The sequence below is a fragment of the Podarcis melisellensis genome (genome assembly GCF_964234715.1).
Source record: "Podarcis melisellensis genome assembly, chromosome: 16".
NCBI classification, from domain to species: domain Eukaryota; kingdom Metazoa; phylum Chordata; class Lepidosauria; order Squamata; family Lacertidae; genus Podarcis; species Podarcis melisellensis.
This window is the reverse complement of record NC_138533.1, coordinates 31,303,093-31,367,909: the sequence shown is the minus strand read 5'-3', so window position 1 is coordinate 31,367,909 and position 64,817 is coordinate 31,303,093. Positions and strand designations below refer to the sequence as shown.

Here is a 64,817-nt window from a genome sequence, read left to right as displayed (position 1 = left end):
GACCAACTAAGTTAGTTCTTGGTATGAGCTTTCGTGTGCATGCACACTTCTTCAGATACGAAGAAGTGTTATCTTCTTATCTGAAGAAGTGTGCATGCACACGAAAGCTCATACCAAGAACTAACTTAGTTGGTCTTTAAGGTGCTACTGGAAGGAATTTTGTTTTGTTTTGACTATGGCAGACCAACACGGCTACCTATCTGTATCAATAACTTTTAGTTGCTGGTGCTGTCAGTAGAACTTAAAAGGTTTTTTTTATTTTGATTGGACCTCCCCTTATTCTTATATTTCCTGCGTTCTTTTCATTACACATAGAGGAAAGTTGTTTATGTCTCCGCTTATATGATAGGCATGGTGGTAGAATTGCGCATCTTATTCTAAGCATTTTTAAGCTCTCCTTTTGACTTTAGAATTACACACAAAGCAGTACAAATAATAGGAATTGCCTTTGAAATCAGGAATTGCCTTTGAAATTATCTGTGCATGAATACATTTCTACTTTGCAAATTACCCTGCAGATTGTAACAGTTGGATCAAGGCAGCCTTGAGCAGGGTAAGATGTAGAAATAAGTTGCTTCCTCAGCCCCGCCCCCCTTTTCTGGAATTATGTTGCTAAATTAGCAATGCCGCTGTTCAGCAATACACTAGGTGATGCTTTGCATTGTACATTTTTACAACGCAAGTTTGCTTTTTAAAAACATCAATGTGCTGGTAGATTTAATAATGCCAAGAGCACAGTCTTCCTTTTTGTAATAATGGGGCATGGTGCAACACATTAACTTCCCATACCCTAAAACAGTAATGTGGGAACTCACCCAAAGAGAAAGCCAACAGGCTAATCCAGGATGTTTGCCTACCTGAGTGTCCTTTAAGGGTGGGTCAAAGGTTTTGCAAAAGGATTTGTCACTTTTAAGTGTGTAAAAACGTCGTTCTTTCACTCCTGGCTTTAAAAACGTAGAGCTTCCAAAGTGTTATGGTTTACTAACCACATCCAAACCATTTGTAAGGGAAACTTATTCCCCACCCCACCCCAAAACGCCAACCTAACAATGAGCGCCTGCTCACTTGTAGCCATAGGAAAAATTTAAGTGGCGTGCCCTTAAACCTTGATGCAGTCAATTGACTGGATTCTCTAGACTGTATCCTAAACATGGCTTAGTAAGTTTAAATCTGGGTTCATGATCTGGGGACCCTGTCCACACATCCTGTTAGTGGCGCAGGAGCCATTTCCCTGTGCAGTCAAACCTTGGTTCTTGAACGCCTTGGAACTCAGACGTTTTGGCTCCCGAATGCCAAAAACCCGGAAGTGAGTGTTCCAGTTTTCGAAAGCTATACGTCCGACATGGCTTCCGATTGAGTGCAGGACGTTTCGAACAGTTTCGGGACTCGAATGGATTCCTGGAACGGATTAAGTACGAGAACCAAGGTGCAACTGTATCCACTTCCCTGACTTGAAGATGCAGGAGAGTAGGGTGGGAAGAACACATCCTGTGTCTATCCACTGCAGTTTGGCCTGCGACACTATTTTAGGTGCTTTCCACCTCTCCTACATATCTCCAGTCCAACATGGGAAACTGCTATGGGGAAGTGGTTTCTATGTTATCAGTAAGTTTGAAACAGATTCCCAAGCCCAGCCTGATGTCAAGTTGTATTCTTAGAATATATGGTGCTTTCATTTGCTGAAATAATGTTAACCATGCGCTGGCATTGGAAAGACCAAAAGGCGATACTGCACAATGTAAAATATGTTACCTTTTGGGAAATCAGAATTACTGCTGGATTTCATTTCGAAAGAAAAGGGTGAAGACATAGACAGGACAGAAGAATGTTTTTAGTTGATTACTGCTGTTGTCTTAACTCAAACTCTCCAGATGTTATACTTAAAGAACTGTTGCTGGTGTGCTGGACCACAAATCTGGCAGCTGTCGTCAACAGAGGGCTAGAAGCAGCTTACTGCCATGGAAATAGCATGGTGTTTGAGAAGCGAAAACAGCTTTTTCTTCATGCATACATTTAAATTTAAACAGGCTTCCCAACCCATCTGACCTAAAACTTACCCAGGAAAACGATAGACAAATATGCAATATTATAAATTATGTAATGGTACCCAATTACATGTCTGCATATCTGTATTGTTGTACTTTGTAGAGTAGAAGTCAGTCCAGAGCATAAGGACAAGTTTGTTACAATCGGGATAATCCATTTGGGTAATGCTGTTCCAAGCATGTATCATTTCAGGTTGCAATCACGACTTCCATTTCTGAATGCTTCTCCCACAATTACAGATATCAGCATGTCAGAAGTAGGGGTTAACCTTTTCTTCTTTATAAAGAGATTTTTTTAAATTTATTTTTTTTGTGGGAGAATACTCAAACATGCAGTCAGGAGACTAAAAGTGGAATTATCTTCTGGTTTTAGGTCACCTAGCAGCTTGCACTTAAACTCTTCTGTGGTAACAGGATTCACTGCAGCCTATAACTTGCCAAGTTGCCAGCTCACAATCAGTGGGGTAGTTACTAACATTTAGCGATGTGAGTATATTAGGGATGAAGAGGGCGAGTGAAGTGTATATCTTGAACTTTCATCTGTAAAGCTTTTGCAGGAAGAATGGGTGGATCTGGCTTTAAGATGCCTGTTTTAGTACCTACAAAATGCAAAATAGTATGGAATGGCCTATTTTAAAGGGGAAAGCTGGTCTGGAATAATCCTGAACTTGACAAATGGAAAATGTGCATTTAGTTTAAGTTCTGACACTTGAGTTCTGTTGTGTGCGTGTGTTTAAAGCTTTGGGAAAAAATAGCGTAGAAGTCTGCAGTTACGGAATCCTCTAAGGCTGAGCATTTCCAGCTGCTTGGTCTCTGTTTCAGCTCAGCATGTGCATGTGAGCACATTTTTTGCATATGTGAAAAAAGGGAGCCCCTTGCACATCTGTCTCCAGGACATGCTTTGCATTCCCTGTTGCTTCTTCCTGTATTCAGAATTGGCTTCCAGCAAAGAGTTTCTTTCGATTGCTGGATGGGTTGAAAATTATGGGCTCCCCACTCCCCTGAAAAAATGGTGCTTTATACTTGACTTGTAATGGTTCACATTAGGAACGTATATTCCTGCTCTGGGCACATCAATACCATGTTATGAGTAAAAAGAAATTGAAGCAATCGGCTGTGCTGCACATCAGAGGGCTGTGAATTTGATGCCACCACACTCCACACACACACACACACACACACACACACACACACACACACACAATCTACTTTTTCTATGCATTAGGCGATTGAAGTATTGCAATGGAATGAAAAGGGTTTTTTGTGCATACGCTGTATCTTTTTTAAAAGAATGAAAATAATTAATATTGCCAATGTTGGTGGGGCTGAATTGACCTTTAATCTTTAATATGCTCTTTTAAGTGTTGAAGAGCACCATTGTTCATGGGTATTACATACTCTTACATGTTTTAGTCCTTTTTAAAAAAAACAAAAGCAAAAAAACAAACGCAAATTGTATGGTTTGGCCAGGTGATATTTTTTAGTTAATGTGTTAACTTCTAAAAGTTTACTTGATGTTTAAAAACTGTAAATGGTTTGGCATATTTTAACCTCTCTGAAGTACAGGCTTCACCTCCCTTCTGTAAGAGAGAGACAAAACACTGGGAGTTGGGGAATAGTCTGTTCTTAGGATAGATGTGGAAAACAGGGAGGATTGTGTATTGCTAAATAAGGCCTAGTCTCCTTCTCTGGGATATTCTTCTGTAAAGAAGGTGGGCAAATAGTTCTTCCAACTTTTTTGTGGCAATGTCAAGGATTAAAAAGTTTACTCATGAAAACTGCTTCTATTTTCTTTTCCTTTGTTGAGTTTCTATTTTGGCTTGGTTCCCTCCTTTCTTTTGCCATTAAAGCTCAAATTTTGGACTACTTCATGTGATATTGAACTGTGTGTGATGACATCTAATTTCCTTTCATACACACACACAGTTATGGCAGGGAGAGGAGTGGGGACAAGGGCTTCTGTGGTGGTGTACATTTTTTAATGCAGTTATATTCCAATTTTTTTCCTCCAGGGAGGTGTAGATGGTTCTCCCCCTCATTTAATCCCTGCAACACCAACACCCATGTGAGGTAGATTAGGCTGAGAAGCAATGACTGGCTCAAGGACACCCAGTGAGCATCTAGGCTGTGTGTCAGTTCGCCTCCCAGGTCCTAGTCCAACATTCTAACCATGATTCCACACAGGCATGTGTGACCACCTGGCCTCAGATGTAAAATGTTTTTAATAATAATAATGGAATGATACTGTGACTGTTGCTGGTACCCAGGGCAGCCCAGGTGCAGATACTGGCCCTGTTTGCTTTCCCCATCTGTGGGTGATCATTTTTTGAGGCCCTCTGTTGTGTGGCTCTGGACTTCAGCTCCAAGATCTAACCCAAACTGAGCTACTGGCTGCTGCAGGAGTTCTCAGGAAAGGTCCAATATCATAGTATCTAAAGGGATCCAAGGGTCATCTAGTCCAACCCCCTGCAATGGAGGAAATTCAGCTAAAGCTGAAATTCTTAAAAACCTCCAAGGAAGGGAAGTCCACAACTTCCCAAGGGAGACTGTTCCAGTGTCAAACAGCTCTTACTGTCGGAAAATTCTTCTGTGTGTTTAATCAGAATCGTCTTTCTTCCAACATGAAGCCATGGGTTCGAGTCCTACCCTCCAGAGCAAGAGAAAGCAAGCTTGTTCCCCCTTCCATGTGACAGCCCTTAAGATATTTGAAGATGGCTATCATATCTTCTCTCAGTCTATTTTCCAGGCTAAACTTACCCAGCTCCTTCAAGCGCTCCTTGTAAGGCTTGATATCCAGACCCTTGATCATCTTAGTTCCCCCTCCTCTGCACATGTTCCAGCTTGTCACCATCCTTCCTAAATTGCGGTGCTCAGAACAGGACACAATATTCCAGGTGTGGTCTGACCAAGGCAGAATAGAGTGGTACTATTACTTCCCTTGATCTGAATAGTGTTAGCTTTTTTTGCTGCTGCATCACACTGTTGACTCTTCAAACCACATCTTTTGGTAAAAAGCTAAAAAAGATGGATCTAGAAGCTACTTTTCTTTTCTGCGGTCCAGAATGCGTGTCGGAAGGGAGCAGGGAAAGACCTTTATTGACCAACTTAGTTCACTCATTCAAGTACCCGAGGCAAGCTGATGGGTGGCAACCCCACACTTTTTGCCTCCATTGTCTGAACCCCACTTCCCACCCCACTGTGGTCCTAATCTCGAGCCCCACTCTTTCCCATTCATATTTCCAAGTGACGCTGTCCCCCATGCTTCACATAGCTGCTAACCTTAATGTACAGTGCAGAAGCAAGACTAAACTGTTTGGAAAGGTCAAGAAGACAGTTTGCATATAGTTTAGTTACAGCACAGCCATGGAGTAAATGCCACTGAGTTCAGTTGGGCTAAGAACGTATAGGATTGCAACCTCAATCCTAATGAGTCAACGCCACTGAACTCAGTGGAAGGTAGACTGCATATGATTGGCACCAGTTAAGTTTTAGACCTACCTCTCCTACATTGGGACGCGGGTGGCGCTGTGGGTTAAACCACAGAGCCTAGGATTTGCCAATCAGAAGGTTGGCGGTTCGAATCACCGCGACAGGGTGAGCTCCTGTTTCTCAGTCCCTGCTCCTGCCAACCTAGCAGTTCAAAAGCACGTCAAAGTGCAAGTAGATAAATAGGTACCGCTCCGGCGGGAAGGTAAATGGCGTTTCCATGCGCTGCTCTGGTGTGCCAGAAGCGGCTTAGTCATGCTGGCCACAGGACCCGGAAACTGTAAGCTGGCTCCCTCGGCCAATAAAGCAAGATGAGCGCCACAACCCCAGAGTTGGTCACGACTGGACTTAATGGTCAGGGGTCCTTTACCTTACTCCTCCATTGCCTAATTTCAAATCCATTTGTTGAGCCATTTTCTAAGACACAATACCATTCCCTCTGTCCTCACTGCAACAGTGGAATGTCTTGTCCTTAACATAGGACTGCAACTGTAATAGACCCCTTGGTATCTCAAACAGTTGTGGGTTTTGTTTTGTTTTTGCAGAGCCATACAATATTCGTTTGTTAAAAAAGAAAAAGCCAAAGACTGCTTGTTGACTTCTGGATGTTACCCATTAATCATGAAGAAGAGAAATGTATGAAAATTCCAAGTTCAAAGGCACTGTAAATGTGGTTCATACTTGGTCCATAGCCATGGCTAAACGCCACTGCTCATATTTCTATAGAGACCACATGCATGATTAAAACGCACGCACACCAAAAATGCTCCACAACTGCTATCAATACTGATAAGATAGAGCAGATGGAAATGTAAACAGCAGGTGAAACCATAAATTAGTCTGGGCAAAATCAAGGCTAAGTATATTAGGAGGAGCCAGACTTAAGACTCCTTAAGCATAGCAAAAATGAAAAATTGCTCCATTTGATAGGGTGGGTTAGATTTTTCCCATTCCTCCCTGGGTATCTGCTTTGCAATAAATATTTGGAAGCCTTCCTCAGCTGTCTAAACCAGGTGCAACCAGAGAACTCCCCAAGATGTGATCCCTTCCATTCATGTATAGCAAAAGCCCTTTGAAGAAATGCAAGCAATTATACATTTCTTACCAGGTTACCATTGGGAAGCAATTAAAATCCTTAAGGGGCTATTAGGTATAATCAAACTAGCAGGCTTTTCTTTCATTCAGCCTTAAAATACACACTTCATTAGAATCAAAATTGCACAGCTGCTTGAAGCTGAAAAGTCTCTAGACTGCCCTGGTGGTGACAGAAATGCATTATTTAGTAATGGAAACAAAATGGTTGAAGAAGCAAATAGGTGTTTATCAGCAATAACTAGCTAGATTGGATGTTTAAAAAACAACACAGTACAAACAGAATATTCATCACATGCTAAAAACAGCTCCAGGGTGCAACTTATTAAAGCACTTGACAAACATGACCTGCTTTCTCAAGGAATACTGGGGACCTCAAAGCAACTTTTTGAGACAGCTGTTGCTGTGAGCAAAGCATACCTCAAATATCCTCAAAGACACACTTACTTCCTAGGTGCCCAAGAACCCTTGACAAATGTCTAAGGATGATTTGAAAAAACTAGACCACCAGACCAAGGACTGCAAAATCTGTATGGATGTTTAACTCAACAGGAAGTTGCACTTGCAATGTCCCTGGTGATTTATTTTTGGGATTGTGAGAATGTGTGCGCGGCAATGCGTTTTTGACAACACTAGTGCATAGCTTGGTTGTAGTTTACCCAGTAATAGCAGATTTATTCATGATTTACCACCCAGCATTTTGCCATCTATATATTTGCAAGGGGTAAAATACTCTGAAATGGAGATGGACGGATGTGCGTGCCAGGGAACTGCAGCCAGTTGGGATTTCCCCCACCCCCATTCTTAAGTTGCATCTCCACTTTTTATGATCTTTGCAACAATGAACACCAGTGTGTATGGGGGGAAATGGGTGTCGGAAGAAAGCAGGGGACAACCTTTGGAACTGTGTTTATTGCTGCAGTGAGAACAGGCATATATGAGGCAAGCATACTGGCCCTGGCCACTGTGAATTGCCCTAACAGTAGTTAGCTAGGTTTGATGAGCTTCTAGTTCCTTGCAGCTGGTATTCTTTGAATAATGTGCAATGAGAGGGTGTGTTTTACCAAAGTGTGCACTTATCTCTCCAAAGCTGCCAGGACTTTCCCCAGATGATACTATTAGTGTACTTACTGTATGTTGCATCACATGCAAAGAAAATCCTCCTACCCCAAGTGGCAGAGCCTTCTGCAGGATTTAGGAAAGAAGCATTTCTTTTATAATGCAGTCCTTAAGAATCGCCAGAACTACCATCGCTAATGAGACTCTTGACAATCCTGTCTCACATCTAATGTAGTTTTACACACAAATGCAGTAAAATAAAAAACCTAGCAAAGGTGCTGTGCATTTTGTTTTGTGCTCATGTAGCTAACCATTTACTTCTTGGTGGGTGTGTTTCTTCTGTTAACACAGTTCTAACTGGTACCCACTGCCACTTCCCTGTCGAAGCCACAATCAAACTTCAGTAAGGAATTGTGCGATTTCCTCCAGCTGTGACTAGAATTTGGTTGATCTGTTTCAAAGTATTATGTCCAAAACAGCATGCCTCTTTTCAATGCAAGCCTGACCATTTGCTTCCTGGTATAGTGTGGGAATAGACAGTGCTTCCATATTCATCACAGCAACTTTAAGAAAGCCTGTCTTCTTTATAAGAAGTACCAGTCAGGTAGTCTTGCTAAGCTCTCAATAAGCCAACAAAAAACTAACAGTCATTAGATGCAGCTCAGTGAGAGGTGGCAATGCAATAGGGTATAACTTAACACACAATCTATTCCAACATTTAGAGTCAAGGCTGCCCAAGCACATTCTCCACGTTGTACGTGCAATGCAGCTTCCGTTCCGTCTCAAAAGGAACATGGGTCTTTATTGCTTCCAATTGCACAAACCTACAACCTTCAGTCTCAGTTTTGATACCCATATTTGGAGGAGTTACTGAACTGAAGTTTGACACATCCGGTGAGAGGCCAAGGAATCAAAATTCGGGTGAGAATTAGTGGTGCCGGTGTCTGAAACAGGCCCATAGTTTTTATCCTTGTAACCACTGCAGCTCTTCAGGGAATCACTCTGTGAATTTGGGTACTCTCCCCAAAGATCAAGGTCTGCTCTGATACTGGTGGACTCAACTGAGCTTTCTTGAAGAGTTAGGTCCACTGGCTGCTCATCTGCAATGGTCAACCCCATATTATTATGGATAACATTTGGCTCAGATAAAGCATCTGCACATTGATTCACATGCTCTGCTAAAACCAGAGGCTGCTGATCATCCCCTTCCTCAGAAATAACAAAAACAGGTTTGGGTTTATCCATTTCCAATGAGAGCTCCTTGGATTTTGAGCCATTGACTATGTTGCTTGTGAACTGGATGGGCCCTTGAAGGAGGTCTTCGGTTCCCTTGCCTGGACTGCTGACAGGAGATCTTGCGCCAACGTGCTTTGCATGATCAGACAGCCTTGGTTGGTTACAGTCGGGAGAACTTGTTAAAAACCCAAAGTAAGGGTTTCTGAAACGGGATCTTTTCAAGTTGCAGCTGTTGCTTAGCTTGCGTTGTTTCTGTGCCGAATACGTCAGTGGGTAAGATGCAGCGCTGGCCGATGAGTCCAAGTAAGCCGGTTCGGAGATGCCGTCTATTTCTGCAGCTGAAGTTACTTTCCGAGTAGCTGCAGTCTGGTCTTTCGTGGATGCAGAAAAGCCCTGGCAGGAGCAATCATAACGTCAACTCTGATAATCAGATCTGAGGGAACTACAAGTGAATATTTCTTAAGAAGTCGTTAAAAAAAAGGAGCAAGAGGTCATTTTGCTCTATTTCTTCACTGTCATTTCCTTCTCTGCCTTGTGCATGATTGCCTTTCCCACGACTTAAAGGTCAAAGCAAAAAAGGGGGGAGACACGCATGCACATGTGGGGCAGGAGAGTTCTGAAGGTAAGAAAACTCCTGTTAATATTTCACAAGGTCTCCACCATTCTTTTCTTTTCTTTCTATTACAGAATCAAAGTCAGGAATGGGGAACCTCTGGCCCACAAGTTGTTACTGGACTATAACTCCCATCAATCCTGACCATTGGCTATGCAGGGGTTGCTATAAGTGTCACTATAAGTGTCATAAGTACTGGTTAGCTGGGCAGGGATTGGTTGCCCTACAGAGTTCTCAAGTGAGGCTTTGCTGTTGGTGCCTATCAGCTCTTGGGTGTTGACAGCAAGCCACGTTTGCCAAGGAACAATTGGGAGCGAACTTTTAAGGCTCCTGTGAAGGCTTCCTTTAGGGACGCGGGTGGCACTGTGGGTTAAACCACAGAGCCTAGGACTTGCCAATCAGAAGGTCAATGGTTCGAATCCCCGCGACGGGGTGAGCTCCCGTTGCTCGGCCCCTGCTCCTGCCAACCTAGCAGTGCGAAAGCACATCAAAGTGCAAGTAGATAAATAGGTACCGCTCCGGCGGGAAGGTAAACGGCGTTTCCGTGCACTGCTCTGGTTCATCAGAAGCGGCTTAGTCATGCTAGCCACATGACCCGGAAGCTGTACGCCGGCTCCCTCAGCCAATAAAGCGAGATGAGCGCTGCAACCCCAGAGTCGGCCACAACTGGACCTAATGGTCAGGGGTCCCTTTACCTTTAAAGGCTTCCTTTGCAGCTCTGCCTTTACCTGATGCCATAGATGGTATTACATGTGTGACAGATGGGCATGGCTTTGTGAAAATGACCCCATGGGCCACCCACACTGTGTCTTACTTGACTTGCAGGTGCTAGATTCTTATTAGCATGCAAGCATGACACTACTAGTAGGGGAAACAGGCTAGACCTGAAGCCACTGGATCAAACTTTGACAGCAGATCTGCAGGACACATTCATCTTGCATCTCCAGGGCTTTCTCCAAATACTTACACTGCTGTTAACCAATTTGGTGAAAGGGCTGTTCGTAGCCCAGCTGCACCACTTTTTCTGTAGCTGAGGCAATGGAGCTAGTAAGTCATGAAAAGTACGAGCACGCCATGTTCGCTGACTTGGGCAATGGCTCTCTGTCTGTGCCACCCCTATATTTGTAGCACTGGTGCCAGATTCCGCTGGACCTGCTGTCAGCCAGTCAGAAACTGAGCCTGGACTTGTGATGCTTCTCTTCAGTTTTCTGTCCTAAATGAAAAAAAACAGATAAATCAAAACGAAAATACTGCATGAGATACCTTTATCCAGTTGGCCCGTGAATTTTCTTCTAAAATCCATACTTGAAGCTCTGACCCAATTAAAATCCCATAGCTCAGTCGGGTAGAGCACGAGACTCTTAAACTCAGGGTTTGGGGTTCAAGCCCCACGTTGGGCCAAAGATTCCTGCATTGCAGGGGGTTGGACTTGATGACCTTCATAGTCCTTCCAACTCTACAATTCTGTGACTTTTACTTGATTAATCAATAGATTAAATTCACAGTATTTTGCAAATGAATGAAGGCAATTGTTCTGACTCAAAAACATATACTTCTTTTCTGGATCAGTTTTCCCCAGTGTAGTGCCTTCCAGATGTTGGGAAACGGTCCCCATACTCCCTGAACACTGACCATACTGCCTGTGCCCTAGCTGTACCACTGACTCCTCAGACTGGTAACTCCACTCCCAAGTTCACAGGCACGGTCTCTCTAGTTACCTGCTCCTGTAAATACCATAGAACCAGGGTCCTTCTACATGCCAAGCACATGTACCTTCAGTCCTAAAATAGTGCTTGCAGGTTAAAAATTGCAGTATACACATACACAAGCCCCATCTACACTATGCATTTTAATAAGTATTATACCATTTCAAACAGTCATGGCTTTCTCTGAAGTATCCTGGGGAACTGTACATTGCTAAGGGTGTTGAGAGTTGTTAGGAGACCACTATTCCCTTCAGGGACCTACATCTCAAAAATGGTTCCAGTACTGATTCTTGCAGTAACGATGGTCTTAATCACTAATACTTGTGAATTGCTTAAAAAAGGAAAGAAAGCTGAAAATACATCAAATGGCTTGGACATATCCCTGAATAGTATTAACACCTTATAATGCCATGAGAATTAATCTGGAATCGCCAGCTTGGCTCCCCCTATGTCCCAGAAGTGAAACACCACTGGAATAATCTCTAGAAGACAGAATCAGTTTTAACATGGATTTCAAAACTCATTTCCTGGACAGACACACTCTTGACTCTCAACAGTGGTGGATTAGCTTTCTTGCTGGAAGCATAAACTCCCAACTGCTCCTGTTTAGGGTCTCAAGCTTTATAGAGGACATTCCTCTGTGTGTAGAGATGTCAGAGGACAGGCTTCTGTGCGAAAGTCCTCTGTTTGAAGGGCTGTCTAGTCTAAGTCCAGTTTGAAGATCAATAACCATAACAAATGAGAGCAGGAGGGGATCTGAAGTTCCCACCAACAATTAGCTCCTAGATATGAGGCTGACCAAAGGTTATGCAAATATTTTGTCCCCCTTTTTTTGGCAACCCATTAAGCGGCCAAGAATGGGTTGTATCCAATGCTAGTCCTACTCAGAACAGACACATTAAAATTGATGGACATTGCTAACTTGGGTTCAATAATCTCAACGGGATTATTGAGCTAGAGACAGCTCTTATTTCCTGTTCTTTAGAAATGGTAAATCATGGACAGCTGTAAAAATAGATGACTGACCTCTATAAAGAAAGACATCCTATGCTCCATTGGTGAGCCCCTTCCTCTGTTAGTGGATACTGCTGGGGGGGGGTTACCTGGTATAGACAACAGCATCAGAGAGCAGCAGTGCCCAAGCAATACCATGGGGCTGCCCTAACCACCATTTTTCACTGGAGGCATTGTGGGAAATTAAAATGGCGGCTTGATCCAGCTGCCACTGAATGTTACGCAGAATGGTGGTATGAAAACACAACCCCAAAAAATGTAACAGAAGGCAGCTGGGTGCTGACTCTGGCTATGAGTACAGTGGAATTACAAGCATGTCCCTATTTTCATCCATGAAGCGTTGGGCTCCTACCATGATCACAGCTCAGACTCACACTCCCTAGGAATCCTGGAGCCACTGTTGACCAACAGTTGCTTCTCAGTAAAAGGATTTAGATAATCTCCCCCCCCCCCAAATCCGCTTACGGGTTCACATTGTCTAGACAGGCATTTCAAGCGAGGGTGATCCTGGGATCTTTTTTTACTGTCAAGGTTCAAAATTTCACACCCCCATAAACACAGGCGTAACACCCAGAAAAGAAAAGAACGACGGCAACCAAGTGGAAAACAAGTACTTATTTGCTAAGTTCTGACTTGATTTAGGATAAGAAGCATGTTCCTATCCTAGGCAGTAGACTATAGTCACAATTCTACCACCAGGGAATTTGGAGAATTTATTTCAGTATTTTCCTGTATGATGAAAAGCTCACAGAATTTCATTGAAATCTGTGTCTTTTCTCTTGGTCAATGTATTTGTGCAGACATTGCCCGCCAGATGTTTTGTACTACAACCCACATCAATCCTAGCCAGCAAGGCTAATGATCAGGAATAATGGGAATTGTAGTCTACAACATCTGGAGGGCACCAAGATGGCTACACCTATAGTGTGTGTGTGTTGTGTGTGTAGGTAGCTAGCACAGGTTTAAAATACGTGCTGCCTTTTGTTAGAACAAAATAATTTAATGGTGGCTAACCCTGTGGCCCCAAAAATGTTGCTGGAGTCCCATATCCCATCAGTATGGCAAATAAGTAGGAATGATGGTAGTTGTAGTCTAACAAAATTTGAAGGTTGCAAGTTGTAGCTAACCATTGTTAAGTGGGTCCCAGCTTGCATTTTGAGGTTATAGGTGTGTCCTGGCTTTTGAAACATCTGAGAACTACTAGCTGAACATGCACATGTGAATCAAACCTTGAGACAACTGGAAGGGGAAAACATGCTTAAAAACACAGCCCAAGATCTCATTCACTGAAAATGTCTCACTGAAAACACACCAAGGGTTTCTCTACCTGTATTCTGTAGGAGGTGAAACTTAAGCCACCAGCTCCAGGGCTGGCTGAAATAATAAACACCTCGTCGCTTCCAGACTCGGTGGTCACTGCTGACACTGAAGAAGGTATATCCTGGTCTGTTTGCCGAGGAGAGCACTCCATGCTGCCATCGTAGGAAGTGACTAAAGAAAACACAAATATGTGTTGTTTTTTATAGTTTAATACCATCAGGGTGTTGCTGGTTTTGCAGCAGTACTGCTCTGTACAGAGTACCGTGGCAAACCTTATACATTTGCCTGCTTACCTGCTCCATTTCCGTCAACAGAGTGGTTGTTGTTTTCATTCTCTTGACTCGGCATCACTAGCTGCAGCTCATTGATATCAACAGCGGCATTCTGGATCCCATTCTACAACTCAAAACATTCCCAAGTCAACATCTGAGACATCTGCATTGGCTCCTAGTACGTTTCCGAGCAGAATTCAAAGTGTTGGTGCTGACCTTTAAAGCCCTAAACGCCTTGGTCCTGTATACCTGAAGGAGCGTCTCCACCCCCATCATTCAGCCGGACACTGAGATCCAGCGCCGAGGGCCTTCTAGCGGTTCCCTCATTGTGAGAAGTAAGGTTACAGGGAACCAAGCAGATGGCCTTCTTGGTAGTGGAACCCACCCTGTGGAACACCCTCCCTTCAGATGTGAAGGAAATAAGTACCGTATTTTTTGCTCTATAAGACTCACTTTTTCCCTCCTAAAAAGGAAGGGGAAATGTGTGTGCATCTTATGGAGCGAATGCAGGCTGCGCTGCTATTCCAGAAGCCAGAACAGCAAGAGGGATCGCTGCTTTCACTGCGCAGTGATCCCTCTTGCTGTTCTGGCTTCTGAGATTCAGAATATTTTTTTTCTTGTTTTCCTCCTCCAAAAACTAGGTGCTTCTTGTGGTCCGGTGCGTCTTATAGAGCGAAAAATACGGTAGCTATCCTATCTTTAAAAGACATCTGAAGGCAGCCCTGTTCAGGGAAGTTTTTAATATTTAATGCTGTCTTGTTTTTAATACTTGATTGGGAGCCGCCCAGAGTGGCTGGGGAAACTCAGCCAGATGGGCGGGGTATAAATGATAAATTAATTGTTGTTGTTGTTGTTGTTGTTGTTGTTGTTGTTGTTGTTATCTTCAGGGAGACAACAACAAGAATCAAAGAGAGGAAAAAACCAAGAACCTGCACAAACCAGCAAGACCACAAACTATTAGCACTAACCTCTTGGTCACTGCGTGCATCCAAAGAGCTCCTTTTGGGACACAATTTCTTCCTGAATGGGTGGGGTGGGGGGAGCAGGGGAGGGAGGGGGAAAGAGGCAAGAGGAAACGTCACATTTATGCACATTTCAGCAGCCCTTGCAGCTGGAAGTTCAGCATCATCTACTAGACCAGGAGATGGGGACCTTTGACACACGGGTTCTCTATCTGGCCTTAGAACTCTCCCCAGGCCACAACCCACCACAGGCTCTGCTTTTCGCTGGACTGGAATACGACCTTGAACTCTGATAATGTTTCTTATTTATATGGGTGGAGCATAGAGAGAGGTGTATGTTTGTAGAAGCTAGCCTACTGTACATGGATTGCTCAACCAACTTGGCTCTCAGAAGACTGCTCGTACAGGAATGTGGCCCTCGGGCTTGAAAAAGGTCCTGCACCTCTTTCTAGGAAGAAAGACAGCCAAAAATTCAGGCTACCCACAGTGGTGTTCCATTTTTAAAGCAGGAAAAATTGCACATTACATTCCCAGAAGTAAAGTACAATGCCCAAATACAGCAACGAATTAATATGTCATGAATAAATATCTGAAAGACCTGGCTCCTTCCCTAGAAACGTTATTGGGTGCTAAGATCAGCAGAGGGTGCTTTCTTGGTAGTTCCTCCAACCTCAGAGGCGCAGAGAGTGGCAGCCCAGGAGAAGGCCTTCTTGGTGGCAGCCCCTAAGCTGTGGAACTCCCTCCCCACAGGGGAGGGAGCTTCATCTGGCAGCTTCATTGTACAGCTTCCGGAGAATGCTGAAGATGCATCTCTTTACCCTGGCTTTCAACACGTGTCTATTTTTCAGAATACACCTTATTTTTGTAATGGTAACTTGTTTTAAATAGTTTTTAATATTGTGTTTTAATGTTGTAACTCACCCTGGGATCTTAGGGTGAAGGGTGGGTGATTAATAATAATAATAATACACAGGCAAACAGATATGCTTTAACCTTGCATCAAAAATGTCAGCACTTGGTGTACTTCTGGGGTAAGGATTTCAGTAATGGTGGTACTATAACAGAAGATCCTGTGCCACCCCCTGCTGTGTTTCCCTTGGTGATGGGATTATGAGAAGGGCCTTTCACACTGATCTAAGGACCTGGGCTGGCTGACACAATGAGATTTGTTAATTTAGATACCCGTGCTCCAAGTCATTTTACCTGTTTTTATTTAACAGAACTTATGTACCACTTAAATATCAAAACCTCCAAGCAAATTTAGATACAACATACATTAAAATTACTGATAAAAACCAGCATTAAAAACAAGTTAGGCTAAAATTTTCAGATTAAAATTAACATTAATAAAAAATATATCTATATAGACACACACACACACACACACACACACAATGAAATAAAAATACATTTTGAAATGAATGTTGTATTCATACGTCTGGATATGCTTGCTTAAATAATAATAATAATAATAATAATAATAATAATAATAATAATAATTTTTAGCAAGCGCTGAGGGTAGTACAGTGAAGGAACCTGCTTAATATCAAGGGGCAGGGAGTTCCAAAGTTTAGGTGCTGTCACACTGAAGGGTCAATTCCTAGCAAGGATGGAACAGTGTTAGGTGACATTGGTAAAAGTGCCAGCTTTGATTTATAGGTCAACACCAGCACATAAAATTCAGCCTGGAAATGAACAGGCAGCTAATGAAGATCTTTCCGAGTCAGTATTAGGGGATTCCTAGTACCAGCTTAAGGGACGCGGGTGGCACTGTGGGTTAAACCACAAAGCCTAGGACTTGCCAATCAGAAGGTCAGCAGTTCGAATCCCCGCGACAGGGTGAGCTCCCGTTGCTCAGTCCCTGCTCCTGCCCACCTAGCAGTTCAAAAGCATTTCAAAGTGCAAGTATATAAATAGGTACCGCTACAGCAGGAAGGTAAATGGCGTTTCTGTGTGCTGCTCTGGTTCGCCAGAAGCAGTTTAGTCATGCTGGCCACATGACCCGGAAGCTGTACGCCGGCTCCCTCTGCCAATAAAGCGAGATGAGCGCTGCAACCCCAGAGTCGGTCACAACTGGACCTAATGGTCAGGGGTCCCTTTACCTTCTTTAGTACCTGCTTCAGTCAACATTCTCACAGCTGAATTCTGCACTGTTTGTAGCATCTGGACATATTATAGTTATCAGTGAGAAGTAGTGGTAGTAGAAGTGCTTTTTTTCTGGGGGGAGAGGCGCATACCCCTAAAAATTTGGTGAATCTAAATTTGGCCTCATTGAGGGGCAGTATTTCAATATGAGTAGGAAAATGAGAGTACCCCTAAACATTTTAGGGGGGGTGGAGCACTGAGTAGTAGTAGTTGTCTTACTCATGGAAATAACTATGCACACAAACACACACTCATTTATTTATTCGATTGATATCCCATCCTTCCTCCCAAAGGAGCCCAAAGCAGCAAACACATGAACAGTGCAATAGCAAAAGCATGCTTAAAACATTACCTCAGACAGGGCTGCCAGGTTCAGCCATTAAAACAGGAATGTTTTAAAATTCCTTCTGAAAGTAATGAGGGGCAGGTAAGCTTCCCACCAGGGAGGGCATTCCACAAATGGGGAGCCACCACTGAGAAGGCCCCGTCACAGGTTAATGGCAACCATGAATCCACCCCCCCCCCCAGTGGTGGCAGCACCAACAAGGCCTCACTTGCTGATCGTAGGGTCCAAGATGGTTGACAATGGTGAAAGGGACTCTTTTTGGTACTTGAGTCCCAAATACACACACACACACACACACGTTCTGGGTACAGGGATACACAAGTTGTCGGTCACCAAAGATATAGACAGTCATTGGCTCTTAACTGGTCAAGTGAGCTCCACAACCCCACAGAGTGAGGCCGGCTTGGGCTCTAAGGAATACAGCCTTACCGCGCTCCTCTTTTTTGGGTTAAGTTTAAAAACAGAGGAGGGGTGGCAGCCTTCGGGGTTGCCTGCAAGGAGCCGAGAGGGAATAACAAGCTCATTCTCTTCTGGCAGGGCGGCGGGTAGCACAGTGGTTGCCGTCAGAAACGGCTCCTTGGCAGGTCAGAGCTGCAACAGAGCTTGGTTTCTGTTGCAAGGCCTCTTCATACTTCACAGCCACAGAGTGGGGAGGGGACACCCCCAAACCCTTAGGACTCTGCAGGGCACGGTTCAAATTAAATAAGGTGGACGAGCCTCTTGTTCTTGGGGGCTTGGGAAAGAAGAGGGGTGAAAAACAGCCTCGCTGCTAACCCAGGCCTGGCCTCATGGCCAAAAGTAATTAGAATTATTGGCCAACCAACAACTGAGGCTTTCATTCTTTTCCCCAACCACTAAACAAAGACAACAGTGTGGCAAAATCTTGGAGTTTCCCAGAGAGCTGAAGGGAATGAGTGTCTACAGCAGACACACACAGATACACACACACACACTCAATTAGAATAGTGCCAGGGTGCTAGATTTGGCCTGCGCCTTTCGGGCTGCCTGCAGAGGTGGGGAGCTGCTACTTGTAGCCAGCAACCGGCAGATTAAAAACAGTAATAATAGGGATGGTAACGATAAAAAAGAATAGGAGAGATGAGGCGAGGGGTAGCCAAGTTCTGGTTCTCCCAAGGACAGGCCACGGTGAGGAGAAGAAGAAAGCAGGGCACGTTCAGAAAACAGGTTATTCGCTTCTTTTGTGCACGCTTTTACTCCAGAAACGGTCGTCAGCTAATTTGGGATGTTGAGCTAGAGAAGAGCCGAGGTTGAACGCTGCGGGCCTAGAGTCAGTTTTCAGTAACAGAGACTAATAATTAGTGTTTATGTTACAGCACTTTCCCCTCCGTGCTCAGACACCCTACAGCAGTGGTCTGGGGCTTGCCGAGTGTTTACTTTGGGGGTTTTTTTCCAGGTCCAGCCCAAGACATTTGGCTACCTGAGGCAAAAAAAGCAAAATGGCACCTTCCCAATTCCATATACAGTGGTACCTCATGTTAAGTACTTAATTCGTTCCGGAGGTCTGTTCTTAACCTGAAACTGTTCTTAACCTGAAGCACTACTTTAGCTAATGGGGCCTCCTGCTGCCACCGTGCCGCTGGAGCACGACTTCTGTTCTCATCCTGAAGCAAAGTTCTTAACCCGAGGTACTATTTCTGGGTTAGTGGAGTCTGTAACCTGAAGCGTATGTAACCTGAAGCGTATGTAACCCAAGGTACCACTGTACAGTGGACCCTCAGGTTATGTTACCTTTGGGTAACGTAACTTTCAGGCTGCGAACGCAGCAAACTCGAAGTGTATACTTCCGGGGTTCGCCATGTACGCATGCGCAAAAGCATTTTGCACACCTCGCACATGCGCAGAAGCACTCTATCGCACTGTGTGCGTGCGCAGAAGCAGCGCCTCTTCTTACGAAATTTTCAGGGTGCACATGGACTCCCAGAGCGAATTAAATTCATATCCAGAGGGTCCACTGTACAGTCGTACCTTGGTTCTCAAGCAGAATGCGTTCGACACCTAGAACCGTTCAAAAACCAAGGTGCGGCTTCTGATTGGCTGCAGGAGCGTCCTGCAGCCAATCGGAAGCCACGGAAGCCGCGATGGATGTTCGGTTTCCAAAAATCGTTTGAAAACTGGAACACTCACTTCCAGGTTTCGATCGTTCAGGAGCTGATTTGTTCTGGAGTCAAGGCATTTGAGAGCCAAGGCACAACTGTATAAAAGATGGCCCAAACTGTAGCCATCTCTTTTTTTTTTTTTCAACACCAGCCATGGGACAGGGTCCTCCACCGCACCTCAGAGAGCATGCTAGTTTAGGGGTTGCTGAGCAAGCCACATGGCTCACATGGTTCTGCCTGCTTCTCCATTCCTTGGCATTTGCCTCCTGAAGTGGCTAATTCACTTTACCAGCCTTGTACTTTTATTAGAAGAGATTCACCAACTGGAGCCTGGTGCAAAGGTTGGATCCAGATTAAGATAGCCAGCGTGGCATCGTGGTTACAGTATTGGACTAGGACCTGGGAAACCAGGGTTCGAATCCCGACTTGACCATGGAGCTCACTGGAAGACCTTGCGCCAGTCACTTGCTCTCAGCCTAACCAATCTCAGAGGGTTTTTGTGAGGATAAAATGGTGAGGGAGAGTAGTATGTATGCCACCTTGAGCTCCTTAGATAAAAGGTAGAATAAAAATGTAGGAAGAATAAATAAATGATCTATGACATCTGTGACTGATATACGGCAAAAATCACTTGGTTGTAAATTATTCCGTCTTTGCAGGCTGTGCAACCAGACACAAAGATGACATTTGGAGCTGTCCCTCAATGAAGGAAAGACTAAATTAATCGTATGAATTTCAGTCAATTTATTAAATCAATAAAATCTGCACAAATTTGCCTACAAGGAAAGAAAAGGGTCTACAGGGGAAAAAAGAGTATACTTTTTTTGTTTTTAGACAATAGGCATAGTTCACTATGCATCGTCTCTGAAGAGGTATTCTCTCTTTAACGTATCTTCAAAGATAGTACGTGCAGGTGGTTTTTGTTTTATATAAGCACTTGTTTTTTTAATTAAGAAGAACTCTACTGCCCCATTAGTCTGGGGTACCTTTTAAAGCAATTAAAATGTTTTTAATTTATTAATTTAACGAAGCAATCAGACATGGCTTAGTAATATTCTTATCGGCTGGCATCCCTTCATTGGAAGGCATCCCTCAGCTGAGAGCGGTAATTCTTAAATGAAATTTAAGGGTAGGGATCGACGAATCTCTCAGTTTCAGTTCTCTGTTTCTCATTTTTCCAATCTTAAATTCAGTTCTCCACATTTCTGCAGCAATTTGCATTTTTAAAACATCTTAAGAAAAAAAATTGTCAGCTTGTTAGTGCAAATGTATCCTAATGACCACATTTTTGTATCCATGCTGAGTAATATACACGTTTAGAAGCAATTTCCCCAAATATAGTGAACTTTGTATGTTATTACCATTATAATACATGTATTTTATGCACACTTTCCCCTAATATACAGTGGAACCTCGGGTTACGTACCATCCTCCTTATGAACGCTTCGGGTAACGAGCTCTGCTAACCCAGAAGTAGATGCTCCTGGTAGTGAACTTTGCCCCGGGATGTGAGCGGAAGTCGCGCGCCGGCGGCCCAGTGGCAGTGGGAGGCCCCATTAGTGAAAGCGCGCCTCAGGTTAAGAATGGTTTCAGGTTAAGAACGGACCTCTGGAACAAATTAAGTACTTAACCTGAGGTACCACTGTATATGCGATTTTTGGTACACATTATTACCTAGCTGGAGAACTGCATCACAAAATTCAGAGCAAATGCAAATTTGCAAAAATGCAAATTTATGATGGCTGTGCTTTTGTTCAGATATTATTTCAGAAAGTGCAAATGCAGCAGGTAAGTCTTGAAATGTGAACTGAATTTAACTTCTTCCCCATCCCTAGTTAAGGATTCAAAAATTAGTCAACAAGGGCAGCACCTACCTGCAAGCTATACAGAGTGAGGACAAAAGAACAAGTGCAAAGAAGATAATCCCTGCTATTATCATCAGCATCATAATATTTTCTATCTCCTCGTTTGAGTCACTCACGGCAACCAGTTCTGTATCATTCTTGTACTCAAAGAGCATCGCAAAGCCTCGCCCACGATCCGTGGTCGTGATCAGCTCCACAATGACTTCCACCATTTTCAGAGAAGACCCAAAAGTCATGTTCTTGTTCAGCGGCGAATTTGTTCCGCAGAAGCGAGAAGAGAAGGCAGTGAGGTCAGAGACGTACAAGACATCATGGGGACAAACATCAATTGAGGAGGGTGGTGTGGAGGAAGCATCTGTTGGCAAGGCCACCGTTGAAATGGCCATGTCCTCTCCAAAAGTCACATTTCCTAAATGTTGTTTAGGGCCTTCTGAATCCTCGCTTCCTCCCCTGGCAGCAAGGTGAGCAAACAGTATCTTGTCTTTCGGGTTTTGATTCCCTTGTACTCCACCAAAAATGTGTCCTGGCAAAGTGGCACTGGTAGCTCCCATTAACGGCGGCTCACTAGGCTGAGTAACTGCTAACTCTTTGGGTTCTTGCGTTTGCCTGAATTGCTTAGACTCCTGTTTTTGAGAGGTAGCCTCTGGAAATCTATCATCATGAAGATTATAAAAATCCTTTGAGTGAGACTCTTCGAAAATTATACCCTTAGTAGGAAAGGTGGTGGGGAAGTCTGCATTTTCCTCAGTGAGGGGAAGCTCCTTGTTTGTGTTTTTTGGAAGAGAAAGGAAACCACCCCAGACATGTGGATTTTCGCTGATGCTTTCAAACACATCGAAGTCAAAAATTTCCAACATGAGGTATGTTCCAGCAGGGATAAAAAACTGCCAAATACAGTGCATTCCCGATGAGTAGTTGTTTGGGAAACCAGGTGATAAAATAAGACCTCTTTCCAACAAGTTGAACTGTGCGCCGCAAGAATAGTATACCTGAAATTAAAAGGGAGATTACTTCTTAGTTGCTTTGAATAAAAAAAGTATCAACACTCTATCACTGGCATTTCTTCCCACCCCTTTGCAAACTGCATCTAGCTGCCTGCCTGTGCAATGAAGAATATTTGTAAGGAATATGCCTCTGATTGCCATCGCAGGGAACTGCAAGCGTGAGGGTGCTGCTGCACTCAGGCCCTGCACTCAGGCATCCCATAAACATGTGGTTGGCCACTGTGAGAACAGGGCACTGAACTAAGATGGGCTTTAACTGGCACCATTAGGCAGAGTAAGGCTTGTTAGACTGTGAAGTGGCTGCTCCTGATAAATATATGCCCAGTGGTGGATTTGTCATTGAAATTCTACTCAGTATTGATCCAGAGCAGATTCCAATGTACAGTCGTACCTTGGATCTCAAACGCCTTAGCTCCTGAACAAATTGGCTCCCAAACAATCAAAACCCGGAAGTGGGTATTCCAGTTTTCAAACGATTTTTGGAAGCTGAACGTCCGACGGGGCTTCCACAGCTTCCTGCAGCCAATCAGAAGCCGTGCTCTGGTTTTCAAATGTTTCGGAAGTGAAATGGACTTCTGGAATGGATTGCGTTTAACTTCTGAGGTACGGCTGTATAGTTAGCAGAGTAAAAACTTAAACACGTTGCAGGATTCCCCAAAAAATAGATCAGACGCAATTGCATTTCATCCAGCAGAGTTTTACTGCTACTGAAGGCAAATGCGTATAAATGGTCACAAATCCAATACATTCAGGATTGGCACTGTCCATAAGAAATCCAGTTGCAGCAGACTTAACATAAACTTACAATAACTTACAATAAGACTAAACCTTAATGCTAAGCATATAATGTACAGAACACCACACCAGAAGGAAGAGCGACAGAAAGAGTGAAACTCAGGCTTCTTCTGGCCTTATTATTATAGTCTGCATGATCTTGAAAGAAAGAGATAAAAGAACCAGTTTAAACCAGCTGTACTCAGCTTATCTGAAGGAATAACCCAAACATCACAACCCTTCTGCTTGTTTCTTTCACACAGAGAAACTCCCAGAACCCTCTTGAATTAAGTAGAATAGGAAAGATCTCTACACATCAGATCGATACTCTCTGCACTAAGAAATGCAAAATGACAGGATTATAGGATTTCCCCCTATGGATCAACACACCACCTTTTGCCTTGCGTGGGATTCCACTGTATTGTGAATGGCCTAGATATGTTACTTGTTGCCTCGCTCTCATTGGAGGCGGCTGCCATGTCCATAGTTTTCTTGATTAAAGGTATAATCAAGCTGGTATGTTTGTTGGGAATGTTTTCGTGTGGAGGAGCGTGCCTTAATTCTGAAGGAAGTAGGACGTGTTGACCTTCAGGTCCACGGTGATGCATGGATCCAGGGGAAATAAATCAATTCAGAAAACATCAATGCAATCCCTGCATTAACTTGAGGGATATAAATCCTGCCGCCTCCCTGCTGCCTTGAAAAGAGGAAAGTTATAAATTAATAAGGCAGTCGCTTTTACGCAGGCACCATTCATTCCCTGGCATTAATTGGGGAGGAAAGGGGATTTATTTTAAAAACAAAACTAAAAAGGATTAAGTCGTTTTTAGTCTGTTTAAACACAAAAAGGATCTTGGCAGGACAACAGACAAATCTTAGAGTCTGTGTATAGGCACAGATGTCAAAATATTCTAGATTCCTTCTCACTAACAGGCCCTCTTTGGCTCACACTGAAATTAAAGGCTTTGAAATGCACCATAAATTAGTTTTTAAAGTCTCTCTTCCTCCCACTCCACTTTTCTCCAGTGGAAAACTTGTAAAATGAGAGATGTAGGTTTAAATTTTAATTTTTTTCTCACATTCCTAGAATCTAAGACAGGGTGGGGAACTTGATCTGGTTAGTGGGCCAGATACTTATCTCTCCTACCCTGGGGTTGGGGTGGGGAGGACAGAATAGGCTCACCTGCCACCACAATAACATCAGGTGATGATCATAGGAACTTCAAAGCACCACATAGGGCTTACATTGACTAGCGGAATTGAAATCACCACCTATCAGCTGATAGGTGGTGACTTCAAGCCTGATTCCAGCAGCGATCAGCTGTTTTATCAAGTTCCTTATGGGACAGTCATGTACTTGAACCACTTGCATCTCTAACCACCGTGCACCTGATGTCTTGTGTGATGCCAGTTGCAGGGCAGGTGGATATGAATTGAGGAAATGGGCCAAACTGGGATCTATGTCGGGCCAAATTTGGCCTGTGGGGTGGAGGCCCCCCACCCATATCTGGAAGGCAGGCTGTTTGGCTTTATTTGAGAAGGAATACTTTTAACTGCTGATATGAAAGGCTGCAAGGGGTGATGGAACAAAAGGAAGCGGGGAGGAAACCAGCCAAACCCAACAATCTGCTCTGTTCACAAAAAGTATATCTGAAAAGGTCACCTCAGCAGTCAATGATTTATTCATTATAGCCAGAAAGGCTGAGCAGACTCATGAATGTATTCCATCAACAAGACAGAGGAGGAGGAAATGCAAGGAAGATCAAAAGACTGCTTTAAAAAGAAAAAAAGAAATTTAAAGCCTGAAAGGGGAGTGTCTGGAGGAGATACAGAAGGAGGGGTCAACTGATAATATTGAATTGTAAAGTGTTACTAAATATGAGAAAGGAATCTGTCCCACTGAATGTGAACAGTTTATTATGGCGGCTGTTGTCACATCTAGACTGTCACTATTTTCAGAGAGGATTCAATCACATATTGGCAAATTGAGGTTGCAAAATTATTACTGATTGCAAGGTCTTGCACAACAAACGTACCGTATTTTTCGCTGTATAGGATGCACTTTTCCCCCTCCAAAAATTGAGGGGGAATGTGTGTGCGTCCTATGGAGCAAATGCAGGCTCCTTGGCTTCAGCGATAGTAACACTAAGCCTCCGAAGCGCAGAGGGAGCGCTCCCTCCCCGCTCCGAAGGCTTCGCGTTGCTTTTGCTGAAGCCTGGAGAGCGAGAGACGTCGGTGTGCACCGACCCCTCTTGCTCCCCAGGCTTCAGGGATAGCCGCGCACAGCTCCTCCGGCAGGGAGAGGTTGCGTCGGGCTAAAGAGGAAGCCAAAACAGCCAGCGGGATCTATCCCGCTCGCTGCCTTGGCTTGTGCCATAGCACCGCGCAACACCTCTGGAAGGGAGAGGTTGCGCAGCCTGTATGCTGCTCTTTGGGGCTGGGGGGGGGAAAGATTTTTTTTCTTGATTCCCCCCTCCCTAAAAATTAGGTGCACCTTATGGTCCGGTGCACCCTATGGAGCGAAAAATACGGTACTTCCCCAAAAGAACATGTGTATCTTGTGATGGGAAAATGCAGTGCAAAGTGTGATATAACACACAGCAGCATACTTATACTGAGTAAGACCATTGGTCCAACCTGCTCAGGACTGTCTGCATTGACTGGCACAGGTTTTCCAGTTTTTTTCTCCCAGCCTCACCTAACCGATGCCAGATATTTACCTCCTTCCGGGACCTTTTGCATGCAAGGCAGATGCTGTGCAAATGAGCTATGACCCTTTCCCACTTGCTCAGTGACACATGACCATCAAACTTCCCTGTAAACAAATCATCATGCGTCCTCATTCAATAAGCAACATCGTCTCATCTCCCTACAAACAAATCAGAATGGAGGCTCATTAAAGTGATCAAATGAAAGAACACAGAATTGTGTAAGTCCAGACACAGGTGTGAATAGTACAGGGACTGCAGTGGGATTTTGAGGGAGGAGCTTTGGGCTGAGGCCAGCATCACATTTCTTGGCTTCCATTTTGAAAACAGGCTGCCTGATGGCGGAAGCAGATCCAGGAAATCAGCTGGGTGTCCACAAGATGACTGACCTGTGCATACTTATGGCTTGTTGACTGCAAATGGTGAATTGCATGCTGTGGGGGGTGGAGGAAGCAATAAGCCACGACAAGAGGAGAAGATAAGAAGAGTCATACAGGTTCAGACCAACAGCCTGCTTCCAGGGGGGAACAGTCAGATGTTTTACTTAAGTCCTTGAATCTGTTTTTTAGACAATCACTGCATAAGGTCAAGATAATGCTGATTTGGGGCTAGCCCTAGATTACTGGTGTGTGTGTTTTGGGGGTTATTGTCTGAAAGGGACCCAATAAATATATTGGGCATTTAAAATTCAATCCCAATGTATCTTTGGATCAAGCACCCACTTCCATTTAACCAGCTGTGTTGTTTTTAGTTATGCTTTTATTGATTTTCTCCAAACCACACAAAAGGGATTGCCATCATACAATAACAGAAACAACAAAATCTCGAAAGACACCCCTTATTCCAAGAATAAAAACTGTCATGTTCTACCTGATTGACATGTGTTAGGATCAAAAGAAAATGTCCTAAAATCTCTAAAATAATGTCCTAGTGTCCAGAATTAAATGGATCAAAAAATTCTGTATGCTACAGGGAGTCCCTTGGTGTTCAAATATGTAATAAAGAGATATTGTTCCACTACTTGTCTGTAGACTCCCCCCCGCTGCCATTTTTAACTTATATTTGAGTTTTTAATTTAGAGCAATCTGCCAGAACTTTTACTACCAAGGCATGACAGACACTCCTCCAAATCATTCCAGTATCTAGCAATCATCAACTTGGCGGCAACCAGCAAATGTCCAATTAAAGGCTTAAAATGTACAGACCATCTACAGAGCAGCTGTAGCCTCTGTGTTCGGAAAAATCTCAGTATAGGGTTGCATTCAATCCAATACATTTCAGAGTAGACCCGTCGAAATTAATGGAGCTGACTAGCTTAGGTCTATTAATTTGAATGGGTCTATTCTGAGTTGGACTTGGCTGGATAAATCCCGTAACCTAGAATGTTGTCCTGATCTTTGTTTGGCTCTCATTATAAGGTAAAGGTAAAGGTACCCCTGCCTGTACGGGCCAGTCTTGACAGACTCTGGGGTTGTGCGCCCATCTCACTTAAGAGGCCAGGGGCCAGCGCTGTCCGGAAACACTTCCGGGTCACGTGGCCAGCGTGACAAAGCTGCATCTGGCGAGCCAGAGCCGCACACGGAAACGCCGTTTACCTTCCCGCTGGTAAGCGGTCCCTATTTATCTACTTGCACCCGGAGGTGCTTTCGAACTGCTAGGTTGGCAGGCGCTGGGACCGAGCAGCGGGAGCGCACCCCGCCGCAGGGATTCGAACCGCCGACCTTTCGATCGGCAAGTCCTAGGCGCTGAGGCTTTAACCCACAGCGCCACCTGCGTCCCTTGGCTCTCATTATACCAGCAAGTAAATGCGTATCATTATAATATATACCAAATTACTCATGTGTAGTTGTCATCCTTTGCATTTGCTGATTATAGCATGGGGTGCCATAGGGCTCTGCAGATAATTACAGAGAAATTGTGCTTTCGTCTGCGAGTCTTCAAAAGCATGAGATTGTTTGCTTGCAAGCTGGAAAAAGTGCTCCTTTCGAGAAAGCACCAAGAACTGTCTTGTTATGTCTGTGTGTGCATGTTTTTGTCTGTGCAAAATCTGGTACCTTCTTGGTTCTCTTGGTCCTTGCTTGAGTGCCCATATTTATTTGTTCATTTATTTATTTTTTTGCTTCAACCCTCATTCCTACAAGCTACAATTCTGGCCAAAGAAGAGACCATGTGGTGGATGGTGACTTCATGGAGTAATTGTGCAATCTGGTGAAGGCTCCTTATTTCTGATAGTCCACAGCTGTGGTTATCTTTATGAGGCAGCTGGCCCTAGCCTTATCCTCTTACACCCCCCTTGCAGTTGCTTTTCCTTTAAACCCTGAAGAGCATTATCCACAATTTAAACTGGGGTACGCAAATCAGCAGAGCCTTGTTGTAGAAGCATCCTAGGACCGAACCACTTCTGAATGTGGGGTGAGCTAGCTCTTTTCACGAAGGGAGGTAGCTTCATAAATTAGTGGGCTATGCCATACTGTAAGTTTATTCCTGGTGTGCTAAAGCATGGGTAGGCAAACTAAGGCCCGGGGGCCAGATGCGGACCAATCACCTTCTCAATCCGGCCTGCGGATGGTCCGGGAATCAGCGTGTTTTTACATGAGTAGAATGTGTCCTTTTATTTTAAATGCACCTCTGGGTTATTTGTGGGGCATAGGAATTCATTCATTTCCCCCCCCCCCAAAAAAAAATAGTCCGGGCCCCACAAGGTATTTGGGACAGTGGACTGGCCCCCTGCTGAAAAAGTTTGCTGACCCCTGTGCTAAAGTATCCTATGTGCTGGTGCTCCCCTGCCCCCAATCTGCATTCAGAAATAATACAGTCTGAGAGAGCTGTACAGAGTGGCTGGGGCAGCCCAGTCAGATGGTTGGGGTACAAATAATAAAATTATTAAAATTTATTATTACAATATTTTGCTACTTGTAGGATCTGCAACACAGTCTTGCAGTATGGAGTGCTTTGGTTGAGGGTTCCAGCCATGTGATTCAACTCCAACTTGTTTTGTCATAAATCAAGGCTATGTACACACCATGCACTTAAAGCGTCCCAAAGCATCTGCATTTTACCCCTCACAGAGCTACGACTCCCAGCAACTCCAATTATCATTAATTAATTGATATATTAATATACCACCTATGTACTAAAATGGCTTCTAAACAGTTTACAACTGTAAAAATCAATATATAATTAAAATACATGATAACAATCCACTGGGGCGTTAAAACATCCTTAGTTAAGCTATGCCATAAAGCAAACAGTCAAAACAAGAAAACCTGATGTTCATAAGGATGAGAGATAAAAATTGCAAGGTAAATAAGCATATTAAGGATTAAGAAATGACGTACACTGGTGGAGGGAAGTCACATAGGTGTAGTATTTATTTTTGTATTCTTTGTATTTATTTGTACTCAAGTTTTTTGAAATGAGTGAGTATATGTTTGGTTGTATGTGCATATAAACAAACAAACAAACAAACAAACAAACCTGCTGTTCAGTTCAGGGAAATGCTTGCTTAAAGAGGTGTGTCCTCAGGAGCCAATGGAATGCCATCATTGATGGGGCATTACCAAAAATGGGGTCCACCAGTGAAAATGCCAACTTCTATGTTACCACAAGCCAATAATCATCAGGCAATGGCAAAACTACATGGGCTTTCTTAACAAACTACAGTTCCCAGCATTATTTGGGGTTGGGGTGGGAGTCATGTACTTTAAATATATGGTGTACATGCAGCCCAAAATCGGATAGGTCCTAAGGAAACCAGAGCCTTTAATGCTAGCTCATGTTGAAATGTTATACTTTTGCTTGGAACTGATGTTTTATAGTGTGGAAATTGCTAACTCCCATAATCATTTACATATGGTAAAACTGCTGTTACGTAACTGGATGAGTAATTTGTTTGGGGCTAAAATAAATACATAAATGCATTCCCTCCCTCCCTGTTGACTTAAGGAGTTGTGCTTTTCCACTATGGGAATTTGTTTGTTCATGCCATGGACAGCTTGTAGACAGGTGGTTCCAAGTACTCTCCCAGCCATTGCTCTTCCTCTCTATTAAGTTGTGGGTGAACATATCAGACGACACAGCAATTCTTCAAACAACTCTTGTTTATTCACAGGCCAGGACAGAATTGAACTGAAGGGTTCAGTCAGCCTGCTTATATAGAGCTCCAGTACAACGTTACTGTAACAACTTTCTAAAACTATCCAATCACTGAATGTCACTTTCGATCCCTTATTTGCATAACTATCTACAGTATCCCCCTGCTGGCCCAGGGTGAGAGCTTCAGTACATAACACTCTCTAAGCTGCAAGCAGGACTGCAGCTGACACATGGGGAAATTGTGCATAAAAATGAAAATATTTGTGGAAATAACACACAAAAAGACATCACATTGGGAGAAGTTCCTTGCAAAAAAAAATTACATTTGCCATAACAGCATATAAAATACATTCATTAAGAGAAATGTGCCCTAAGATACTGAATAATTTTCATGAGGATTTTTTTAAAATGCAAAATTGCTGAGGCAGAGAACTGAATTTCAGATTGGAAAAGCGGATATGCAGGATGTCATTTATGTCCCATTTGTGTGTTTTTTTAAAAATCAGCCAATCAGGACTGACAATTAAAAAATTCAGAACTTTATAGTTAAATGGTTAGACAGGGATTGCCTATCACTTAGATAGGGACCTTTTTTGGAGAGAGACTAGGGTTAGCTTGGCAGGTTAACCCCATCTGATCCCCTGAGAGGAAAGTAAAAGTCTTAGAAGGGGCTTTGAGATTGTTGCTGTTGTAGAAACACAAATAGCCATTCTAGGTGGAAATAAGTCTATTCGGAGACTAGATTTAAGCAAGAGTGCTGCTTCAGATTGTATAGTGCTTCAGGTAAATAGTGTTTGCCTTAAACTAAGTACTTGTGCCTCACATGAGTTGGAAAACCCCACTAAGTGCAAATGAATAAAAAGTCTAGTTTTCCTCCAGAAGTGCCTCCTCATTGCTTTCTGGGATAAGTGGATGCATGACATCCTTCGCTCAAGCAGAACCCCCGAGTTTAGTTTAATAAAGAAACCTTACCACAAACAGTCAAAACAGCGTTGTTAATGGGAAGAGTCCGATTTTTTAAAACACTCAGAAAATCAGTCACGTTACCCAGCTCCCATCTTCTGTCATAACACACGTAAGGATTGGGGTGGTGGTAGACATTTTTTATAAAATTAATTAATTAATTAATTAAAACAGAGAGCATATTTGATCACTGGGGGAGGAAGAGGGGGGAAGGGGAGCGCACCGCCCCTGGTGCCACGATCCCGGTGGGGTGCCATGGCAGCTGCCCCCTGCATACTGGGCGCCACACCCCCACAGGCAGTGCACCATGCCCCCAGGACACGTGCCACGCCCCTGTGGGTGGCACGCTATGCCCTCCGGGATGTGTGCCAGCCACGCCCACACCTGCACTCCGCCACTGCTGTTGATCTACCTTGCCAGGCCTGCTCTGAAAACTAAAGGATAGTGTGTCCAATAATAAGGGACTATAATGACTATCCCCCTTCATGGATCACTGCCTTGTCGTGGCGAAGGGGCTTGAATAACTCAGAGAAGCTATTAGCTATGCCGTGCAGGGCCACCCAAGACAGACAGGTCATAGCTGAGAGTTTAGACTAAATGTGACCCACCTAGAGAAGGAACTGGCAGTCCACTCCAGTATTTTGCCAAGAAAACTCCATGGACATAAAAAAGGAGCAGCTTTGAGAAGTGAGAGTTTCCAAGGCATGCTCCGGTTCATAGGGTCACGGAGAGTCGAACACGACTAAAATAACTAAACAACAACAACAACAAAGACTATCAGACACGAGTGGCATTTGCCAATTCTGCATTAAATAATTAAAATGATGAAACTAGATACCCATAATTATACTGCGACTGCAGAAAAGCCCTTGACACTGCTGGATTTACCTTGCTTGAGTTAATGGGGTCGGAGTGAGATAATCACTTTGAACAGTTCATTATACGAACGCATCCTAGTATCTCCACCAAGATCATCCTGCCCACACCCGAACATTCAGTGGAAAGGTACTTAATAACATAAGAAGAGGCTGCTGGGTCAATCTAGACCAGAATCTTGGACGCATGTACAGCACATTTGACGTTATCCAATTGGGAGGTTATCAGAGCACAGATTACTGACGTTGGTTTATCCCATTCCAGAAATAATATTTCCCCCACTTTCTTGATGTTTCAATGGTACATTGTTGTTGTTGCTGTTTAGTCGTTTAGTCGTGTCTGACTCTTTGTGACCCCATGGACCAGAGCACGCCAGGCGCTCCTGTCTTCCACTGCCTCCCACAGTTTGGTCAAACGCATATTAGTAGCTTTGAGAACACTGTCCAACCATCTCGTCCTCTGTCTCCCCCCTCTCCTTGTGCCCTCCATCTTTCCCAGCATCAGGGTCTTTTCCAGGAAGTCTTCTCTTCTCATGAGGTGGCCAAAGTATTGGAGCCTCAGCTTCAGGATCTGTCCTTCCAGTGAGCACTCAGGGCTGATTTCCTTCAGAATGGATAGGTTTGGTCTTCTTGCAGTCCATGGGACTCTCAAGAGTTTCCTCCAGCACCGTAATTCAAAAGCATCCATTCTTCGGCAATCAGCCTTCTTTATGGTCCAGCTTTCACTTCCATACATCACTACCGGGAAAACCATAGCTTTAACTATATGGGCCTTCAATGGTACATGGGAATGGATATTTGCAGAGGATGAGCAAAAGGGTCAAGAATTCGGGGACAAAAATAAAGCCATTTGATGGAATGTTTTGAGCTAAGTGAGAAAGAGGATTTTGGAGATGGGGTGAAGTGGGTTGTTGACAGCTCCTTCTCCTAAACCAAGTAAGAAATTCCAGAATTGAGTTCACATCCAAACTTTGGCCTCTGGGAAGTTAAATTCCACACTCAGAAAATAATGCTATGAGGTTGGGTTGAGCTCTGTAGGAGAAAGTTTCTTTCCAGCCTTCCTAGCCTGGACAGAATGAGTGGAGTTGGCTAATTTTGCAGAGCCAAATTGGAATTCATTCCTTTTGAAAAAAAGTTATTTGTTTTAAACCCAAAGATGAAAATAGCTTGGAATTTTGTTTTCCAACACTACAAAGCAAATCTTCTTTTATGCAAACTCGTAGGATGTTCCACATGTTGGATGTCTGCGCTGCAGAAAGCCATATGAGGTTGAAAGCAATCCATATGTGGAAGAAGAGCAGGCGGACAAATCTCTCCCACCACTTACTTCAGTCTGTGGACCTCCCAGAATGTCCCCAGCCTTGAAGCAGTTCCATATACTCCCCCTCCCTGTCCCATTTATAATGCTAAGTGATTCTCACTTTCCAAAAGTCCAGGGATATTGGCACTAAATTAGTTTGGATGAGACAGTACTAGAATCTCTGTAATACTACGGGTGGAGAGAAATTCGATTCACTTTGCATTGAAAGGTAAACCTACCTAATTTGTGCTTTCTAAAACATTAGGAGAACTGAAATGCACCCATCCTTCAAAACTTGAACTCCTCTGAATTTTGCAATGCAGTTCTCCAGCCAAGTAAATGTGTACAAAAATGTAGACAGGTCAAAACCAGCACTTTGACTAGGGCCCAGAAACTAATTGGCAGCCCAGGGCATCTTGCCCATAGAGGCAAGTGGTGGGGGGCACCAAGTTCTGGAGGGCGCCAGGGAAGAGGCAGAGGCTGGACACGGTGCCTCCCAGCATCAGCTCACTGCCCTCGCCCACCTCCTCCATGCCACGCAGAAGCAGAACCGTGCCCGGAGCCTCTGCCTCTTTCCCATCAGAGGAGCCATCTTCCAGCCACTGCCCGCCTCCTCCAGCCCCACAAAGCTGCCGGCAGTGCCACAAAAAGGTCAGCAAATCTGGGAAATGGGGGGGGGGCGGCGTCAGAGGGATCTTTGCAGCACAGTGTCAGATATATTTAAGATGGCCCTGTGGCAGCCAGTACAATCAGGACCAAGATCAATGTAATATCTTCAAACCATCTTGGCCCCAAAATCTGCCAACTGCTTCTAGCTAATCTCACCTACTGAAGGGTGTCCTATTCCAAAGAGTGGGCAGAGATTGCAGGTCATTAAAGAAAATATCCCGTTCTTTTGTCAAAAGCATCTGGTAACACTTTGAGCAAAACCATACTGTTCTTCCAGACACTCTTTTTTAAAAATAAAATAAAATTGTGCGTTCATGGTTATTTGTGGTTACGATGATATCAAGGCAGTTATACACAACGAAGGAGGCACTGTGGTCTAAACCACGGAGCCTCTTGGGCTTGCCGATCAGAAGGTTGGTTGGTTCGAATCCCCGCGACAGGGTGAGCTCCCGTTGCTCTGTCCCAGCTCCTGCCAACCTAGCAGTTTGAAAGCACACCAAAAAGTGCAAGTAGATAAATAGGTACTGCTGCAATGGGAAGGTAAATGGCATTTCCGTGCATTCGGGCTTCCATCACGGTGTTCCATTGCACCAGAAGCTGTTTAGTCCTGCTGGCCACATGACCCGGAAAGCTGTCTATGGACAAAGGCCGGCTCCCTTGGCCTGAAAGCGAGATGAGCGCCACAACCCCATAGTTGCCTTTGACTGGACTTCACCGTCCACTTTCAATACTATTTGCAGTATGATGCGTGGATGGTCCAGAATAAATCCTCAACTAATTCACGTTACAGAATATCTCGTTACAGAATCTCTCTCTCTCTCTCTCTCTCTCTCTCTCTCTTACACACACACACACACACACACACACACGAGTCTGGATGGGCTCAGTGACAAATTGCTTACCTCTCCACTCTTATATACCAATCATAGCTGTCAACTTTCAGATTTGAAAATAAGGGATCAGCAGCCTCACCTGTCCCAGGGACAGTCTATGGGATATCTAACAATCCGGGATAGCAGCGGGAAGCAGCGGGAAATGGTGCTAGAAGAAGGGAATTTCCCATAAAAAAAAGGAAAGTTGACAGCTATGATCCCAATACATCTCTGTGCCCGTGATCTTAACTGGGAGTTAGGAGTCCAACAAGAGGGAATGGCTACCCATGCATGATACCAAAGCAACACCCTACACAGGTACTTAAAAAACAAAACAAAAAACCTACACCAAAAAGCTGAATTGGCAATTTGAAAATGATGCAAATTAGACTGTCATCTGGCTTGTTCACACAATTGAGTCACTACCTGGATCTCGCACTCATGAAGTAGAGAACATGCAAATCGGTCTGTCATTGCTAAAAATTGTGACTACTGCCCTCAAAATCTAACTTATCCAAAGGAGAAAATCGTAAAGGGGGATTGGGGGTTGGGGGAAGATGAGGAGATTCTGGGACGTTTGCTTTAATCTGGACTTCAGGGGGCAGGATGCTTGTAAATTTCACTTCATTGCCTGTGCATCACTGCAAAGCGTGGAGACTCAGCAGGGATGGGAAAGAGAAAAGGGCCCTGGTTCGTCAGTCACAGGAAAGGCCAATCAGGAGAGTTGTTGCAGAGTGCTCACCAGCAAGCAGTTTATTTTTCCCAAATTGTTCTGCTGTGCCAGATCCAAAGTGTATTGGTCAACCCTGTATCTAAAAATACAAGAACATCACACAAATAGAGAATCGTCTCTCAAGGGTAGCCCTTAACCCTGCTACCCTCATAATCATAATTTTCTTACCCCAAATGGTAAAGAATATGGGATTAATATAAAAATATATAAAGAAAGTTAAAGAATCCAGCTGTCTCTTCTGAAATCAGTGCTTGGTGCCCTAAGAATTGGAACTGACTTCTGTTTGTTTTTATAACATCTGGAGGAAAAACAACTTCCTTAGATATAGAGATTTGGTTATTCAGGATAACTGATTATTAAAGAATCAAGAGCAGACTAAACCAGGAAAACCCTTTAAGCACATCCAGGTTTTCATAAACATCAAAAATCCCATGATTAATGATAATTCAAGAAGCTTAATGGATTATGAGAAATTAATTATCAAAATGACTGTTTATTGGCAAAATCATACCATTTAGTATTGAAATATCATACAGAATTCAAGCAAGTGAAGGATTTTATGATTAAACTGATGCAGAAAATAAAGGAAAGAATACCCCAATGGAAGTTTGGGAAAGCTTATGTAAAAGATCGCCTTATGTATAGCAATAAAGGGAGATTGTAAGAAAGTAGGGATGTGGTTTTATCTAACCCTAGTAACTATACAGAGAAAATACCCAGGTTTATCCTGGAAATGTCAAAAAGAAAAGGGGGGTTATTACTGTATACGGTGGGAGAGTCAGCTAGCAAAAAAATAAGACTTTTGGAAATATAAAAAGTTTTATAACAGAAATATTGCTAGATGACAACTCCAGTTTCGTTATACAGTTGGAAATTAGCAACATTGTGGATCAGGGATTGGTTAAATTGCAGGAAGCAAAATGTAGGAATAAATGGACAGTTCTCCAAATGGAGAGAAGCAGAAAGTGGAGGCTTCAAGGATCAGTACTGGGACCCATGCTTTTTAACCTGTTTATAAATGATCTAGAGCAGTGGTTCCCAGTCGGTGGTCTGCGGACCCCAGGGGTTCCATGGCACCATTCACATAACAAAAACTACCATAGAGATAACAACATTTTCAAAAGTAGGAGGTCCATAGCTTGGCTTTTGAAAAACAAGGGGTCCACGGTAGTTAGCTAATTGGGAACCACTGTTAGAGTTAGACGTGAGGTGGCCAAGCTTGCTGATGATACTGAATTGTTCATGGTTGTTAAAACAAAAGGAGGTTGCAAAGAGCTCCAAGAGGACTTCTCCAAATGAAGTGAAAGGGTGGTAAAATGGCAAATGCAATTCAATGTAAGCAAGTGTAGAGCGGTGCATTTTGGAGCAAAAATCATTAGTTTCACATACACCATGGGTAGGCAAACTAAGGCCCAGGGGCCAGATCCGGCCCAATCGCCTTCTAAATCCAGTCCACGGACGGTCCGGGAATCAGTGTGTTTTTACATGAGTAGAATGTGTGCTTTTATTTAAAATGCATCTCTGGGTTATTTGTGGGGCAAAGGAATTCATTCATCCCCCCCAAAAAAATATAGTCCGGCCCCCCACAAGGTTTGAGGGAGAGTGGACCGGCCCCCTGCTGAACACGTTTGCTGACCCCTGACACTCACGGGGTCTGAACTGGAGATGACAGATCAGTAGCAAGACTTGGGGGACACAGTAGATGTTGACCCAATGTGCAGGGACTGTTTTTTTTTAAAAAAAGGCAAATTGCATGCTAGGGATTATTTGGAAAGGAATTGAAAATAAAATAGCCAATACTGTAATGCCATCATACAAGTTTATGTTATGACCACATCTGGAGTACTGTGGACAGTTCTGGTTGCCTCACCTCAAAAAGGATATTGTCAAGTTGGGAAAGGTTCAGAAAAAGGCCACCCAAATGACCAAGGGGATGGAACAACTGCCCTATAACGGAAGGTTGCAGTGCTGGTAGGGTTGCCATATTTCAAAAAGTGAAAATCCAGACACAAAAGTTGTTGAGGGGTTGTTGTTTTTTGCAAATTTTTGAGCTATTTTTAAGGAAATTCGCCAAAATCTACACTTCCGACATTTTCCTGGACATTAAAGAGATTTCCAACAGCCAAATCCTGGCAATGTCTGGGAACTTCCGGATATATGGCAACCTTAAGTGTTAGAGACTTTTTAGTTTAGAGAAAAGGTGAGTTAGAGGTAACATGATAGAAGTTTATACAGGGGTACCTCGGGTTAAGTACTTAATTCGTTCCGGAGGTCCGTTATTAACCTGAAACTGTTCGTAACCTGAAGCACCACTTTAGCTAGTGGGGCCTGCCGGAGCACAATTTCTGTTCTCATCCTGAAGCAAAGTTCTTAATCCGAGGTACTATTTCTGGGTTAGCGGAGTCTGTAACCTGAAGCGTATGTAACCACTGTAAAATTATGTAGAGCTTTTCTCCCTCTCCCACAAGAACTCGTGGAGCTCCAATGAAGCTGAATGTTGCAAGATTCAGGACAGTAGACTATTCTTACGTTTTATGTAACATCTGAAGGATTGCAGATTCCCTATTAACCCTGCTTTAAGTAGGGATTTTGGAGAATTAGGATGGAAATTGAAACAGAAGTTGCCAACGTCTACAGAATTTGTCCCATGGTCTGGAAAGGAATACAAATGGTATTTGCTGCTGTTGTTTTCCGCCTGCAAATGATATGTAATTTATTATGCCCCCCCCCCACATTTGCGTTGTATTTCCTTCAAATTGAAATGAGTGGCATGGAATAGCTTAATAACAATGTAATTACTTACATTAAATTCCGCCACTGCAGACAGCAAGACAAATAACGTGGATTTTGCCATAAACTGAACTGCAGCAGAACAGAAACAGCACTGCACAGCTGGAACATAGTTGGAATGGAAATCAATGCATTCTTACATCCCTAGTTCTAAGTGATGGTTCCCAGCTCTGAAACTCACTGAGCTGTATCCAACTAAATAGATCTGCTAGTGCAAGTATTTCCGCTTGTCCAGTGGTACTTCCTCTGTGCCCTTCCCAAGGGTTTGTGGGGACCCTCAGAACAGATTTAGGGGGGCATGGGAAAGGAGGGAATATTTCTTCATGCTGCCTGAAGTCCTTGTGCTAGCAGATCTATTTAGTAGGATGCTGCCTATTATCGCTGGCTAGAGGCATACCAACACACGCTTTACTGAATGGTGTTCAACTTCACACTATAAACTTTTCCAATTTGTATTTTCTCAGACTTAAAAAGAAACTGCTGCAGAGTTTTTGATGCTGCTCTTGTCTCCAGAGTTGTTTTAGCTGTTTTAAATTCTCTCTCTCTCTCCTGCCCCCCTGACACACATACACCGGCTACCCTTTCTGAGGTAAAAAGGCAATTAGCATGTTATAACAATACACAGACACGTCAGTAGTTGCAATTTTAGAAATTCTCCTTTCCCGTCGTCATTAGAGAGTATTGCTATGCTTCATGCACTCAAATCATTAGGCACCAAAACAGAGACATGAATACCCCAAACACTGCGTTCCCTAAAGCAGCTGTCACGGCAAATCAGCATCAGGCATCTATACATAGGGAAGTTATGCTTAGGCACTTATCAAGGGAAGGGTTGTAGCTCAGTGGTAGAGAGTCTGCTTTGCATGCCAGAGGTCCCAGGTTCAATCACCGGCGTCTCCAGCTGGCAAAGACTTCCTGCCTAAACCCTGGAGTGCTGCTGCAGGTCAGTGTAGATCATACTGAGCTAGGTGGTGGTCTGACTCTGTACAAAGCAGCTTCCTATGAACAAGCTTGGATAGAAAACCCAAAACATAAATCCGCATTCTAAAAAAGCGAACGCCTTCAGTTCTGTTCTCAAACCAGAGTATGGAATTTGGTATAACCAGAGAGGAGCCAAACGTTGATCAGCTTCAGGTGGCCACTTTTATTATTATCAACAGTCATATCTAGAAACTGGAATTTTCAATGGGCATTGCTGTCCACTAAACATGCAAGTGTCATAGCTGGTGGGAGATGATCATTTGCTGTGTTGGAGGCAACCTCAAATGGTCAACATCAATTACATCACCAGCAGAATTCTAATTGAGTTTGGTACCTTTCTCTGTGAAGTAGTGTTTTTATTTGTACACAGATTGTAACAGATGGTGTTTTTAGTTTGATAATTTTATTTGCTTAATTTTTTTATACATGATGGCCCTTTTGGTCCCTTCCAACTCTACAATATCAGGAAGTCTTTAATGTTTGGTGTTTTATTATGTTTTTATAAGTGCTGGAAGCCACCCAGAGTTACCAGGGAAAATCAGCAACTTTTGAATTATGGTGCTGGAGGAGACTCTTGAGAGTTCCATAGACTGCAAGATAATCAAGCCTATCCATTCTGAAGGAAATCAGCCCTGAGTGCTCACTGGAAGGACAGATCCTGAAGCTGAGGCTCCAATACTTTGGCCACCTCATGAGAAGAGAAGACTCCCTGGAAAAGACCCTGATGTTGGGAAAGATGGAGGGCACAAGGAGAGGGGGAAGACAGAAGACGAGATGGTTGGACAGTGTTCTCGAAGCTATGAACATGAGTCTGACCAAACCGCGGGAGGCAGTGGAAGACAGAAGTGCCTGGCGTGCTCTGGTCCATGGGGTCACGAAGAGTCAGACACGACTGAACGACTAAACAACAACAACATCATCTATCAACTTGGGGGGCCCGGGGGCCCTGAAATATTTTATTGGGGTGCGAAGACTCCTCAGCCCCTAGGAGTTGTCTCTTACTTCCTACAATGGTTGCAAGAAGGCAAGTGTGACAGCGTCTGGCTCCGGGCAGACAAACGTTGCTGGGGCAATGTCCTATTTGCCCTGCTGTAATATCGCAGGTGGCGCCGTGGGTTAAAGCCTCAGCGCCTAGGGCTTGCCGATCGAAAGGTCGGCGGTTCGAATCCCTACGGCGGGGTGCGCTCCCGCTGCTCGGTCCCAGCGCCTGCCAACCTAGCAGTTCGAAAGCACCTTCGGGTGCAAGTAGATAAATAGGGACCGCTTACCAGCGGGAAGGTAAACGGCGTTTCCGTGTGCGGCTCTGGCTCGCCAGAGCAGCGATGTCACGCTGGCCACGTGACCCAGAAGTGTCTCCGGACAGCGCTGGCCCCTGGCCTCTTAAGTGAGATGGGAGCACAACCCCAGAGTCTGTCAAGACTGGCCCGTACGGGCAGGGGTACCTTTACCTTTAATATCCTCCACTCTCAGAGACCCCAAAGAGTCACGGCCAGTCAATATAGGGATAGATGTACAAAGGGCTGTATCCAATGTCCATTTGTTGCGCCAGCAGATGGCAACATTTAAAAGTTGTGCAACAAGGGAATCCAACACAACAGTTGTGTTATCTGCTTAACAGTAAACTTTGGTAATACACTTGTATTTTCCCTTGTGCAACAATGTTCTGTTAGCACAACTATACCCCTAAGTGATTTCACAGTAGTGGTACATTGCATACAACCCCAAACAGTATGACTTGGTACAGTTCACTAGTGTAGCAGCAGATACTGGAAGAGAAGCGTCCATTCCTCCCCTGCCCGCCCCCCAGATTTTCTAATTGTGGTAGTGTTTCCTGGCTATAAACAGGGCTTCAGCAGTTGCATGCCAAGGCACCAATTTTGTTGCCCCGGCTGCATCATTTACTGTACGGATTCAACTTGCATTATTTGGTCGGTTGATCTGGCAGGAGACCTTGGTACGGCAAGCTGTGATTCTGGCTCCACTGCCAGTTGCTTTTACAGACTTAATAGCTGAAATGTCATAGACTTTATTAATCAGACTGCATTCTTTGCTAATTGATGGACATAGTTTCGGAGTTGAAATTTTTTAATACTTCACTGAGCTCGGGAGTGATCCGTCATGGAAAAAATACACAGCAGACTTTCTCTCTTGCTTCAAGCGCAACCAGCCCTAGACTGCTTGCGACATTCTCTCTCCTTCTTCTGCTTCATGTTATTTACATTATTTCCCATCCTTTGCCTTAGGCCGGGATATGGAACCTGTGCCGTGCCTTATGTTTTGGACTACAAGTCCCATCAACCCTGACCATTGTTTTCATATACAGTAGTATCTCAGGTTACATACGCTTCAGGTTACAGACTCCGCTAACCCAGAAATAATACCTTAGGTTAAGAATTTTGCTTCAGGATGAGAACACAAATTGTGCTCCGGCAGTGCGGCGGCAGCAGGAGGCCCCATTAGCTAAAGTGGTGCTTCAGGTTAAGAACAGTTTCAGGTTAAGAACAGACCTCCAGAACGAATTAAGTACTTGACCTGAGGTACCACTGTATAGGGACGTCCCATTCCATAATGATAATTTTACTATTTATACCCCACCCATCTTCCTGGGTTACTCCAACCACTCTGGGCAGCTTCCAACATATATATATATAAAATAAAACATTTTTAAAGTGAATAGGGTTATATATTTATTTTTAAATGTATTTTTATTTAAGATTTTCTTGGTTTACAAAAGTATGTGCAATGCTCTCTCTCTCTTTCTCCAAGTAACATTTTTTACAGATCAGTTTCATTTGTTGAGACATTAGGAAGAGGAGGAGAAAAGAGGCGGTGGGTGGGGAAGGTGAGTGGGGGGTGGGGCCAGGTGGCAATGTTTCTATTATACCTAATATATGTGGGGTTTTGTGTCAGCGTTGCTTGTGTGGGTCCTCTTTGCAATTCTTTTGTGTTCCTTTGGTGGTGAGAGAGGTTGGGGTAGGCCTAGGGTGTGGTTGTTTGTTTGTGATTGGCTGTGGTGATCTTTGTTTTCATGAGTGAGTGGGGTGGGTGGGTGTTTTGGATCTGGTTAGCCATATTAATTTGTATGCTGTTGGTGGATTTTTGTCATTGTCTTGCTGGGCTGATAATAAAACATTAAACATTTTGGAAAAAACCTAACCTATACAGTGGTACCTCGGGTTACATACGCTTCAGGTTACAGACTCCGCTAACCCAGAAATATTACCTCGGGTTAAGAACTTTGCTTCAGAATGAGAACAGAAATCATGCTCTGGCGGCGCGGCTAAAGTGGTGCCTCAGGTTAAGAACAGTTTCAGGTTAAGAACGGACCTCCGGAACGAATTAAGTACTTCACCCGAGATACCACTGTACAGGATTTCCTTCAGATGGCTTAGGGGGTTGGATAACTATATACCCTCCAACTTTTCTCCAATGAAAATAGGGACATCCTAAGGAAAAGTGGGACATTCCAGAATCAGATCAGAAACTGGAACAGCTTCTCTAAAACAAGGATGTCCCTGGAAAATAGGAACACCTAGATGGTCTGAGAACATAAAAAGAGCCTGCTGGATCAGACCATGTAGTACATCATCCTGTTCTCATGGTGGCCAACCAGATGCCCATGGGAAGCCCATCAGCACGACCCACAAGAGCACTCTCCCCCTCCTGCGTTTCCTAACAAATGGTATTCAGAAGCATTACTGCCTTTGACTGTGGAGGCAGAGCATAGCCATCTTGACCGGCAGCCATCAATAGCCCTCTCCGTCATTAATTTGTCTAAACCCATCTAAGCTGGCCATCACAGTCTCCTGTGGGAGCAAGTGCCATAGTTTAACTGTGCTGCAGGACGTTCTTCCAACATTCAGCTTCTTTGAATGTCCATGAGTTCTAGTGCTTTGAGAAAGAGAAAAGAAACATCTCTCTCATGTCACCCCTTACTCCAATTGAACTTAAGGTAAAGGTAAAGGGACCCCTGACTCTGGGGTTGCGGCGCTCATCTCACTTTACTGGCCGAGGGTGCCGGCGTACAGCTTCCGGGTCATGTGGCCAGCATGACAAAGCTGCTTCTGGCAAACCCGAGCAGCGCACAGAAACGCCGTTTACCTTCCCACTGTAGCAGTACCTATTTATCTACTTGTACTTTGACGTGCTTTCAAACTGCTAGGTTGGCAGGAGCAGGGACCGAGCAATGGGAGCTCACTCCGTTGCGGGGATTCAAACCGCCGACCTTCTGATCGGCAAGTCCTAGTCTCTGTGGTTTAACCCACAGCCCCACCCGCATCCCTCCAACTGAACTTACTCCCTAGCAAATATATTTACGGTAGTTCTGCAATCTTCTTTATAGTGACTATTACGTTTACAACAGCAGGAGAAAGAGGTACAGACTCCTTTAAGAAGCCATTGCATGTGGTCTGAAAGAAAGGAGGCGGAGGGGAGACTGCATTTCCTGCCCTACCTAAGTGGTGTCCCTGGGGGGATTTGAATTCAGGCTTCTTAAAAGCCTGCACTCAAGATAACACACTGCCCCACACTTAGGAGCTAGCAGGAAGCATTTAATTTCAACTATGCATATGTGCTTCCTCCTCCTGGAATCAACATATTGTGGTTTTTTTTTTCCTTAATAAAAAACAGAATTCCCCAAAAATAAATTGGACCCAGTTTTCAAATAAGCCATTCAGTTGGGCAGAAGAGGGAAGAATGAACCTTGAGGCATGATCATAAAAAGAGAGAGCGTTATGCTCCATAATTATGGCACTGCTTCTGCTAATTAAGGCAGCATGGTATATGGAAAACGAGACGTATAGATAGAGAAATCTGGTTTCAAATTCCTGCTCGGTTGTCATCCTCACTGGGTGTCCTTAGGATCACCCACCTCTCGACCTAACCCACATCATATGGCTACTGTGAGCATGAGAAACCACACCAGACCATCTAAACCAGGGGTTCCCAAACTGTGGCCTGTGGACCAATGGTGGTCCGTGCTGTTTTTGTGGATGAAGACAGGAGACTATGCATCACATCAAATATTCATACAGATTTGCAGTTGTTCATCCATTGCCTCCTCCGCTTCTCACATAATATTCTGCTGTGTTACAACCTGAACGCTACAGAATTCAATTTGAAATACAGGCAAGAAACAAAACAAGCAATCAAATACAGTTGCAGAGTATTGCAATTGCTATGACAGGCAGAGGTTAGTATGCAACTACATATGTACTGAAATTAATGAACACAGCTAAGTTGGGCCCATTAATTTCAATGGGTCTACTCTGAGTAAACCTTAGTCGAATTCCACCCAGAAAAACCATCAAGTGGTCCACTAAAACCCTCAACAATTTCCCCATGGTCTGTGGGAAGAAAAGTTTGGGAACCACAGATCTAAACAAATTGTGAGGATATTTTCACTTTTATAAAGATGCAATTATATACATATGCTAGTGGATAGCCTTACGGGATCTCTGTGGGACTTACTTGTTTCTTCTGGGGTGTGGAGGGACTCCCTTAATAGACTTGGGGCAAGTTTGCATATACTATGTGGCATGTGTATAGCAACAAATTTAACCTGACATTTTTTTGGGCAAGGAGTGGGTTGAAATAAACTCTGACTCTTGCTGTCAGGGTTTACACTGAGTATGTGGTGTCAACAGGATTTTCTGGGTCTGGTACACAGTGGTCTGGTTTGCACATAACCCAAAACTATGGTTTAGCATTATGCCTGGATGCTGCCAGTGGCTTAACTATAGTGTGTTTACTTTCAACAAACCACAAGCTGAAGCAATGGCTTGTTGTTGGTTGTCCAGGGACTCAGGCAAGAATATTCCCTGGTCCTACCTGGAGATGCAAAGACATGGACCTGGGACTTCCTGCACATACAGAAGATACCCTATCTCTACAGTACTGTACAATCTATTGGCCAAATTTATTTTCACAATGACCTGGGATGAATGTGATAAGTTCTTTGAGACTGGTTTCTCTGATGATGTCTCCGAATACATCTTTCATTAGTATCCACCTAGCTCATGTAGCAAAGATTATTTGGAAAGATATACAAGCAACAATATTCAGAGCCAAATTTAGGTGATATAACTAGGGCTGCACTCCAATGCACCTGGGAATAGGCTTGACTGAGTTTACTGCCAAGTACACATATATAAGATGGGGGTGTACAGTGTTATCATATATGACAGTCTCCACCAGTGAGGAGTTACAGTCCAAAACATTTGGAGGGCATCAACTTGGGGAAGGATGCTATACAGACTTGCGCAAACTAGTGGATGGGTATCCAGCACAACAGCTGTCCTAGCCGAAACTTGTTGTGTAGAAGATTCTACAATCCATTTGCAACAGCCAGAAACCTGCTTATGTATTCTCTTGTACAATAACAGGCAGATCCATGCCATATTTATAGCCAATGACTTTTCCAAAGAATCATGGGAACTGTAGTCTGCTAAGGGAACTGCAAATTCTAGCCCCGTGAGGGGGGAAACTACAGTTTTCCTAGATATGCAGATGAGGACTCTCATAAATGAAAGTTCTGTTATATAAAACTTCATGCATACCGAACAGTAGCCTTTCGGGGGGGGGGGAGTTTCTGACAATGTCTTCTCCCTGATCTGCTAGCTTTCCGTGCACACAAAGGATTTTTATTTTTACATGGAGACACATTCTATCGTACACCCTTGACTGAAAAACAGTAGGCTTCTTCTATCTGGGATGGTCTTCCTCTTCCACCGAGCTCGCAGTTTTGGGAGGGACACACATAGAGCAGGGAGGGAGGGAGGGGACACCCGCCTAGCCAGTCAGATCAGCCAAACCAACCCTGGCGATCAATGGGGTGACAGATGTCGCAGCCAGATCACCCTCACATCCTATCATATGCGTCCCTGCCTGCAACTGAAAGTAGTAAAGTCCAGTCACAGGTTTACCACCTCTGTGGGAAGAAGGCCTAGCCAATAAATCTTTTAAAAATAAATTTGCAGGCTTAGTGGCTTGTCCAATCAAAGCTCCAAGGCAGGAAATTATACTTTTTATTTGTCTGAAAAGGGATAGGGAGGTCTATCAGAAGGCTCTGACAGAAACTAATTTTTTAGCTCTCAGAACCATGCTTAGATGTGCTGCAAAGCTGAGCAATGGTCTTTAAACAGACCAATGTTGAAATCATATTCATGACTCAAAATGATTGTGTTTCCAACAAAGAAAAAGAAAGAAAACTTCACAGCCACAAGATTAATGGCTTGTGAAGTCTTAAAAGGAAAAAAACCAAAGTTATTTCTTGTCAAAACCATGAAGGCCAAAAAAAGACCCCAGACTGCTTACTTTCTCCTCTTCAAAAGCCATCTGTCCAGTCATATGGACGCTTGATAGAGTGCAATGCGCATTCAAAGCCAATGAGGTCCCTGGAAAAAATCCTGGGAACTGTGGCTTCTTAAGTGACTGCGAATTGTAGCTCTGTGAAGGGGAATACAATGTTCTCTTAAACAGAAAAAGTACAAAATAAAAATCAAATATGAAAACACAGCACAAACTCCAGTCATGGGTAAACAAAATAACTGAGGTAGGAGCTGCACCCACACGTCACCCACCCACAAAAACATCTCCCAAATACATCATTGGCAGTCCTCTGCACACAAACCTCACCCTCAACTATTCCCAACTGCCACAGTACCCATAATACAGCTAGTACGCAGCCAGCTATTTGTTGCAAGGCTAACATCTGGCACACAAAAAATCCTAGGCAGCATTGAATACAACCAGTTAATTCACCCACCTCTATCTAGGGCAATACAGCATCATACAGACAGCAATATAGATGTTCCCTTCTCATCTCCCACCCGGTTGGACATAGTTGGTTGTTGTTAATCTGTTATTCACCCAAGGTCTTGGGGCAGGTTACTGAGACAGATCACAACAATTTAAACACAATTTTAAAAAACAGTTTGAAACAACGTACAATCAAAAAAATTGGGTGGGCCCTAAAAATCCTCTCACGGTAAACTGATTCAGTCTCTCACACTGAGTCGTATTAGTAAACCTTACAACCCTTCAGAAAATATAATCCAGACTCTGACCCTTGGCAGCAAAGAAACACAACTTCAGTTACCACCCAATAATACTTCACTCACTTTCTCCTCTGGGATAATAAATTCAACTCTAGAAACTTAAAGCAGGTTGTGCCCTTGAGGCAGACCCTGTGAGTTCCTATGCATACATGGTCAAAATCAAGGAACTTTAGGCCAATGGAGACAAGGTGTTACTTGTGCTAATGCAATTGACATGTGTGCTTGTTTATATCAACAGCAGCAGGGGGGGAAGCCTGAACAGGGATATTTCTTTGGCCTGGGGAGTGGAGTTTAACTCTTTCTTTCCAAATCCTGACAAAATTGGCTCTCACAAGCTGCTTCTTCCATTTCATCTGAACAGGGCCAATGGACACTACAAATGCAAACAGCAGCTTTGGAGTGAGGATTTTTGTCAGGAGCATGTCAGGGATAGAAAAGAGTTAAAATTTTACTCCTCACAGTCCCAAAGTTGTTAAGGCTTCCCTGAGGTTACTGTTTACATGAATTAATCTGCATATTTATTTTTAAAAAATGTAATCAACATAATTTATAGTTTGGACCATTAGGTTGTATCCAAGGTAGAGCTAAGTTAAATTCATTTAGTGGTACACTTGTTCTGTTGACAAAATGATATGCACCAATGGAACGTAGGCCGATCCACACCATACATTTTATAGCACACCCTCAAAGCACATGGCTTCCCCCAAAGAATCCTGGGAACTGTAGTTTTTCCTGTTAATCGTGTTGCTTTAAACGTGGATCTTTATTGTATTTTGTTTTTTATTTGTAATGTTTTATTTTCTGTTGCCTCTGAAAGCCTTATTGGAAATGTAACACGGCATAAAAATTAATCACACACACACACTCACGAACCCTGCCATTTTCACTGCCAAATTTCAGCGATGGAACAAATGCTTAGCCTATGACACTTGCCTCTTACATTCTCTTTAAAGACAGGAATCGAGAACCAGTGGCCCTTCAGATGTTATTCAACTCCTCACTTCGCTGGTCCAGCGCCAGATTTAGGGCGGTGCAGGCTGTTCCTCTGCAAAGGGCACCAAGCCAAGGGGTGCAAACTTGGGGAAAAAATCTATTTCGGGGTGCCAAATTTTGGCCTTGCACAGGGCGCCATGTTACAAAAGATGAGCCATGTCCGCCCCTGATTAGCCTCATAAAGCATGACTTACAGTCAGGGATAATGGAGACTGTCCGCCAAAATACCTGGTGAGCAACAGACTTCACCCCACGTTGACAGCAACAGTGTGAGAAGAGCAATCAAACAGATCACACAGGTTTTTGCAACTGTACAAAAGCCCGAAGCACCTGTTTGCCTAAAAAGGGAAAGTAGGAGGAAGGCAGGAGGTAGCAGGTACAGTTTCAGACCTTCAAGTCCCTGAAAACAAAGCAAAAGCCATCCTCTGTTATCTGTGGCCAGAGGACCAAATTAATCAGCTCAACAGGCTCATCTGAGCAGCTCTGCCTCGCGCCCCCCCCTCACCTGTTTTAATCGGGATTTCCATCTAAGGCACCGATTCCAGAGCGTGAAAAGCCTTTTAGATATGAGGTGGTCAGGTCCTCCCTTGCAACTTAATTAAAAGGAGAGCGGGGCGGGCGGGGGAGGGAGGGAGGGGTACACGTGACAGATCAAAGAGGAAAACACACTCGTGTGTCCTTGCTCTATAGCCCACCCCCCGTCTCCAAATTTTCCGCCTAGCATAGTTTAAAAAGCCAGAAAAACAGAAAAAGACCAGAGTCAACGGGGTGAGAATAAAAGGCGACCGTGTACGCTGCTCTCCACTCTGGGGCAGAGAAAATCATAAACATCTCCCCTCGCTGACTTGAAAGGCGGTAGCCGCCTCCCGCTCTCCACCCACCTTTTTTTTTATTTTTCACACATGGGCACAATTTGCAAATCAAAGCGTTTCCTTCTCTTCCAGATCCCCCAGCACAACCACCACTCGCTGGAAAAACAAAAACATCCTGGCATGTCTGGACAAGCCAACCCCCCCCCACTCCCCGTCTCCCCCCCCCCCCCCGTTGAAGAGAAAACGCAATTACGCACCAACCCCACACTTTGTGGCTCGGCGTTATTAGCCCCCCACGCATCACCTACCGCTGGAGTTGGGAGTTTTAAGGGTGCCCCGCCACCCCTCACTAAGAGGGAGAAATCTACCCAGAAGGAAGGAGGGGGACCCGAAAGAGAGCACCCCCTCCCCTCCCCTCCCGCCCGCCCACCACGTAAACATCCCCACGGGGTTACCTTGGCTTCTGACCCCCAGATGCAGAACGCCGCCGCTGTCAACAGATGGAGCCAGCCTGATCTCAGGGGTGAAGGGGGACTTTTGCCCATGCTTGTTGGCTCCTGGAGCTGCTTTTGGCAGCGGGTTTGTGCGTTGGGAAGGGAGCGGGAGCAAGAGCTAGAGCAGCTGTTCCTAATACCTTTCCCTCCCAAGATTGGTCCTCCTTCTGCGCCCTCTCTCTCTCATTCCCCCTTTCCTCCTCCTCCACTCACTCTCTCCTCCTGTTCTCCCTCCCCCATCTCTTTTCTCTTCGCTCTAAACTCCCCCCACCCCACCAAAAAAACGCACAAAACACCCTCAGGGTGTGTATCACCTGCAGCAGGGATGGGTGGAAGACGATGGGGAAAGTTGAGTCTCTTCCTCCCTTTGCTCAAACACCATTTAGGTCCCAGGAAGATTTCTGGGCATGGGAGCTGCACACAGCCAGCAGCCTTGATTTCGTGGGAGAAACTCATGCATGGTTGTTGTTGTTGTGTGGTGTCGTCAAAACACCACCACCACCAAAAAAAGAGGTCTATAAAGGGTTCTCTTTCTTCCCTTCTCTTCCCATCCAAGCCAGTTTTCCACAACTGAGCCAGTCCACTTTGAAAAGAAAAAAAGTTAAGATCAGAGAAGGAGGAGATTTATTTATTTTTGCAGTCACCCCTATAAGTCCAGCAGCTGTTACAGTCTTAATTACCAAGCTGAGGATCTCCCTGCCCTATTGAAGAACTGTCCAAAATGATCTACCTTACCCAATGCTTGCCTTGTTTTACAGGGACAAACAAAACAGGTTTCTATTGGACTTCCACCTTCAGCTCTGATAAATATTTGTCAAAGGAACATGGGGGTCCAGGTTTAGTCCTCAGCATCTTCAGGTAGAACTAAGAGAGATTACCTTCCTGAAATGTTGAAGACCCACTGCCACTCAATGCTGACCCGCTCTGGCTTGGTATCAGGGGCACCAACGCCTTGAATAATTAATCACATGACTTGGGATGCACACACCATTCAAATGGCAATGGCCTTCAACTTGGGGGGGAGTTGACCCCCTCAAATATTGGCTCCTATGTTTGGTATAAGGCAGTTTCCTATGTTCCTAAGTTACAGGAGGAAGCAGCTTCCAAACTTCTATATGTGCATGGCCATGAACCACTTAAAAATTGCTCAAAGCCGCAGTAGCCTACTTAATAAACTATTGTTTTATTTGTTCTGTGAATCAAAGCACATAAGTGATATTTTAATAATTGTATTCTTGCCTTTCTAATACAATGGATACTAAAGTAATGTTTCCCCCTTCAGCGCCACATCGCTGTCAAAACTAGCACCGTATAATGAAAAACACAGGCCTGATGCATTATTAGCCTGTTTTGATGCTTTGAGCATACACAAAACAGCTTTGATCTCCAGTGTGGAGGGGCAGGGGAAATTAATAAAATTTATGTTTGGATTAACTGGGCTAATAAAGTTTACGTACTAATTGCTCAACTATTGTGGAGGCAAAATCCTTTGCAGACCTGCAGCAAGTCATTTGATGATACACCAATAGATCTTAATCAACCTCTGCCCACCCCAAGTCAGATTATTTGTCCGTTTAGCCCAGTCATGTTGACAGTCTCAGGCAAAATATTCCCCATCATCTGCTAGCTGATCATGGCTGTGTACACATTACCACTTGCTCCGGCTCCAGCATGCTTCCACCACTGAGTACACTGGATGTTAGCCACGGTCAATAGGTACCCTGTAGCTTCTTGAGAAATACTCATAGATTCATAGAATTGTAGAGCCGAAAGGGACTACGAATGTCATCTAGTCTAACCCACTTCAATGCAGGAATCTTTTGCCCAACTTGGGGCTCAAACCCACGATCCTGAGATTAAGAGTCTCATGTTCTATCACATGCGTAGGCAAACTAAGGCCCGGGGGCCGGATCTGGCCCAATCACCATCTAAATCCGGCCTGCGGATGGTCTGGAAATCTGCGTGTTTATACATAAGTATAATGTGTCCTTTTATTTAGAATGCATCTCTGGGTTATTTGTGGGGCATAGGAATTCATTCATTTTTTCTCCAAAATATAGTCCTGCCCCCCCAAGGTCTGAGGGACAGTGGGCCAACCCCCTGCTGAAAAAGTTTGCTGACCTCTGTACAGTGGTACCTCGGGTTACATATGCTTCAGGTTACAGACTCCGCTAACCCAGAAATAGTGCTTCAGGTTCAGAACTTTGCTTCAGGATGAGAACAGAAATTGTGCTCCGGCAGTGCGGCGGCAGCAGGAGGCCCCATTAGCTAAAGTGGTGCTTCAGGTTAAGAACAGTTTCAGGTTAAGTACGGACCTCTGGAACGAATTAAGTACTTAACCTGAGGTACCACTGTATAATCAACTGAGTTATGTACTCCCACCCCACTCACACATGAAAACAAAGTTCACCACAACCAGTCACAAACAAACGGCTGCACCCTAGGCCAACCCCAACCTCTCTCACCACCAAAGGAACACAAACAAATAGTGAAGAGGACCAGCACAAGCGACGCTGACACAAAACCCCACACATACATTAAGTAGAATAGAAGCATTGCCACCCCACCCCCACTCACCATGCCCCCCTCCACCTCTTTCCCCCTTTCTTCCTAATGTAACACTCATGTCTCCAACAAATGAAACTGATCTGTAGAAAATGTAACTTGAAAAAAGAGACATTGCACATACTTTTGTAAACCAATAAATCTTTAATAAAAATGTGTTAAAAACAAAAAAAAACCCAAAAAACTATGTACTTTCCCTCAAACCAGCTTCCATCCAATCTGAAAATGGAAGCGGCAGTTAAGATGAGGTGTGTACATTTCAGATAACCATTGCACATGCTCAGATGACAGCTTCAGTGAACTGGATTTCAGCACAGGGAAACAAATCAGGAAATGGGCATTGTGTGAAGAAGACATTCCTGCCCTCTCTCTGGTCTGTATAGCATATGACTTGAAATGGAGGGGCGCAGGAATGATCTTGCTGTGTTTCAAACTTCTATACCTACCCAGTTTCAACTAGAGTTGCCTGCCAGCTAGAGATTGAATCTTCTGCTTTAAATATATGGTGCAGATGTAGATGATCCTTCCCTCAGGCTATTCCCTCAGGCTCTTAATCTCAAAATAACTTAATCTCTCCCCACATCTTTCTCCCCCACAACTCCACAATGCCTATGATAGCAGTGTGTCACACCAAAAGTAACTGACTTGTAGACAGGACTCTATGAACTGAAAACGGAGGTGCTATATGTTCCTTTGTTAGCCATGAAAATCAATAAAAACAATAAGAAGAAAAGACATGGCATACAAGGAAAAAGAAAAGGGAGGGAGGAGGAAAACACAAGATCAAAAGGAGTTCTTAAAACTTACAATTATTTAACTTTTTCTCCCCATTGTCTGTTGATGGTGTATAACCAGCAACACAGTTTCGGACTTGCACATGCTGTGAATTTCTCTAAGGGCTATCGTTCAAAATACACTTTATTTTGTTTTGGCTACCAAACTGCTGTCATCTGACAATGGCATTTTATGAAACATAGCCCTTCTTCTCAGCCCTTAATCTGAATTTTGAAAGAGAAGTTGAGTTGTGATGTTTCTCAGCTCTCACAGTTAAATCCCCCTGTGATTGTCAATGTTAATACAAGTTGGATGTGTGTGTTTTTTGGTGGGGGGAAATCTGTCTGACAAGGAATTCAAAAGGATTTAGAAAAGAAAGAAAAACCCACAAGAACGCACAAAGTTCTGAACAAGAGCCTTAATCTGACAGTAGCAAAGATTCTGATTAGTGCTCTTACATCTTTAGGATGTAAGCCTGCAGAGAGTCTCAGACAAGCACATAATGTGCTTGGAATAACCTGTCAAGCACATAGCGCGAGCGGATGAGGGGAGTCTGCAGGTTTAAAATTGCCGTTCTTTTTAGGAACTTATGACTCCCCGTTAGCTGAATTCCTTTGTAGAGGTCATCTGAGTACAGTCACCCATAATCCCTTCAAGAAAATGCCAATTCTGCTGCTGTACTAAAATTGAGCTACATACTGATATAACACATGCTGTTTCCCCCTCTTTGCTTAAGCTGCCAAAGACCCAGTTTCACCTCTCCAGTAATTCTTCCCTCTTACCAGGTTCGACTTCCACCTGCCACCCAGTTTCACTTTGGCCATTCCTAAGGATTAAAAAAGCAATAAGTCACGGTATTCACAAGCCATTATTTCAGTTCCTTAAGTCTCTTGGCACACAGGAATACCCAAGGGACTTAGGCCCCATCTGAACTATACATTTAAAGCAGTATCATACCACTTCAAACATCCATGGCTTTTCTCAGAGAATCCTGGGAAATGTAGTTTGTTGATAGTTGATAGGAGTCCCCTGTTGCGCTCGCAGAACTATAGTTCCCAGAGTGGTTTAAAAGTCCACCTTTTTTCCCAGGAAACTCTGGGAATCCTCTCTCTCTCTCTCCACCCCTCCCCAAGCTTCTAGAATGGCTCACATTGCTCCATTTCAACAGAATCTTGAGTGTCAGAGCATGTGCAGAGGTTTTTTTTTGCAGAAGAGAGGTTCTGAGGGAGCATTGCTGAACTCCTGAGCAGATGTTCCCACGAAGATCTTCCTTCAAAGAGCAACATATATGGGGTTGTCGTCTGGTATCTTCACAGCACACAGGTTCCCTGGTTTCTGGGTGCTTTAAATGCATAATATGGATGCAGCCAAGCATCCACTGGAGTTCATGTTTCAAAGCCTCCTTAATGTATGGAGGGGATTTTTATTTAAGCGTGAAGCTGGGGAGTTAAGGGCAAACTCTTCTCTGTGTGCTGCAATGCTCAAAGGACAAATTCTATCCTCCCCCACCACAGCACCAGAGTGTTGGACTAGGTAGGACCTGGGAGAGTAGGGTTCCAATTCCTACACAGCCATGAAGCTCACTGAGGGACCTTGGACTAGCCAGTATCTCTCAGCCTAAGCTGTTGTTGTGAGGACAAAGTGTGGAGAGGGAGAACCATTTTCACCACATTGAGCTTCTTGGAAGAAAGGTTGTATATAAATGTAATAATAATAATAAATTAATAAATGAAAATTGGACTTGGGGAGGTAAAAATCTCACTGGCTGCAATAGGAGTCTGCTTTCAAGCCTAATTGTTTTTGGAGACTATTTTCAGGGGGGTTTCAGCTGAGGAGGGAGGCTGGGCAACTAGGGAGATAAACCCTCTATTAAGTAGTGGGTGGACATAGCAGACGGCACAGAGATTTCTCCAAGTAGTTATAAGCAGCCAGCTGTCAACACTGTAACAGCAACAGCCCAGGGTTTCCCGCCTAAATTAACTTACGTGGACCTGAGTGAAAACTATATACACTATACCCCTGGTGGCCAGGGTGAGAACTTCAATACATAACACCCTCCCCTCTCACCTTACTGCCACCTGGGCTAAGTACAGAGGCACTGGAAAATAATCTTCTGTTTACTTAACACAGCTCAGAACTGTGAATATTCCACCTTCTCATAAGAACATAAGCAGAACTTGCTGGATCAGACCAAAGTTGTCCCCCTCCCCATCTAGCACCCTGGATCATCCCAAGACATTTTGGCACCTTAGAAGGACCACAAAATGGTACCTGCCTTCTGCCAGGGATTTGCTGGTGAGTGAAGATCTACATCAGACACAAGGGGGAATAAAGATCTACATCAGTGCCTCCTATTCGCCAAGAGGCCACTGTAGAGTGGCAGCAGCAACGGGCAATGCATTTCTTGGGAGGCTGGATCTGTTGGCCCTGTGAATCCTGCTGCCCAAGGTGGCCGCCTCACCTTGGCTCATGGGTGGGCTTATTCTGCTCAGAGTGGACTTTGAAGATGCTCGAACTCAGGACGAAAGGGAGAAACGTGCTAGGAGGAAGGCACGTTTGGCAAACCCTCACCGTGACCAACTCCCGCCCAGAAACCTATGTGCCCACTGTGGAAGGATGTGTGGATCCAGAATTGGCCTCCACTTGAGACTGGCTTCATTATTACCAAATAATGGAGGCTTACAAGTTGGACAGGAAAATTGGCTTCCAGGTGGAAAAATCAAAATTGGAAACAGAATTGTTAGAACCCAAAATTAAGAATTTGTCAGAAATGTATAACTTGCTGTTGAAATGGAATACGCAGGATGAAACGGTTAAATCAAGTGGGCACAAGATATTGGTCATAACATTATGTTTGCTGACTGGGAACAGTTGTGGACCACCGGTATGAAATTTACGGCATGTAATGCCCTAAGAGAGAATATTATGAAAATCATTTATAGGTGGTACATGACCCCAGTCAAGCTTGCAAAAATTTACCATTTGCCTGATAATAAATGTTGGAAATGTAAAGAAAATGAAGGTACATTCTTTCACCTTTGGTGGATGTGCCCAAGGATTAAGGCTTTCTGGGAAATGATATATAATGAAATGAAAAAGGTATTTAAATATACCTTCCTGAAGAAACCAGAGGCCTTTCTCCTGGGCATGGTCGGCCAATTGGTGTCAAAGAAGGATAGAACATTCTTTATGTATGCTACAACAGCAGCAAGAATACTCATCGCAAAGTATTGGAAGACACAAGATCTACCCACCTTGGAAGAATGGCAGATGAAGGTGATAGACTATATGGGACTGGCAGAAATGACTGGCAGAATCTGAGACCAGGGAAGAGAGACGGCGGAAGAAGATTGGAAGAAATTTAAGGACTATCTTGGGAAATATTGCAAAATTAATGAATGTTAGAATGATGTTGGTTTAGAAATTAAGTGGTTTTCAGCTGTAATGATTAAGTAAAAAGAAAAGAAATGTTAAAAATTAAATGAAAATTAAGGGAGAGGATTTGTTGAATTAATAATTAGAAATTGGAATACAGAAAGGGGAGGTATGAGGAGGTCGGGGAAGTAAGTTATAAGAAAATAAGGGATTGAAATTTTACTTGTTTTTAAATGGTTTTTAGTTTTGTATTTTGTTTTTTATGTTTGTTATTTTTTGTGTTTGTATTTTGTTTTTACTACTGTTTTTTTTGTGTATAACTTTTGAAACTTCAATAAATATCTTTAAAAAAAACAAAACCAGAATCGGCCTCCACAGTCACTTACGGAGTCACTGTTAAGACCATGTTCATGGAAGACAGTCTTACTTGGCTACGAGTGGTCGCCAAAGAAGAAGAAGGTCAACCAGATGCACTGGACACTTAGAGCAACTTGTCCATTTTTTGGGAGGTCTTCTCAGATAAACTCTTGGTAGAGGGAGAACCAACCATTACAGCACAGAACACGTTCAACGTATATTATTGCTCCAGCTCCACACAGACACAGCTGTTCATTAACCAGGGTCTTATTGAATCATCCACTTAAGTGTGCCAAAGGCAGCACATTACTTACCTGGAAGGGGAGATACCTTGATCATGGAAGGTTTTCCCAGGCTCATCCATTGCATTTCCCTGCTTGTTATTTTCCAGCAATTGGCATTCAGAGGCATGCTGCCTCCTAGCAGCAGAGGTAGGACATTGGCAGCCTTTACCTCTATGAAATTGTCTAGCTCTCTCTTAAAGTCATCCATGTTGGTGGCCATCAATGCTCCTGTGGGAATGAGTTCCATAGTTTAATAATAATAATAATAATTTATACCCCGCCCCTCTGGGCAGCTTCCAAATTTTTTTTAAAATACTATAATACATCAAACATTAAAAGCTTCCCTAAGCAGGGCTGCCTTCAGATGTCTTCTAAAAGTCTGGTAGTTGTTGTTCTCTTTGACATCTGGTGGGAGGGTGTTCCACAGGGCAGGTGCCATCGCTGAGAAGGCCCTCTGCCTGGTTCCCTGTAACTTGGCTTCTTGCAGTGAGGGAACCGCCAGTAGGCCCTCAGAGCTGGTCCTCAGTGTCCGGGTAGAACATTGGGGGTGGAGACGCTCCTTCAGATATACTGGACCGAGGCCGTTTAGGGCTTTAGAGGTCAGCACCAACACTTTGAATTGTGCTCGGAAACATACCCCTGCCTTAGTGCCATATGCAGAAGTACTTTTTCCCATCTGTCCTGAGTCTTCCAGTATTCAGCTTCATTGAATGTCAACATGTTCTCATGTTCTCATAAGCCATCCATGCTTCCTCTTACTCATATTTTATCTAAACTAAAAGAGCCTCAAATGTTGTAGGCTTTCCTCTCCTTTTCACCTTTGATCAATCTTTCACACCATGAAGATGATTAAAATATATTTAGGGTACAATACAATCTGTGTTGCTTGGTGTTGTGAACAGCCTTTTACTTCTGCTTACATTTGGGGTACAAATGGGGTACGGTTCAAACTCTGCCCTCCTTCCTCTGTAAAAGAAACATATTTAAAAGTAGAAGTTAAGATTCATTATTATTGAATAATGAATTCATTATAATAATCACATTAGTTGGCAATGTGACAGTTGAGTTCCGGCTTTACTTTGGGATTGTTTCCCCAACTTAGCAGTGCAATATACTTAAACCAGAAGGTTTTAACTGAAACAAGCATTGTTTCTCTTTCATGTTGTACGGATGCCAGTCCTGGTTGTTTGTGGATCTGTGGCCAGCCATGAAGACTGGAGCATTTCAATTCACAGACATAAAAAGACCCCTGTTGTATCAGACCAAAATGTCCACCTAATTCAAGATCCTATTTCACTCAGTGGCCAAATAGACTTCTCTGGAAGGCCCATGAGCAACGCTTGAAGGCAGAAGTAGGTAGAAATTCCACTTAGCTAAAGACCATAAGATGCCCTGCTTGGGGGTTTCCCATAGGCATCTCGTTAGTCTCTTTCAGAAACGGGATGCTGGACTAGATAGGCCTTTGGTCTGATCCACCGGGGCTCTACTTATGTTCATGTCTTACAGTTACTGATAGACTTAAAATGCCTCTGTGTGGTCCCAATGTGTTTTCCCACATGGAGCTAATATCAGGCAAGATCTGCTTGACCCGACTCTGCACTGGCTGCCCATTTGTTGCCAGGCCCAGTTCAAAGCTGAAGCAGGTGATGGGGAGGCAGAGATGTCATGGGTGTCTCTTCTTCCTGCTTCAACAAGCTCCTCTCCTACCTTGTCTCCCAGAACCAGAAGAGGGCAGAAATAGGCGGATCAGTGGAAGACTGCATGCAGGCCCAGTCTCTGATTGCCTGGGGAAAGCCATGGAGGGCTTTTTGTGGGGAGACAGGGGCTTTCAGTCTTGGCAACTGATTCATGGGTTCAGACCTAACAGGGATGAGCTGCTGTGCTCATGTAGCTAAGTCTGTGAAGATTGTGTTTTTGCTAATAGTTACCGGTAACTTTAACTCTGAATGGTGTGTTTTACTGCCAGCATGCTCCTTGACACCTGTTTGTTTCTTCAAGCACTTTTCTGTACAGCAATATAATAAATATTTGTGTGCTATTTTTACCAAATAAATGCATTTTTATGCACACTTTACCTTAGTAAATACATTTTTGTACACATGACTTGGCTGGAGAACTGCGTTGCAGAATTTTAAGAAGTACAAATTCTGAGAATAGTTTCAGGACATAAAAAAATAGAATTAGGGTTCTCCTAAAATGAGAACCAACCCCATCCTTTGATGTGCTACTTGATTCTACACATGTTTACCAATAAATTCATGCTGAAAAGTCTCCAGAGGAAATAAATAGGGCTTAAAAAGGCTTAAATTTGACTGGGTTGTGTGCTTAGTCCCTGTTGAAAAGGGAAATTATTTGCCAGCAAAGCATAAACTTAATCCCAAACTGCTAATGTGGAAAGGTAGCCACCTGCTGGCTCTCCGAGAAATCCACAAGATGCCTCTTCGCCTTTGGTTTAGTTTAGAAACGAAGAACTGGAAAGGCGGCCTATTTGATTACTAGGAAAGTTAGATGAATTCAAGCAGAGAAACATGCACAGTTGGATACTTCTGACTGAAATCCTGCTAGCAAAATTGAGGGAGGCATAGCCTGCTATAAGCAGATTGCATTTGCCTTGATTATGCTTGTCCCCTTGCAGCTGGCCATCCTCTCCCCAAAACTTACCGTATTTTTTGCTCTATAAGAAGCACTTTTCCCTTCCTAAAAAGTAAGGGGAAATATGTGTGCGTCTTATGGAGCGAATGCAGGCTGCGCAGCTATCCCAGAAGCCAGAACAGCAAGAGGGATTGCTGCTTTCACTGCACAGCGATCCCTCTTGCTGTTCTGGCTTCTGAGATTCAGAATATTTTTTTTTCTTGTTTTCCTCCTCCAAAAACTAGGTACGTCTTGTGGTCTGGTGCGTCTTATAGAGCGAAAAATACGGTACCTTTGGTCAGCAAGTGGAAGTGGCAGCAGGTCGACATGCTCATAGAGTGTAATTTTCAACCGACCTTCAGTAGGAAAAGATGTTATGGATTCCAGAAAGTATGTTTCTCCTGAGCCAATGCAGGCAGACAGCTGACAGCATGTGACATCGCTTCCAGGACATCAGCACTGGTTGCCTATATCCTACCGGGTCAGTTTCTTGTGTTCATATATGTCAGGGAACTGCCATCGGAGCTAGAGGCGGAGGCAAGGCTCCAAAGCGATGCTGGAGAAGGGCCCAGCAGGGAGAGAGGCAGCTCATCGGCTGGGGAAGGAAATCAGCGTAACACCAGGGATAAAGGGGGGCAGATGGGGGAAGCGGCGAGGGTGCTCCAGGACTCCTCGCCGGAGACCAGCGGGGAGAGCACGGGTCCTCGGCTGCCCACACCCACCCTGCGCAGAAGACTTCCGCACAGGAAGAGTAGGCGGAGACTTGGCGTCAAAGAACTTCTTTGCTGGAAGAGGTTCAAGAAATGCCCACTGACGGATTCTGCTAGCGACTGAAACAGCCACGAAGTGAAGGGCTGTCCAGACAGAAAAGGTTTAACCAGGCAACCTAGCCAGGAGTGGCGGCAACTTACGCACGGGCAACCCCTATAACCATTACAATATACAACCCCCCACCAAAGAACTTGAGTCCAAGATATCTTAAGGGCCACCTGAGCCCTTATATCCCAGCTTAATCATGGAGATCATATGGAGGGGCACTGCCTGTTGTCCCCCGGGGTTATAGACCAGCCTCAGAATCTCTTCCAAAAGAGATTTGACAGGCTTCCTTGCTTTTGACTTTCTAGCTTCTCTTAAAGATCTTTTTATGCTGACATGCCTTTGCAGTTGTTTAATTTTTATTTATTTTTAGCCAGTCACTTTAATTGTTATTTGTATTTTTTTTATACATTGTGTTTTATTTTTTAACATTGTAGAACTGCCTTGGCATTTTATGATATACTGGCATAGAAATACTCTAATAAATAAATCAAATAAATCCCACCCCACCCCCCTTTTTTTTGGTCCAGCGTCACCCCTGCTTTTTAAAATTTGCTAGTTTGTAGAGGTTCAATTCAATTCAAATTTATTTACGGCTATTAGCCCATAAAATATGTACAAACATAAAAGCACAGAAGCATAAAAAACCAATACATCTAACAACAGAAGGGGAACACCACGATGCGAGGGTGGGTCGTTGAGCAGTGACAAATAACAGCTTGGGGCCCGGAAGGATCCAAGGGACGGTTCACAGAAAAAGGAGAACTGGAGACGAGATCCGTCATGCACTCTCATCATAACTGTCCGATTAGTTTTTGTTGTTGTTGTTGTTTTTTGGTGGTTTTTGTGTGTGAGATAACCGCATTCAGGAATCTCGCCACCTGCAGAGTTACAGAAGGATCTGTATCCTGCAAAAGCAGTGCGGCATGTAACTCAACAGGCCTGCCAACCAAGCGCAATAAAGCAGGACCCAGGAATTTAGTCCTAGCTATGCTATGTAAGGGACAGTTGAACATTATATGTGGAAGAGATTCAACTGTTTTCCCGTCACACTCGCATAGCGGAGACACCAAACCCTTGGAAAATCTGTGGCTCAGCAGGTTCGATGGAAAAACATTGAACCTTGCACGAATAAATGCAAGTCGGTGTGGTACAGATGAAAGAGATGACATGTATGATGGAAGGCCAAGTGGTGGGGTTATTCCGTGATACCTGGGGGAGCAGACACCCCCACCCCTGGAGAGGTTATGTTGATTTTCAATGTCTGCTAATCTTTGCTCGATAAGGCTTTTGGCTGAGCGTAGGTTCATCTTTAAGGAGTCCGCTGGGGAAATTCCGAAGCTCAGAAGTTTAGCATGGATTTTTCCTACCCACGGGTTAACAAAGTCATCCCGCCAGAGGCACTGAAAGAGGTAATGGTTGGGAAGCCTATGCCAGCTGGACAGCCAATAGCCAAAGACTCGCTTCCAGATGACCGTCTCTAAAGATGCAATCCTTAACTCCAGACGTATGGCTGCGTTGCTCACACACATGGGGAGTTTCAGGAGGCGACGGAGAAACTGATTCTGCAATGTTCCCAGCGATGTCAAATTGGACCCTGGGGCCCAGAGCGGGGCAGCATAACAGAGGGTGGAAACCACTTTTGCGTGGTACACCTTCAATGCAGAAGGGATGTGGGAGGCTCCGTCGACCGCAAAAAATTGGAGTAGAGTGTAAAGTATTGTTTTCCCTTTGTTCAGTAAATACTGTATCTGTGGCTTCCAGCTTAGGTTGTAGTGAAAAAAGACTCCCAGGTATTTAAATTTGAAAACCTGTTCTAATTGGACTCCATCTAACTTCCAGCTGTAAATTTTCCGAGACCTGGTGAAGATCAGTACTTTAGATTTTCCATAATTAATTGTCAGGTGGTTGAGTTTGCAATAAGCCGCAAAAATCTTTAGAGCTCTGCATAAACCGACTCTAGAGTAGGAAAGGATCGCTGCATCGTCAGCATATAAGAGCAGAGGGCAGCGAAAATCAGCTAGGCCACTAATACAGTGTGCGGCAGGTGATGAGTGGCCTCCGGTGTCGGTTGCGGAGATCAGGAGGCTTATTCAGGCACTCAAACACAGAAAAGCCCCGGGAGCAGATAATATCTCTCCTGAGCTTCTCAAAGCCAATATTGACTGGTGGGCCCCAGTCCTTGCCACCCTATTCACCAGCATAGATCAAACAGCAATAATACCAGAGGACTGGGGATTGGCAATCATCGTTCCCATATTCAAGAAAGGCTGTAAACTTGATCCAGCCAATTACAGACCAATCAGTCTCTTAAGCATCATTAGCAAACTTTATGCAACTCACTTACGTGAAAAGTTTGCGGACTGGCTGGAACAGGAGCACATCCTAAAGGAAGCCCAGGCTGGTTTCAGGGCACATAGATCAACTCTAGACCAAGGACTGGTATTGCAACATCTAGTGGAGAAATACACCTCAAAGAAAGGAGGCTCCCTCTATGTAGCCTTTGTAGATTTCAAATCAGCTTTCGATTTGATACCCCGGCACAGACTTTGGGAAAAATTAAATGCCACAAACATCGATAGACGTCTTTTGCTTCTTATCCGTAGACTACATGAAAATACTCGGATCCGTGTTAGATGCGACCGTTATGGGAACCTATCAAAGGAAATCCAAAGTTTCCATGGTGTCAAGCAAGGCTGTGTTCTTGCCCCTATTCTATTTAACTTCTATATAAACTCCTTAGTCGGAAAGATGGAGGAAGAAAGCACTCATCCCCCAAACCTAAATAATATACCAATCCCAGTCCTTTTGTACGCAGATGATGCGGCACTTATTTCCTTCTCTTGTGTGGGTCTAAGAAAACTTTTACGAGCTCTTACAGAGTATTGCGAAGCTGAACACCTAATAATAAATTACACTAAATCAAAAATTATGGTGTTCTCCAAGAGAAAACTCCGACATAAATGGAAAATTAATAACCAACCTATTGAGCAAGTAACATCTTTTAGATATCTTGGAATAATTTTTGATGAGAAGGGATCTTGGTGCCATCAGATTAAGAATTCCATTGTAAATGCGCAAAGATCTTCCAGAGCTATCATAAGATTCTTTTACAGAAAAGGAGGTCAATATGTTCCTGCTGCCTCCCAGGTCTTTGTTGCAAAAATACTTCCACAATTGATGTATGGCACCCAGATATTTAATTGTCAAAAACTCAAGTCCCTGGAATCTGTACAAACTAAATTTTACCGCTCCCTACTAGGGTTACCTACCTGTGTCTCCAACACAGCCATCAGGCTGGAGGTAGGTCAACTCCCTATTAATGCCAGGATATGGATCCTGAAGATTCACTTCTGGCTAAAACTCATATTTTTCCCAGTGGGAGTGGCTCCATTGACTCTACTAGACCCGTTCCAGTCTAAATGGAGATTGTCGCTTTATGAAAAATTGAAGGGCCTGGGGCTTTCCCCACAAGAACTCATAGCCTCAGGTTTTGAAAAGGCTAAAAGGATGGTGAGCCAGCGAATAGGAGATGTAGAGCTTCAGGACCATATGAGCAAGATAGATAAATATCCAGCTATCCAAGATTATGGAAAAGGGTTTAATCTAACACCATATTTGCTGGATCTACAAATCGCAAAATACAGGCGGGCGTTTACCCTTACCAGATTTGATGTACTGCCATCTGCCTTACTAAAGGGCAGATACGAGGGCACACCCTATGCTGAACGAGTTTGCCCATGTGGTCTGAAAGAGGTGGAAACGGCTTCACATGTGTTGTTACACTGCGACCTTTACGGGGATATTAGGTCACTGTTTATCTCCCCTATCGTTCAGAAATTTCCAGGTCGATCTGAATCTCAGCGGCTGAAAATCCTACTAGGAGATAAAAACCCAGAAGTAACACTGAAAGTGGCCAAATTTTCTGCGGCTGCGATCAAGCGGAGGGCATTAGCTGTAAAAAAGTAAAAGACTTGACCCCTGGACAAGCCCCCCCATTTTTTAAGTCTATACATATACTGTAGTGCATATATGTGTATATATGTGTGTGTGTGTGGGTGTGTGTGCATATGTGTATTGCTTTTATGTATAATTTTACAATTTTTAATTGACACCATTATTCCCTTTGTAAACTATTGTTTTTTTATGTTTTTTTCTGGTCTATGACCGTAATAAATTTATTCATTCATTCATTCAAAGTATTGTTTTCCCTTTGTTCAGTAAATACTGTATCTGTGGCTTCCAGCTTAGGTTGTAGTGAAAAAAGACTCCCAGGTATTTAAATTTGAAAACCTGTTCTAATTGGACTCCATCTAACTTCCAGCTGTAAATTTTCCGAGACCTGGTGAAGATCAGTACTTTAGATTTTCCATAATTAATTGTCAGGTGGTTGAGTTTGCAATAAGCCGCAAAAATCTTTAGAGCTCTGCATAAACCGACTCTAGAGTAGGAAAGGATCGCTGCATCGTCAGCATATAAGAGCAGAGGGCAGCGAAAATCAGCTAGGCGGGGGGCATGAATGTTGGCTTGAGACTCACTCAGAAAGAGCTTCATATCACTAATAAACAAGTTGAAGAGGAGTGGGGCCAAAATGCAGCCTTGGCGCACACCTCTATT

General features: G+C 43.9%; 1 protein-coding gene across 6 annotated transcripts; it reads right to left on the bottom strand.

Moving 5' to 3' along the window:
* Window positions 1–6,831: 6,831 nt before the first annotated feature.
* Window positions 6,832–49,734, bottom strand: LOC309359515 (uncharacterized protein). Of its 6 annotated transcripts, none has more exons than XM_081893325.1 (7): window positions 49,713–49,734; window positions 21,288–22,267; window positions 14,812–14,863; window positions 13,865–13,967; window positions 13,579–13,742; window positions 10,499–10,744; window positions 6,832–9,311 (listed from the first exon to the last, which is right to left on the bottom strand). In XM_081893325.1, exons 2-7 carry the CDS (start codon window positions 22,178–22,180, stop codon window positions 8,550–8,552), a joined length of 2,220 nt encoding a protein of 739 aa, XP_081749451.1. In that variant the 5' UTR covers window positions 22,181–22,267; window positions 49,713–49,734; the 3' UTR covers window positions 6,832–8,549. The 6 variants fall into 6 exon arrangements, with proteins under 6 accessions (XP_081749451.1, XP_081749446.1, XP_081749447.1 ...); XM_081893320.1 differs by lacking the exon at window positions 49,713–49,734 and adding an exon at window positions 49,360–49,594; XM_081893321.1 differs by lacking the exon at window positions 49,713–49,734 and adding an exon at window positions 49,213–49,282.
* Between the last annotated feature and the right edge of the window lie 15,083 nt (window positions 49,735–64,817).

What these genes read in the sequence shown, in the direction of transcription:
- LOC309359515 (XM_081893320.1), bottom strand. Translation starts at nt 49,449, where the DNA reads ATGGGCAAAAGTCCCCCTTCACCCCTGAGATCAGGCTGGCTCCATCTG. An exon ending in TCACCTCCTACAGAATACAG is followed by an intron (nt 10,745 to 13,578) that starts GTAGAGAAACCC and finishes TTTTTCATTTAG; the next exon opens with GACAGAAAACTGAAGAGAAG. An exon ending in CCAAATTGGTTAACAGCAGT is followed by an intron (nt 9,312 to 10,498) that starts GTAAGTATTTGG and finishes TGCTCCTGCCAG; the next exon opens with GGCTTTTCTGCATCCACGAA.